The sequence below is a fragment of the Phyllobates terribilis genome, unplaced genomic scaffold (assembly GCF_046119375.1).
Source record: "Phyllobates terribilis strain yellow unplaced genomic scaffold, ASM4611937v1 Scaffold_10__3_contigs__length_209671492, whole genome shotgun sequence".
Lineage (NCBI taxonomy): Eukaryota > Metazoa > Chordata > Amphibia > Anura > Dendrobatidae > Phyllobates > Phyllobates terribilis.
In genome coordinates this window covers 31524475-31596563 of record NW_027362770.1, presented here as the reverse complement: position 1 = coordinate 31596563, position 72089 = coordinate 31524475, and positions in this window count along the sequence as shown.

Genomic DNA, 72089 nt, shown 5'->3' with positions numbered 1-72089 from the left:
TTGCAGAATCTTACATGTGCTTTTCCACAAAACACCAGTGGTGCACGTAGTGAATCTCACAGTTCCAACTTGCCAACCGTGGGACCGTCAAGTGTTCAGCACTCAAACCGTAACAGAACCACAGTATCTGCTGGTAACATCAATTTTGCGGAATCATTTCACCACTTTTTTAGCCCATCCTTTGCAAGGCCACAGGAGACAAGAAGTCTGACACATAGTCAACGCCTAGAGACGATGGTACAGGAGTATCTCCAAGTAAACATTGAAGCCATGACTGTGTCACTGGACCCTTGCTCTTTTTGGGCTTCCAATCTGGATAAATGGCCGGAGCTAGCCACTTACGCCTTGGAGATCTTGTCATGCCCCGCAGCCAGCGTTCTGTCTGAACGTGTGTTCAGCGCTGCTGGTGGTGTGCTGACAGATAAGCGCAAGCGGCTCTCCACTGATAATGTAGACAGACTCACGTTCATAAAGATGAACAAATCATGGATCCGAAACGACTTTTCTACCCCTGTGTCATCCTGGGGAGAGTAAAAGCTTGATGATTGGTTAAAATCACCCTACCAACCGTTTTAAGCTTTCAAATTACTAATCATGTTTATCTGTATCTTGGCTGGAAAATAATTTGGGCTTTGTAGCAGTGTGCAGCACTGATTCTATTAGGCCATCTATAATAAGCTCCACCAGATTTAAAATTACTAATCATGTTTATCTGTATCTTGGCTGGAAAATAATTTGGGCTTTGTAGCAGTGTGCAGCACTGATCCTATTAGGCCATCTATACTAAGCTCCACCAGATTTAAAATTAATAATAATTTTTAGCTGCATCTAGCCCGGAAAATAATTTTGGGGCTCCGAGATGCGCAAGACACATAAGTGCCTTCTTGCTGCACTACCTGCAACATGACCCTCATATTGTCAGAATTCGAAGTAATCATGACTACTGGGTTGCCACACTCTTAGATCCCCCAAACTTTTCGATCAACCTTTTCATTTTAATAAACACCAAAAAAATGGTCATTTTTGAAATTATAAGCATTAGCAGGTTTTTAGAAACTGAAATCAAACAGTTTTCAACTCAAAACTTTATTCTAGGTGATGTTACATTTTCACATAGGACCCCTTGTTCGAAAGGAGCTTCTGAACTCTCTCGTCCATTGAATTTGTCAGGTTTTGGATCGTTTCTGCTTCAATTGTTTTGCATGAGGACAGAATACCCTCCCAGAGGTGTTGCTTAGATGTGCACTGCCTCCCGCCATCATAGACACTCCTTTTGATGATGCTCCAGAGGTTCTGAATGGGGTAGAGGTCAGGGGAGCATGGGGGTCACACCATAAGTTTGTCCCCTTTTATGCCCATATCAGCCAGAGATGCAGATGTTTTATGTGCAGCATGAGATAGTGCATTATCATGCAAAAAAATGATCTTGCTGTGAAATACACGGTTCTTCTTCTTGAACCATGGCAGGAAGTGCTGTTTGAGAAAATCCACATACATTATGGAGTTCATCTTTAGCGCCTTCAGGGATCCTAAAGGGGCCAACAATCTCTCTCCCCATGATTCCAGCCCAAAACATTACTCCACCTCCTCCTTGTTGGCGCTGTAGCCGTGTTTGCGTGGGGTGTCCATCAACCAGCCATCCTCCACTCCATCCATCTGGACCATCGAGCGCTGCACGGCACTCATCCGTGAACAAAACAGTTTTGAAATCAGTCTTCATGTAATGTTTAGCCCACTGGAGCCGTTTCTGCTTGTGTGAAGTGGATAGAGGAGGTCGACAGGATGGCGTATGCACAGCTGCAAACCTCTGAAGGACCCTGCATCTTGTTGTTCGGGGGACGTTGGAGGCACCAGCAGCTTCAAAAACTTGTCTGCTGCTATGACAAGGCTTTTTTGCCGCTGCTCTTTTAACCTGACGTAATTGCCTGTAGGAAAGAGTCCTCAATTTGCCCTTATCAGCACGCACACGTGTGTACTGTGAATCAGCTACATACTTCTTGATTGCCAAGACACTTCATCCTGATCATCGCACAATGTTGATTGTAGTCATGCCTTGACCTAAACACTCCACAATTTGTTGCTTCTCAGCAGCCGACACATCCTTTTTCTTTCCCATTTTGGCAGAAAATGTAGGCTGCTTAATAATGTGAGACAGCCTTCTTAAGTAGTCTTGCCTTTCATTGGACACACCTGCCAAACTAATTAGCACAGGTGTCTGCAATTGCTTACAGTGATATAAAGAGCCCTGACACACATCACCATCAATGAGTTTAACTGACAAACAAACAAATTCTTCCCTTATCACTCCTAAAGACTTTTTGCATAATAATTTGGAACACAGTGTACATGTGCTTTTCCACAAAACACCAGTGGTTCACGTAGTGAATCTTACAGTTCTAACTTGCCAACCATGGTCTGTATGGAGTTGTTCAATAAAGGGCCCAAAATTAAGATAACATAGATGGGAGAGGTCTCTATGAATAGGAATTCCTAAGTATTTGATACCCTGTGAGGGCCAGGCAAAGGGAAAGTTGGACTGGATGGAATCCTATATGGATTTGGGGAGGGAGACATCGAGGGCCTCAGACTTCGCTGCATTGATTTTAAAATTTGACCATGTAACAAAGTGATCTATTTCAGCCATAACAGCATGGATGGATATATGTGATTGAGTGATATATACTAGGACATCATCAGCAAATAGAGAGCACTTGTACTCGGTGCCTCCCACCTCAATCCACCTAATATTGGGGTTATGGCGAATTGATGAGAGCAGGTGCTCCGTCACTAGGATGCATAAGAGAGGGGACAGAGGACATCCCTGCCTTGTCCCATTGGTGATTGTGAAAGGTGATGAAAATGTTCTGATGCACCCCCTGGGCCTTGGGACACCCGGAGCCGGACCCTTTTTGGTGGATGCTGGTGGTTGTAGTCTTCGTGGCGGCGACCCGGTTCCGTGGCTCAGGGTGGTCAAACCAGTGGCAGAACTATTTATGTGGTTTTGATGTTTAAATGTCCGACTACGCCACCCGTGGATTGCGGTCAGAGTGAACCGCCGCTGCAGGGCAGACCGCTGAGGCTGGTGTTGTGGGTGCAGCAGAGCGTAGCATAACTCCCCACGGGAGGAGTATAGCCTCAGGGCAGTGTATGCGGAGGATGGGGGTGATGGTGCAGGGCAGCAGCAGTAATGACACGGAGTCAGTGATGCAGTCCAGGGCCTTTACTCACAGTTCTTATTATCCAGACCACGTCTGCAGGTAACGGCTGCCCACGTCGTACTGTGCTCACCAGGTGAGGGGCTCAGACAACTCCCAGATAACTTTGGAGCGCTTCACAGGACCCCCTTTGTGTGTCCTTTGTCTGGCCTTTCTTACCAACCCTTCTGTCCGGCTGCCTCGGGCCTCCTCTTGGTAAACTTGGCGCCAGTTTCCCTGACCCTATGTGGTGCCTTCCTAGCGGGTGTAGCGAGGGGCTGCGCCACATAAAATGTCAGAGCCTCCGGTTTCTAGCTGAGGGTCGTTTCCTGCCTCCACTAGTTTCGGGGACCGGTCTCCCCCTTTGGCCTGACCCCTCCACGCAGGTGGATTCAGGCGTGCGGTGGCGACTCGCCCATCCGCACCCCTGGGATCCCTTCATTACTCATTCCTGGAGCCTTCTCCGCTCCTCTTCCTTCCTTCTCCCTCTTCCAGGCCTGGGCCTCTGTTACTAGGCCCGCCTCCGGAGCAGAGCTCATGCAGAGCCCCTGCTCCCTGCCACTTCTGCTCAGACTTCTCTGCACTGAACTAAGATGGTGCCCACCTTTTATACTCCCTTCTCAATGCACCCAGGAACTGCTTCCTCCCTGGTCCTGCACTACAGGGTTCCCCTTCCTCAGTGTTCCCTCCCCCCACTCCAGCCAGGGACAGGGACTGTCGTGCCCATCTCAGAGGCATATTGGTCGCCCTGCCCCACGGCAATGTGGTGTAATGCATGCAGGTGTCGGGTCCTGATTCACACTCCATCCTTACCTGAGAGTGAGATATCACACCTCTGGGTGAGGTGCAATACCTCTGTAGCAACCGAGCCCTCAGGGTGCTACGGTTCCATTTATCTTCAGCCTAGGTGACGTATTGTGATACAGGGCCGTGATTTTGGCTATAAAAGGGTCCCCTAGACCCCTACCCCAAGCTTTTTAAGAGAATCACATATGGCGTGCCAGGAGACTCTATGGAATGCTTTCTCAGCATCCAACGAGAGTATCTAATTACAAATTTTTAACTGCATCTAGCCCAGGAAATACTTTGTGCCTAGTAGCAATGTCTGCTAGTCAGTGGATTATCCCAGCTGTTAAGCAAGCTACACCACCTGTAGTTTGGACACTTAATTTTTTCAAAGGAAATGCTTCGGGGCCACGGGATACTCAGTGAAGAGCATCAGGAGGCACCCCAAGGCATAGGGGCTGGGACTGGTAGTAGGATGCCTTGCAGTGGACAGCCGAGCTCGATCCTTATAAAAGCTTTTTAACTGCAGCAGCTTTAGTGGACGCTACTGGAGCTGGAATTACCACGGCTGCAGGCATGAGACTTGCCCTCCAATAGATCCTTGTAAATGGATTTAAAGTGTATTCATTCAAATTAGAGGGACAATTTAAATTAAAAAGCTTAGAGCTGCCTCTACCACAGGGGGGCTCGCTCGACCCACCAGCGGACAGGCACCAGTATTGGGAGAGGGGGGCTGGCCGTCAGGGTTCACCGCGGCTCTGGCACAAACCCGGCGACACGGAGGTGGCACGGGCAGGAGCGGACTGAACGTGTCGGCTTCTCACTTTTTGGATTTTAGAAGGGCATGACATGCCTATATCTGTGTCTCCCCCTCCTTTTACTCCTCCACCTCTTTTCTTTTCGCATGACTATATGTACTTGTCACTTTTCCATGTGTTAGTTGTTTCTTCTGAGCAGTTTGTCAGGTTTTGGACACCTTTGAAGGTGTTTTCTATGTGTTTCTATGTGTTTTTGTTTGCCTGCCATTGGTTTTAACGGTGTTCGAAGGTGTTCGACGAACAGTTCGACGAACAGTTCGGCGAACACACGGGTGTTCGACGAACCGAACCGAACTCGAACACTACGGGGGTGGCTCAACACTAATTATAAAGCACTGGTTTAATGTTTGCATAACCTTTGATAATTTACTGACTGCCGCAGCTATTTTGTTCTGCTGAGATAAGCAAGCATGCAATCTGTAATATCGGTGTGGCTATTTTTGAAAAATTGCAGACCCTTCTTTACTAGAATAGTCTACAGTTGTATACTCTAGGCACATATGCCTGTTGTACACCCAACTAAACAAATTGAGGTTTTATCATCTAATACATTTATGGCGTATTGAATATATACCATAGAAGTCTGATAGGTAATGGTTCCACTTACAGAACTTTCATATATCAGGAAAAAGGCATTGCCCTTCTATACGTGCACTATAGACAAGAGGAGACCAGGCATGCATTCGCCTCTCTTCACTGTAGATTGTGAGTGTTGCAAAATACTAGGTTGCTTCCACTTCTGTAAACAACAATGGAGAACCTGTAGGCAAAGATAGCCAGTTCTAACTCGTGGGCCACGGCACCACTATCAGTATTTGGTCAGTATTCGGTCAGTATTTTTAATTAGGAGTGGGAGCCCAAACCAGAAGTGGGTGATAACTGCAGAATTGGTGACTTGTTTCTATTATACCTTTTCTCTGATTGTTCCTCACCTGGTTTTGGCTCCCACTCCTGAGAAAAAACACTGACCGAATGCTCACCACATACTGATAGTGGGGCTATGGCCTTAAACTTACTCTCAAGTGCAAAAACAGGGGTCCAGGTTCTCCGTTTTGATAAATGGGGCTTCTGACATAGCTACACAGTTTATCGTTAGTACTTTGCAGTCATTGCTCCATGACTGTGTGCCATTTTTGCTTCCAGATGGTTGAGATATGCAAAACATGGCTTTGTGGATCACATGTGGCTGCTGGGCTTCAGGTAGTGCACCCTTTTTTTATGGCAGTGCATATGTTTAGGATTTGAAGCAGAAATTTCTGCTGCATTTCTGCATCTCCTTTGCAGGAAAAACGCTCAGGAAAAAACGCATGGTTTGATGCGTTTTTGATGCGTTTTTGAACAGAAATGCATGTTGTTGGGAGCTAAATAAAGAGAGTTGAAAAAAAAAATTTCTGATGTCATTTCCTTGCCCAAACCCTCTTTTCCATTCTGGATTTTGCAAGTGACAATGCCACATCAAGAGCAGCCCCTGCGTCTCCGCAGTCCGTATAGGAACCTGCTATTAATTAGTGTGTTAAATATCCTGCACCTCCACAGCGAGCAGGTAAGATAAATGTAGGTAGAATGTAAATTTCATTTTATTGTTTTCTATGGTGTGCACTAACCAATTGTTCCATAGGATTGGTCTAGAAGAAGACTCTGGGTACACCCTATAGTCCAGGAGAGATGTGACAATGGGCACTTCTATGTGCTATATCAAGATCTAAGGAGGGAAGTTATTATTCAATGAACTCAGCTCACCTCATGCACGTCACTGACAACGTGGGAAAATTCTCCTCTGCTTGCCATGAGCGCAGGAGAATTCTCTCATGCACACCGCATGCACAGGAGAATTCTCCCACGCTGTCAGTGACGTGCATGAGGTGAGCCGAGTTCATTGGACATGAACTCGGCTCATCTGGATGCGTCACAGCGAGACACTGAGGAGTGCAAGCATGCCTGCGATTCTCAGTGTCTGCGGCATGGCAAGCTGGATGGCAGCTTTCTGCTGCGATCCAGCCTGTCATCTCGATGTAGCAGAGCTGGAGCCGTCCTGTGAACCATGGAAATGTAAGGATGATGTTGGTTTATTATTTACTTTTATTGCAGAAGACATTGGCTTCAGCTGGAAAGGGTGTGATGGTAAGTATGGTTTAATTTAGAACAATAAAGAATTGTGTGTTTATTTCAATTAAAGGACTTTATTCTGGGTGCTTGTGTTTTTTTTTAACGCCTCTCCATTACTAACCTGGTCTTGATGTCAGCTGGCATTATAAGCTGACATCAACCCCAGCCCTATTACCCCACTGCCACCGCTACAGGGCAGTGGGAAGAGCGAGGCTAAGTGCCAGAATTGGCGCATCCTATGGATGCACCATTTCTGGGGCGGCTGACAGCTGGTGTTTCTAGCCTGGGAGGGGGCCAATATTCATTGCACCCTTCCTGGGCTATTAATATCAGCCCACAGCCGTCTGCCTAGCCTTTGCTAGCTATTAAAATAGGGAGACCCAACGTCATTTTTTTGGGGGGCCCCCATTTTAATAGCTAGTAAAGGCTAGGTATTCAGCTGGGGGATGATATTAGTAGCCTAGGAAGCTCCGTGGGTATTACCCCCTTCCCAAGCTTCAAACATCTGCCCCAGCCATCTGCTTAACCTCCGCTAGAGACTAAAATTAAGGGGAACCCACGCCAATTTTATTTTTAATAAATCCTTAATTTTAACACTAAATGACGAGTAAAGTAATCAACACTATCACTGTACTTATTATATACAGTACAGACCAAAAGTTTGGACACACCTTCTCATTTAAAGATTTTTCTGTATTTTCATGACTATGAAAATTGTACATTCACACTGAAGGCATCAAAACTATGAATTAACACATGTGGAATTATATACTTAACAAAAAAGTGTGAAACAACTGAAAATATGTCTTATATTCTAGGTTCTTCAAAGTAGCCACCTTTTGCTTTGATGACTGATGACATTGATGACACTCTTGGCATTCTCTTAATGAGCTTCAAGAGGTAGTCACCGGAAATTGTTTTAACTTCACAGGTGTGCCCTGTCAGGTTTAATAAGTGGGATTTCTTGCCTTATAAATGGGGTTGGGACCATCAGTTGTGTTGTGCATAAGTCGGGTGGATACACAGCTGATAGTCCTACTGAATAGACTGTTAGAATTTGTATTATGGTAAGAAAAAAGCAGCTAAGTAAAAAAAAACGAGTGGCCATCATTACTTTAAGAAATGAAGGTCAGTCAGTCTGAAAAATTGGGCAAACTTTGAAAGTGTCCCCAAGTGCAGTTGCAAAAACCATCAAGCGCTACAAAGAAACTGGCTCACATGAGGACCGCCCCAGGAAAGGAAGACCAAGAGTCACCTCTGCTTCTGAGGATAAGTTTATCCGTGTCACCAGCCTCAGAAATCGCAGGTTAACAGCAGCTCAGATTAGAGACCCGGTCAATGCCACACAGAGTTCTAGCAGCAGACACATCTCTTCAACTACTGTTAAGAGGAGACTCTGTGCAGCAGGCCTTCATGGTAAAATAGCTGCTAGGAAACCACAGCTAACGACAGGCAGCAAGCAGAAGAGACTTGTTTGGGCTAAAGAACACAAGGAAGGGACATTAAACCAGTGGAAATCTGTACTTTGGTCTGATGAGTCCAAATTTGAGATCTTTGGTTCCAACCACCGTGTCTTTGTGCGACACAGTAAAGGTGAACGGATGGACTCTACATGCCTGGTTCCCACCGTGAAGCATGGAGGAGGAGGTGGGATGGTTTGTGGGTGCTTTTCTGGTGACACTGTTGGGGATTTATTCAAAATTGAAGGCATACTGAACCAGAGCATCTTGCAGCGGCATGCTATTCCATCCGGTTTGCGTTTAGTTGGCCCATCATTCATTTTACAACAGGACAATGACCCCAAACACACCTCCAGGCTGTGTAAGGGCTTTTTGATCAATAGGGAAAGTGATGGGGTGTTACGCCAGATGACCTGGCCTCCACAGTCACCAGACCTTAACCCAATCGAGATGGTTTGATGTGAGCTGGACCGCAGAGTGAAGGCAAAAGGGCCAACAAGTGCTTAGCATCTCTGGGAACTCCTTCAAGATTGTTGGAAGACCATTTCCAATGACTACCTCTTGAAACTCATCAAGAGAATGCCAAGAGCGTGCAAAGCAGTCATCAAAGCAAAAGGCTACTTTGAAGAACCTAGAATATAAGACATATTTTCAGTTGTTTCACACTTTTTTGTTAAGTATATAATTCCACATGTGTTAATTCATAGTTCTAATGCCTTCAGTGTGAATGTACAATTTTCATAGTCATGAAAAAACAGAAAAATCTATAAATGAGGTGTGTTCAAACTTTTGGTCTGTACTGTATGTGACTGACATGTTTCTATCTATCAAATCTATGTGTGATGCTCTATTCTTTCTGCTCTAAATTGTCGGGTACCGATGCTGAATTGTCGGCCGGCTTTTTTAAAGAGACGGTGCATGAAACACTATTATTTTTTTTAATAAATCCTTTAACACTAAATGACAAGTACAGTAACCAGCACTGTCACTGTACTTCTTATATATGTGACTGACATGTTTCTATCTATCCAATCTATGTGTGATGCTCTATTCTTTCTGTTCTAAATTGTCGGGTACCGGTGTATGCCGCTGCTGAATTGCGGGCTTTTCATGTTTCACTGTGAGCACTGTTCCCATCGATTTGGGCAACCACTGTAATGCCACAACCACCATGGCTGTGACATTACAGTGAGTGCTAGACAATCCCTGCATGATGTGAAAAAATCCAGTTAAGCTTTTGGTGCATGAACAGTTATCGAACATAACCTCGAACAGCCGAATTTTTTGGAAATCTTTCGCGTTCGTCGAACGACTCGAACACCGCCCAAAACAGCTCGAATTTGAGATTGGCGAACAGTTCTAGTCGAACACCGCTTATCTCTAGTAGTCACCGGAAATGGTCTTCCCACAATCTTGAAGGAGTTCCCAGAGATGCTTATCACTTGTTGGCCCTTTTGCCTTCACTCTGCGGTCCAGCTCATCCCAAACCATCCCGATTGGGTTCAGGTCTGGTGATTGTGGAGGACAGGTCATCTGGCGTAGCACCCCATCACTCTCCGTCTTGGTCAAATAGCCCTTACACAGCTTGGAGGTGTGTTTGGGGTCATTGTCCTGTTGAAAAATAAATGCTACAACTAAACGCAAACCGGATGGAATACCATGCCACTGCAAGATGCTGTGGTAGCCATGCTGGTTCAGTATGCCTTCAATTTTGAATAAATCACCAACAGTGTCACCAGCAAAGCACCCCCACACCATCACACCTCCTCCTCCATGCTTCATAGTGGGAACCAGGCATGTAGAGTCCATCCGTTCACCTCTTCTGCGTCGCACAAAGACATGGTGTTTGGAACTAAAGATCTCAAATTTGGACTCATCAGACCAAAGAACATATTTCCACTGGTCTAATGTCCATTCCTTGTGTTCTTTAGCCCAAACAAGTCTCTTCTGCTTGTTGCCTGTCCTTAGCAGTGATTTCCTAGCAGCTATTTTACCATGAAGGCCTGCTGCACAGAGTCTCCTCTTAACAGTTGTTGAAGAGATGTGTCTGCTGCTAGAACTCTGTGTGGGATTGACCTGGTGTCTAATCTGAGCTGCTGTTAACCTGCGATTTCTGAGGCTGGTTACTTGGATAAACTTATCCTCAGAAGTAGAGTTGACTCTTGGTCTTCTTTTCCTGGGGCGGTCCTCATGTGAGCCAGTTTCTTTTTAGCGCTTGATGGTTTTTGCAACTTGGGGACACTTTCAAAGTTTTCCTAATTTTTCGCACTGTAATGATTTCTTAAAGTAATGATGACCACTCGTTTTTCTTTACTTAGATGCTTTTTTCTTGCCATAATACAAATTCTAACAGTCTATTCAGTAGGACTCAATTGCAAAAAGAACTTCAGCACTCCATACATGAAAATATTAGAAGTTTGACAGCCTTTTTTCTGACCATGTGTCCCTCCCATTCAGTCACAGGTGGTTTTAACTAGCTCTACCAGCCCATACATTGTAGGTTAAAAGCCCAAGCATAGACATATTGTCCATACAGGCTTACAGCCCAAGAGTGGCATATCCAGTGGTAGCGTAGCGTAGTTTCCCATCATACGAAGGTGACCTTGTCGTGGTTGATGGGCACACATAAATTGGCCAAATTATGCACAAAAAAACTTCATTTTTCAAAGTGACATTAGTCTAGATACAATATTTCTTATATTTTCATGTATGGAGTGCCGAAGTTCTTTTTGCAATTGAGATTACTCTTTTCTTCAGAGCACCCGAATAGACCAGTGAGCGACCCCTCTCTTTTTTCTATTAATCATTTTTGGGATCCCGCTCCTGGAGCATTGCAGCAGGTACGTGTTCACACTATTAGAAGTTTGACAGCCTTTTTTCTGACCATGTGTCCCTCCCATTCAGTCACAGGTGGTTTTAACTAGCTCTACCAGCCCATACATTGTAGGTTAAAAGCCCAAGCATAGACACATTGTCCATACAGGCTTACAGCCCAAGAGTGGCATATCCAGTGGTAGCGTAGCGTAGTTTCCCATCATACGAAGGTGACCTTGTTGTGGTTGATGGGCACACATAAATTGGCCAAATTATGCGCAAAAAACCTTCATTTTTCAAAGTGACATTAGTCTAGATACAATATTTCTTATATTTTCATGTATTGAGTGCCGAAGTTCTTTTTGCAATTGAAATTACTCTTTTCTTCAGAGCACCCGAATAGATCAGTGAGCGACCCCTCTCTTTTTTCTATTAATCATTTTTGGGATCCCGCTCCTGGAGCATTGCAGCAGGTACGTGTGCACACTATTAGAAGTTTGACAGCCTTTTTTCTGACCATGTGTCCCTCCCATTCAGTCACAGGTGGTTTAACTAGCTCTACCAGCCCATACATTGTAGGTTAAAAGCCCAAGCATAGACATATTGTCCATACAGGCTTACAGCCCAAGAGTGGCATATCCAGTGGTAGCGTAGCTTAGTTTCCCATCATACGAAGGTGACCTTGTCGTGGTTGATGGGCACACATAAATTGGCCAAATTATGCGCAAAAAACCTTCATTTTTCAAAGTGACATTAGTCTAGATACAATATTTCTTATATTTTCATGTATGGAGTGCCGAAGTTCTTTTTGCAATTGAGATTACTCTTTTCTTCAGAGCACCCGAATAGACCAGTGAGCGACCCCTCTCTTTTTTCTATTAATCATTTTTGGGATCCCGCTCCTGGAGCATTGCAGCAGGTACGTGTTCACACTATTAGAGGTTTGACAGCCTTTTTTCTCACCATGTGTCCCTCCCATTCAGTCACAGGTGGTTTTAACTAGCTCTACCAGCCCATACATTGTAGGTTAAAAGCCCAAGCATAGACATATTGTCTATACAGGCTTACAGCCCAAGAGTGGCATATCCAGTGGTAGCGTAGCGTAGTTTCCCATCATACGAAGGTGACCTTGTCGTGGTTGATGGGCACACATAAATTGGCCAAATTATGCGCAAAAAACCTTCATTTTTCAATGTGACATTAGTCTAGATACAATATTTCTTATATTTTCATGTATGGAGTACCGAAGTTCTTTTCGCAATTGAGATTACTCTTTTCTTCAGAGCACCCGAATAGACCAGTGAGCGACCCCTCTCTTTTTTCTATTCAGTAGGACTATCAGCTGTGTATCCACCAGACTTCTACACAACACAACTGATGGTCCCAACGCCATTTATAAGGCAAGAAATCTCACTTATTAAACCTGACAGGGCACACCTGTGAAGTGAAAACCATATCCGGTGACTACCTCTTGAAGCTCATCAAGAGAATGCCAAGAGTGTGCAAAGCAGTCATCAAAGCAAAAGGTGGCTACTTTGAAGAACCTAAAATATAAAACATATTTTCAGTTGTTTCACACTTTTTGTTAAGTATATAATTCCACATGTGTTAATTCATAGTTTTGATGCCTTCAGTGTGAATGTACAATTTTCAAAGTCATAAAAATACAGAAAAATCTTTAAATGAGAAGGTGTGTCCAAACTTTTGGTCTGTGCTGTATTTTATTGCTACCTTTTTTACCTTTTTTTTTGGCTGATCAGGTGTTTGTCAAAGCAGTGATATCTATTTTTTGTTCAAAGGTGGCAAAAGCTCTGTTGTGAACAACAGAAAGGAACGTCTCCTTTGAATTGCCAAGGGCCGGTATTCAGAGGAGGGTGTTCATGACAGCATGATGTGACACCGATACTGATATGGCAATTCATTGGTGCCACGTCATCACGTCATGGGTGCACCAATGCTTGTCTATAAGAATGCGCTTCCAGCCGCCACATGTTAAATTCCGCTGTCACAGTTTGTCAGCGACATTTAACTGTAGCCATTACCTGCATCTGATGACTTTATCAGTCATTTCATGTGTTAATTTTTTTTTTGTGATTTTTAATTAAAAAATTAGGTAATCTACAGTACAGACCAAAAGTTTGGACACTCCTTCTCATTTAAAGATTTTTCTGTATTTTCATGACTATGAAAATTGTACATTCACACTGACGGCATCAAAACTATGAATTAACACATGTGGAATTATATACTTAACAAAAAAGTGTGAAACAACTGAAAATATGTCTTATATTCTAGGTTCTTCAAAGCGGCTACCTTTTGCTTTGATGTTGGGTGACAGTCATTACTGGTTGGTGACAACTCTAGACCCACGCTACAAGGAGAACTTTATATCTCTTATTCCTGAGGCGGACAGGTCTACAAAAATGGGGCTGTACCAGAAAGCCCTTGATGCAGAACTATTAAAAAAATTCCCATCTGAAAACGCTGGCTGCAGAGGTCACAGTTCGTTGGACAACCAAGTAGTACAAGCGAGAGAGACACAACTTCAATCCAGCAGAGGCAGGTGAACACTGTCAAAGTTCTGGGAAAATTTTCACAGCCCTTCGCATTGCACAGGCCCTGAGGCGTGGGGTAATCTCACAAGGAGTGCAAAGTTTGAGAAGATGCTGAGGGAGTACCTTGCCGACCGTACCAACGTCGTCCGTAATAATTATTGGGTATCCAAGCTGGATACGTGGGATGAACTGGCTCTCTACGCCTTGGAAGTCCTGTCCTGCCCTGCCGCCAGCGTTTTATAAGAGCGGGTTTTTAGTGCAGCTGGTGGAATTATAACTGATAAGCGCATCTGCCTGTCAACTGAAAATGCTGACAGGCTGACTCTTATAAAAATGAACAAGGGCTGGATTGAGCCAGAAATCTCAACACCACCGAATGATAGCAGCGTAACATACACTCAAATCCAGTGTCTTTTTTTGGGAGGTGTATTCCCATTCACCTCTTCACACCTACACATGGGTATACGCTTCCTGATTCTGGCTATTTGCTCTTGTCCTCCTCCTTCTCCTCATCCTCATCCTCCACCACCATATCACCACGGTGACCGTGGTCTGTGATGCAACACCCACATAATTTTTTTAACGTGTGTTTATGATGCCCATAAAAAACATTTTTATACAGTATGTTCATGTATACCCCCCAGGGGAAAATGTTTGTCAGCCCATACACTTAGTGCATGGGAAATACAAGTATAGGAGTCCCGCTCCTTTTTATTGGGATCATTTTTTATGAGGCCCTCCTCCACATCTCTTACAAGGGACATTGGAGTGCTTCCCAATTTTTGGGAACCCTTGCATTCACTGAATAGGCAAACACAATGGGAGACCCACTTCCTAATAATTGGAACATTGTTCTCAGGAGGCCCTCTAACCTCCACGTCTCTTCCAAGGGACATTGGAGTGCCTCCAAATTTTTGGCAACCCTTGCATTCACTGTATAGGCAAACACAATGGGAGACCTACTTCCTAATAATGGGAACATTGTTTTCAGGAGGCCCTCCTCTAAGTCTCTTCAAAGGGGTATTGGGGTGCATCCAAATTTTCAAAGTGGTATTGGGTTGCGTCCAAATTTTAGGCAGCCCTGCCACTCACTGCATATGTAATAACAGTATAGGAGACCCACTCTTTAGCAATGAGAATAATAAAACCTAACCGTCTGATGGCTCTCTAAGAATAGTGAGGGCCGACTGATGGCCCTTTAAGAATAGTAAAGGCCGCCTGATGGCCCTATAAAAATAGGCTTTTTGACTTTCAGAGTCCCTCATAAATGATGTCTGATGATATCTCACACATCACATGGCCAGATAAGGTTGTAAAATGTTAAAATTACTTTTCCTGGTGAATGCATTTGTCATGGTTGAAAGCAATGCAAAAGTGCAAAAACGCATCAAAAACACTAAGTGTGAACATAGCCCAAGTTGTCGAGGAGTATTTTTGTTTTTGGTTATTTATTTTGCTTTAAATACAAGTCATTACCCTGGAAAGGATGTTCCTTAACACATTTCCAAGGAAAATCCATTTTGGTTTAGTTTTTGTGTGTTTTATTGTGAGTCCGTAAAAGTGGCATAATACCTCTGACAATGTTGTTGACAGAAGTGACCTGGGAGTCAGAAATGCTTCAAGGGGTCTTCCCCATGCTGTTCCCATGTCATTTGAGCACTGTTCCCATCAATTTGGGCAATTTTTAGGCCCTTTGCAGACCGCCGGGAAAATGCTCGAGTTTCCCATAGACTTACATTGGGCTCATTGCTCGAGCACCCGAACATTCCAATGTGCTCGACCCAAGCATTGAGCACCCGAGCATTTTAGTGCTCGTCCATCACTAGTGCTGTTGATGGCAAACGTGAGGGTTCAGCAGCCACCACAATCAGGAACACGTTTCTTTAATTAAAAGAAGTATTTTTCTGTGGTCCTGATGGTGATGGCTGATGCACATTGCAAATTTGTTGCTATTGACGTTGGTACTTATGGCAGTACTGGGGACTCTCGGGTGTTGCGATCATCACAAATCGGTCTGCAAATTCTTCAAGACGGCGGGACGCTCCCAGCCCCAAGACCTTTGCCGGGTTCCACACATCCAGTTCCCTTTGTGATGGTATCACATAAGGCATTTCCCTTAATGACCAACCTGCTGCGCCCATACCCACGAAGGGGACCGAATGCCCGGTGGAGGATTTTTAATCATCGGCTGAGTCGTGCACAAGATATGTGGAATACACCTTCAGAATCATGTGTAGTTAGTGGAGGATCTTTCACACACCCATCCAGTTGGATACAGAGACTGTTGACACTGTAATAAGGCATGCTGTGTACTCCACAACTATGCTTGTGAGTACAGCACTGAGCTAGATGAGGAGTCACAGCTGTCAGAATTAATTCTAATGGTCAACTTGGGTCCGGGAAGGCCATCCAACTTTGGTGCCTGGGTGCGACAAACCTTCACTGACTACTTCATGAGTCCTGAAGGTGTCAAGTACTGGCAATAATCCTGTGTTGGTGGTGTGCAGCCTGACCAGCAGAGAAGATTGAATCCCCATTGAATGAAAAAAATAACATAATCAAGAAAATCATTTATTTCTAATAAGATTTTTCCAAATATGTTTTCTTTTTCCATAATAAACCTAAATTTGTTTGATTTTCATTAGTCTTCATCATTTTTTGAATTATCGCCTTCTCCATGGTTTTCTGGTCCATCGACAACTCACAACTGTATGTAAGTCTATGACAGCCACAACAAGGGTAGAACATGGCTATCATACACTTAAATTGTGACCGTTACCTCTGATTATGCTCAGTCAGAAGTAGTGGTCACAAGATGGCATTGCAGTGCAGGATAGGTCCCAGTAAGCGATGTTTCAAATGTCCTGATATATCAGGTACTGCAAAAAAATCCGTACCTGAGATGTCCGTGTTCGTGTGGAACTGTTTTGCATACGTTTGCGGCAACACTCACACGTTCCAGTGACTGGGAATCTGTGGGACAATAGCGCTCTTCCCAAGTACTGGGTCCTGAAGGAATCACTCACCATTGTCCCCTGTTTGCGCTGTGATCAGCACTAGCAAGGGACAATGTTGAGAGTAGTATGCATCCTGTTTTTTCTAAACCGTGTGAAAAAAAAAACATAAAAACATGGCAATCACCTGGTTAGCAGCGACCACACACTCATGAGCAGAGTAAATTTACTCGCTGCAGCGTGCGGTCCTTCAGCTCAGGAGCAGTGTCCTTTCACTCACTGAGCGCAGCTCCGGAGCAGCTCATTCTCCCCGGCACCCCGGCATTAGCGGTGGCATGGATACAGCAGGAAACACCTAGGAGAGGTGAGTACAAGGATTTTATTATTTTATTCTTATTTTTACACAGGTGGACACTGGGAACAGACTACCACTACCCTCATCATAGTCCCTGCTGGTGCTGATGGCAGTGCCGGCAGGGAACCATGATGAGGGCAGAGTTCAGCACCTGACGCCTGGGAACAGCGCTACCTATAGCGTTGATATCCATGCGCCGGTCCGTGTGACACTAATGCGATGCGCGGCCTGCACACGGGTGACACATTTGGACACATGGCACACAGATATCTCCGGTACCGGTTTTTCCAGTAACGGAGATATGCGGAAGTGTGAAACCGGCCTTATAGAATTTTTTTTTAAATTTAAAAAAAAAACACTTACCAACTGTAGACTGTATGCTTGTCGAAGTGCCCTCCCATTCCACATAAAGCTCTTTGGCAATATTATGCCAGCACTGGTCCCACTGCAGTTTGTCCTGGTATCCAGGACCCCAGATCTGAGGATATTGCTCCACCTAAAATGTATAATGTAGCGTCATTAATAAAAAATTTTAACAGAAAATGTGTATGTGTGTGTGTGTATGTATATATATATATATATATATATATATATATATATATATATATACACACACACACAGCAGATATATAGGCATGTGTGTAGATGTACACACACAAACCCACACACACGGTTAAAAGCCTATGTAGGAGCTTTCACAGAATGAACATATATACCCTGTACACTAACATGAATCTGCATGCACCGCTATACCTGTTCATTTAAATATATTAAAAAAAATTACGTGGGCTTCAGCTTAATTTTAATACCCAGCAGAAGGAAAGTAGATGGTTGAGGGCTGATAGTATACTGTGTGAAGTAGCCAATATTCAAGGTCCCTTCCCTGGCAATTAATACCTGCCCCATATATTTGCTTAGCCCTTCCTGGCTATTTTACAGGGGGACTCCAGAAAAAAAGGATGTGGGGTCCCCCTATAAATTGTAACAAGCAAAGGCTAGCCACTTTGCCTTTCCTGGATACTTTACAGGGGACCCCAGAAGAAAAAGGATGTGGGGTCCCCCTGTAAATTGTAACCACAAAGACTAGGCAGACTGCAACAAGCTGATATTAATAGCCTAGAAAGGGGCCATGGATATTGGCCCCCTCCCAGACTATAATATCCATTCTCAGCCGCCCCAGATTTTGCGCATCAATTTTGTGTGCCATATCTGGCGCTTAGCCTCACTCTTCCCACTGCCTTGTAGCAGTGTCGAGTGGGGTACATAATGTTGGGGTTCATGTAAACCGTGTAAAATTCTTATTTTACTAAAAAAAAAATACTAACCTCCCCCTAATCCACGATTCCCTTGTCTAATAAAAATAAAAAAACACAAAAATACTCACCTGTCACATTCCCACGCAGATCTGACATGAACAGCAGTCGCATCTCCCGATGTGACTGCTGTTCACCAAAGGAAGCTACACATTGCCGGGAACGTGATCGCTCCAGGCAGTGTATAGCACTGACTGAGGTCAACGAAGTTTAATCAGCTGATCTGCTCCTGTGACCTCATTTACAGTCCTGGTATACCGTGAGAATTTCATCATGAAGCACCGGGGCCGTAAATGAGATCACCGGAGCAGATCAAGTGACTCAACTCCGGTGAACTATTAGGACTGCGCCGGACAGGTGATCATGGGCTTCGGGAACTTGATGTAAGGTGAGTATATGGTGTTTTAATATTTTTATTTTTTTTCAGGGGGCGAGAACATTGGGGACTGATGAGTATGAACTATGTTTATTATTTTTTTTTTATTGGCACTAGAACATTAGCTGGCTGATGGGAACTGCCGCTCCCTTCCAGCAGCTCCTGCCCTCACTGCAGCACCAGGGACAGACGTAGGCTGATGGGAGTTTTAATCTCTCATCAGCCCATGTCTGGCTGCAAACCCGGACACCGGGTACATATGTGGACCGACCCCCGGACACCCACACACAGACCCCTGGACACCCACATACACACCCAGACACCCACACACAGACAGCACTGGACACACAGACACCACCAGACACTCAGACACCACCTGACATGCAGACACCAACGGATACACAGACACCACTGGACACACACTTACCAACTGAATTAGTCAGGGGACATTGATCCCCATGCGCTGATACAAATCGGGAACAGCAGCAGCCATACCAGTTAACTTGATGGGAATCTGGGATATACTTCCTTGATTATGGGATACTCATGGGATGGCGTTTCCGCCCACTGGTGTCACTTCCCATTTGCTGTGTTTTTGTGGAAGAAGAACGCAGCAAATGCGCAGCAAATCTGCAAATATTTTTTCTACTTGCAGATTTGCGGCGGTTCAATAGACCTCAATGGGCGGAAAACGCTGCTTTTATGCAATGAACAATGGACATGCTGCGCTTTTTACTGCAATGACAATCCTGAGCGGAAAATTCTGCATCATGTGCACAGCACATCAGGATTGTCATTGCATTAGCTGGCAGACGGATTACATAGCGTTTTTGATGCATTTCCAAGGGGAAAAGCATTAAAAATGCTACTTGTGCACTTAACCTTTAGAATATAATGGCAAACAAGATTCTTCTCCAAAACAAAAAGATTTATTCAAAGTAATATGGCAAAGCTCAGTAAAGTGTCCATACTTGCTTCAAAAATTGATAGGAATCCTTGCTTCTTGGGTAGATTGCCATAGACATGGAACTATTTGAATAATTTGTGTGATGTAATATACTCTATGAGCTGGCTTCAACTGTTAAACTGTTCATGCCTAAAAAATGAAGCATGGTTAAGAGGAGTCATTAAGTTTATATGTAAAATTTGAAACATGAGGAAACTATTCTAGAAAGATTTTATCATAAAAATGGAGTAAAATACAGATCACTAATCTAATTTCAATAAAATTTGGATTTGCTGGGTGGCTAAAGCTGTTTTACATTTGTCCAGCTAGATTTCTGGGCTCCATTTTTTCTACTCTCTTCTCTCTCTGATTTTCTTTTCCTTTCATTTTTTCTTTCTGTTAAACTTTATTTTCATTTCCATTGTACCATTTTGAAAGCGAATCTGTCAGTAGGATTAATCATCCTAAGCCGTTTAAATGTGCATGTTGGTCATAATAAGTGGAATAAAATGATATAATGATATCTGCGAATCAATGTTTTATTCCAGAGTAATTTAATTTTTTTTTAATATGTAAGTGTTAAGATTGATGGGCTGGACACAGATCTCCCTGAGAATCAGCCTCAAGATCTTATTTTAAATGAAAGGGGACATTACCAGAGTGAGACATGTAATGACTGACAGTCTGCTCTCCTAATCTACATGTCTCACACAGTTACTTTCTCGTTTTATATAAAATAAGCACTGGAGGCAGATTCTCCAGGAGACCAGTGTCCATACCACAGATCTTACCAGCTTGTTTACATTTTAAGAAAATTGTGGATTTTTCTTGAATAAGACATCAGATCACAGATAGCAAGGTATCATTTTATTCGGCTTTCTATGACCTATATGTCCATATAGATGGCTTAGGAGGGTTGATCCTACTGACAGATTTCCTTTAAAACTACTGTATGGATTAGTCATTTCTTTTAGTGTTCACTATACACTTTTATTCACTGTTACTCTTGTGTATTCTGGTGTGTTCTTCATTTATTAAATGTGTTTAATTTTTTTTTTTACATATTTTATAGCAAATTCTATTATTTTCAATTTTCCGAATGTTACAATCCATTTTTAAAATTAGATTACACATATTTTTCCTAAATGGTTGTACCAAATCATCTTGTCTTATATAATTTGCACAATTTTCACAACTCAGACTTTCATAAATCATTTGACACTATTGATAAATCTCCTCTGTTGTGTCCTTCAAATCTTCAAATGCAATTTTCTGCTGCTTTCTCATCAATTAGTAATTCTGTAGTTTTGTGTGTGAACTGCTATTGATTTCTGACAGAGGACTGCTCGCAATAAGTTTTCCCTTTTCAGTAATTCCCAAATGTCTCCAAATATGTCTTATGAATTTTTGATGGAAACTCTTATCTTTACCAACTAAATGTTGAGAGAATTTGTGCTATTAAAGTATGATGATAGAAACACTAAAGGCTCATTCATAATTAATTTCCTGATAAAAATTGTATTATTTTACCTGTAGTAGAAGTGATAGTTCAATTGATTTGCTATGGTCTCTTTAAAAACAGAGATTACATGGAAACAGACACGTGACGAAAGATTAAGACTCAGTATAGTGGCTCACCCATTTAATCATATTATTTTCTATATACATTTATATTTATAAGTTAATTAGTAATTTCATAATTAAAGTAATTGTTCACCCACAAATATGAATTATTTTATTTGAATCTACAGTAAATTTGGTGTGATTAATTCTGATTATTTCTTATTAATTGTTGTGGTGTCAGATCTTTGATTTACTGAATTTTCTAAGTATACAATAATTTCTAAGAAAAAAATGTAACTGCTTGCATCCATCAGTATAAAGAGTAAATAAACGTTTTATACATTCATGATGTATTGAACTCAAAAATAACATAGTGAAAGAAATTTTTGAATAAATGCGTATCAAAAAACTTTAAAACTAGAGTATATGCTCTTCTTCATGTTTGTTACGCTTTAGAGAATTTTTGCACGTCAATAGATAGTTTTCAAAAGTGTCCAGAAAAGTGGACATGGCTAAATAGAATCATTTGTATGATTGAGCGAAATTAAGTTCAATGTACAAAAAAACGAAAACAAAGCAGATATCAACTGCTCACTATACACATTAATATTTTTCCACATTAGGACATGAAGACATTATAGACAGGGATTTACAACTGTGCAGGGGGCTCAGGAACTGAGCCTGCTTGACAATCAGTAGATGCTGGCTCTTGAAGGGGTTGTCCAAGACTTTAACATCAATGTCCTATCCTTAGGATAGGAAATCAATGTCCGATAGATGGGAGTGCTAAACCCAGCACCCTTACAATCAGCTGCTCCTGGCCCGAACTGCTCAGTTTCGGAGTTGAATAGAACAGCTCCATTGATGGAATAGTGGCCGCAACCGGATGCTACACATCTGCCCCTATTCAAATCAATAGGAAGTGGATATGCAGTACCCAGCTGCTGCCACTATTCCGTCATCGGAGCTATGCTGTGAAGCTCCGTAACTGAGTAGTTCCTACCGACATCAGGAAAAGCTGATCGGCGGGGGGTGCCAGCTGTCACACCACCATCGATCAGACATTGATGACTTATCCTAAGGATAGGCCATCAATGTTAAAATCCCAGACAACTCATTAAATCATTTAGTTGCCAACATAAATCTCTGTACAAGTGAGCACTGGCTCACAGCTGCTTCCTGCCATGGAGTCTCATGGCAGCTATGGATTTCCATTCCAGCTGGGACCCAGCTAAAGGTGCTTTATTGCAGTATATAGTGCAAGCAATCAAATGACTGGAGTGTCAAGAAGGAATTTAAAAAAAGAATGTAAACAATATAAAAAAGGTTTTAAAAATGTAAAAAAAGAATATAAACCTTTTTTAATTACTTTCCTTTTTGCCCATAAAAATAGGGATTAAAATAAATATATTTGATATTGCTGCATGAGTAAAATTACAATCTATCAAAATATAAAATTATTTAACATATACGGTAAAAAACAAAAGGCAATATTCTGTTCTTTTTGGTCACCTTGCCTCCAAAAAATGCAATAAAAAGCAAAACAACACAAATTGGTTTCATTAAACACAACGGCTCACCTCGCGCAAAACAAGCCCTCACTCAGCTCCATCAATAGAAAAATTAAAACGTTATCAAATCGTGACGCAAAGATAGAAAAAAAAGATTTACAAAACTGTGAATTTTTTCTTGAGCCCTTAAAAAAAATCAATACAAGTTTGGTATTGTCAGGTCATTCTTACCACACAATGAAGGCTGTAAAAACAAAACAAAACAAAAAAAAAGGTAGAATTGCATGTCTTTCAACATTTTATCCCACTTGGAATTTTTTTTTGCATATTTCAGTGCATTGTTTGGAAAAATTATTGATGTAATTCAATAGTACTGTTTGCCATTCAAAAAAACAAGCCCTCATTCATCTATGACAACAAAAAAAATCCTATTAAATGTCCCCTGTCCTGGTCCCTTACTGTAATAATGCCCTTCACCCTAGGGCCCATACTATTATAATGTTCTCTATCCAGTATTCATTTCCTATAATAATGTCCCTCATCCTGGACTCCATCTGTAATAATGTCCCCATTCTTTATTAATGTCTCCCATCCTGTTCTCCAATACTTTTAAAAAATAAATGACTCCACTCCCTGTCCTTGCTACCACGTAACTTAACATGCTCTTTATAGTCCATAGCCAGCACATTGTAGCGATTATGCACCGCCTGCAACTGGCACTCCAATGTAAGCTGCCAGTATCTAACTAGCCAATGGCCTGTATAGCCATTGTGGTGCAGGGAGCGAGTGGTTCTCTGCACCGTAATACATTTCAGCTGAATGTGTGTCCAAGGACAGACATTAAGCTGAAAACAGCGCTGGAGTCGGTGGCCCCCTGACTCCATGCGCTCAGTTGCGGTTGCACTCTCTACAACCATGATTGTCACACTCCTGAATGTAGTGCAGGAGTGTATGTGTATGGGCATGTGTTTGTAGGTCATAAAAGTTGTATGGGTCAAATATTTTCAAAATGTAATTAAGTCAGCACATACTAGGAGCCATATAAGTAATAATACATACAGACTCAGCTGGGTCCACTTTTGAGTTAGGTTTACTTGTGCTGAATGAAAGATTGACAACCAATAACTCATGATTAGTGTTGAGCATTCCGATACTGAAATATCGGGTATCGGCCGATATTCGCGGTATCGGAATTCCGATACTTAATTCCGATACTTTTACAATATCGAATACCGGAATCGGAAGTTCCCATAATGCCTGCGCTCTGCAGTGTCTCTGAAGGATGACAAGCTGGATGGCAGTGCTCAGCTGCGATCCAGCCTGTCATCAGAATGCCATCCCAGCGTGAGAGAATTCTCCTGATTGTTTAAAAGCCGGCGGGCGGTAAAAAGCCGCCGGCTTTTAAACAATCACTCAGCCCCATACTGCTTCCCCGCAGCCTCCGACCCCGATCCTCCGCTCCCCTCGCCACCTCCCATCCCGATCGTAAGTTAGGACCGGGCAGGGAGCACAGCACCAAGGAGTGGGGAGCGAAGGACCCGGGCGGGGAAGCCGGCAGTGAAAAGACTTCACCGCCGGCTTTCCCGTTCTGTGCTGCGCTTTCCTGCCGGTTATTTCAAATGAACAGCTGAGGTATCAGGTGATGCCGATCAGCTGTTCACTTGAAGTAGCCGCGGTGCCCTCATTGGGTTCATGTGAGTTCATGCTTGACTGCATTGCATGAACTCACATGAACTTTCCCACGGCCGCACATGTCAGCCACACCTCCCACACAGCCCGTCATGATTAGTGTGTGCGCGATGTCTGCGGGTGTGCGCCGTGTCTGTGCGATGTCTGCGAGTGTGTGCGGGTGTGCGGTGTCTGCGATGGCTTGGGGGGGGTGCTTGCAGGCAGACATAGGCCGATGTGACACTACTACTCCCATCGGCCTATGTCTGTCCCCCGTCCACTCGTGCCAGCAGGATCAGCTCGATGGGAGCAGTAGTTCCCATCAGCCTGATCCTGCTATTTAAATTGCCCTACTGTGTCCCCAATAAATTTTAAATACATTTCATTGGTGGCCAGTGGTTACCTACAATAAATTAGTTTATACATTACCTGTCCCCACCGATCGCCACCTAAAATAAAGTAAAGAATAAAAAAATACACCTATACTCACCTAGACACCTAATTCCCCGAAGCCATCGATCTCCTGTAATAAAATCTAAAATAATAAACCACAACATTATCCTTACCCCTCCGTAGTAGTCCACAAGTGTCCCACGATGATCTCCAGTTCAGAGCGGCCACATAGAATGTGACCGCTCTGAACCGCTGCCGCCACTAGAATGAGGGGGCCGTAAAGCAGCCCCGTCACTGCATAAGCGGGTTCGCTGGAGTTCAGGCAGCGCTGCTCCGGTTAGCTCCTTTACGGCCCTGCTGTATCGTGAGAAATTCCCACGGTACAGCAGTGCCGTAAAGGAGGTCTCCGGAGCTGCGCTGCCTGAATGCACTCCGGTGACCTCAGTCAGGGGCTCATGCTGCCGGGAGCGGACGTGTTCCCGGCAGTGTGAGCTTACAGCAGCCATGCACAGCTGTCATCATCTCCAGATGTGACAGCTGTGCATGGGAGATCAGCGTGTGTTTTTTTCTTTTTAACACTTTGTAGATTAGTAATGGGGGTGTCTTATAGATGCCCATCATTACTAACCTGGGCTTCATGGCAGCTGGCGCTGACATGAACCCCAACCCTATTACCCCCCGCCACCGCACCAGGGCAGCGTGGAAGAGCGAGGCTAAGTGCCAGAATTGGCGCATCCTATGGATGCGCCATTTCTGGGGCAGCTGACAGCTGGTGTTTCTAGCCTGGGAGGGGGCCAATATTCATGGCACCCTTCCTGGGCTATTAATATCAGCCCCCAGCTGTCTGTCTAGCCTTTGCTAGCTATTAAAATAGGGGGGACCCCACGTCATTTTTTTTGGGGGTCCCCCATTTTAATAGCTAGTAAAGGCTAAGTATTCAGCTGGGGGCTGATATTAGTAGTCTGGGAAGCTCCGTGGGTATTACCCCCTTCCCAGGCTTCAATCATCTGCCCCAGCCGTCGGCTTAACCTCCGCTAGAGACTAAAATTATGGGGGATCCCACGCCAATTTTTTTTAAATAAATCCATTATTTTAACACTAAATTACATTTGAGGAGTTAATAAAGATGCAGTCTCTAAATTATTATTTATTTTTTAATTAATTTTTCCCAAAAATTTTGACGTGGGCTTTGCCATATTTTTGTTTGCCAGCCAGGTACAGCATCCAGCTTCCATGAACGCGCCATTTTCCGGGGTCGCTGCGGACTACAATTTGCAGCGGGGGGGGCAGAAAGCTTGGGCCTCCCTGCGCTCCAGATTCCATCCCCCAGCTGCCTAGTTGTACCTGGCTGGACACAAAAATAGGGAGAAGCCCCACGTATTTTTTTTTTTAATTATTTCATGAAATAATAAAGAAAAAAAGGGCTTCCCTATATTGTTGTGTCCAACCAGGTACAAATAGGCAGCTGGTGGTTGGGGGCAGCCCGTTCCTGCCTATTTGTACCTGGCCGGACACAACAATATAAGGAAGCCCTTTTTTTTTTAAATTATTTCATGAAATAATTTAAAAAAAAATGACGTGGGGCTTCGCCCTATTTTTGTGTCCAGCCAGGCACAACTAGGCAGCTGGGGGCTGGAATCTGCAGCGCAGGGAGACCCAAGCTTTCTGGGCCACCCCCGCTGCAAATTGCAGTCCGCAGCCACCCCGGAAAATGGTGCGTTCATAGAAGCGACATCTTCTGGCGCTGTACCCAACTCATCCAGGGCCCTGGTGCGGTGGCTCACTGGGTAATAAAGGGGTTAGGGCCAGCTTGGCATTATCAGCTGGCCCTAAGCCCGAAATTCATGGGGTCACGCCAATATTAGACATGACCGCCATGAATTTCTAGTAAAGTATTTAAAAAAAAAAACACAACACCCAGAATAAAGTTCTTTAATTGAAATAAACACACAATTCTTTATTGTTCTAAATTAAACCATACTTACCATCACACCCATTCCAGCTGAAGCCAACGATCTCCTGCAATAAAAGTAAAATAATAAAGCAACATCATCCTTACCTTTCCATGGTTCCCAGGACAGCTTCAGCTCTGCTACATCGAGATGACAGGCTGGACAGGCTTGCGCTCCTCAGTGTCAGGCTGTGACGGCATCCAGATGAGCCGAGTCTCTCACACTCACCGCATGCACAGGAGAATTCTCCCACGCTGTCAGTGACGTGCATGAGGTGAGCTGAGTTCATTGTCGGCTCATCTTTATGCCGTCACAGCAAGACACTGAGGAGCGCAAGCATGCCTGCACTTCTCAGTGTCTGCGGGATGACAGTCTGGATGGCAGCGTTCTGCTGCGGTCCAGCCTGTCATCTCGATGTAGCAGAGCTGAAGCCGTCCTGGGAACCATGGAAAGGTAAGGATGATGTTGCTTTATTATTTTTCTTTTATTGCAGGAGATCGTTGGCTTCAGCTGGAATGGGTGTGACGGTAAGTATGGTTTAATTTAGAACAATAAAGAATTGTGTGTTTATTTCAATTAAAGGATTTTATTCTGGGTGTTTGTGTTTTTTTTTACCTTGACTATGGGGTTAGTAATGGGGGTGTCTTATTGACGCCTCTCCATTACTAACCTGGACTTGATGTCAGCTGGCATTATAAGCTGACATCAACCCCAGCCCTATTACCCCACTGCCATCGCTACAGGGCAGTAGGAAGAGCGAGGCTAAGTGCCAGAACTGACACATCCTATGGATGCGCCTTTTCTGGGGCGGCTGACGGCTGGTGTTTCTAGCCTGGGAGGGGGCCAATATTCATGGCACCCTTCCTGGGCTATTAATATCAGCCCCCAGCTGTCTGCCTAGCCTTTGCTAGCTATTAAAATAGGGGGGACCCCACGTCATTTTTTTTGCAGTCCCCCATTTTAATAGCTAGTAAAGGCTAGGTATTCAGCTGGGGGCTGATATTAGTAGTCTGGGAAGCTCTGTGGGTATTACCCCCTTCCCAGGCTTCAAACATCTGCCCCAGCCGTCTGCTTAACCTCCGCTAGAGACTAAAATTATGGGGAACCCCACGCCAATTTTTTTTTAAATAAATCCTTTATTTTAACACTAAATGACAAGTACAGTAATCAACACTATCACTGTACTTCTTATATATGTGACTGACATGTTTCTATCTATCTAATCTATGTGTGATTCTCTATTCTTTCTATTCTAAATTGTCGAGTACAGATGCTGAATTGCCGGCTGGCTTTTTTAAAGAGACGGTGCATGAAAACACTAATATTTTTTTAAATAAATCCTTTACACTAAATGACAAGTACAGTAAGCAACACTGTCACTGTACTTCATATATATGTGACTGACATGTTTCTATCTATCTAATCTATGTGTGATTCTCTATTCTTTCTATTCTAAATTGTCGGGTACCGCTGCTGAATTTCCGGCCGGCTTTTTTAAAGAGACGGTGCATGAAAACACTATTATTTTTTTTAATAAATCCTTTACACTAAATGACAAGTACAGTAAGTAACACTGTCACTGTACTTCATATATATGTGACTGACATGTTTCTATCTATCTAATCTATGTGTGAAGCTCTATTCTTTCTGTCATAAATTGTCGGGTACCGGTGTATGCCGCTGCTGCTTTTCATGTTTCACTGTGAGCACTGTTCCCATCGATTTGGGCAACCACCTCCCCCAATACATTCTACATTATTGTTAGTTGTTTTCCTTCATGTAGAATTAACCTACAAGGAAAGAAAGGGTTTATTTTCATTCCGATATTTGTGTCCCATTGACTTGCATTGGTTTCCGGTATCGGAATCGGCGATATCCGATTCTTTTTGGGTATCGGCCCGATCCAATCCGATCCGATATTTCCTGATATCGGAAGGTATCGCTCAACACTACTCATGATGCAAAATATATTTTGACAGTTATGAAGATTTTATGAATCAATGCAATTAAATAATGTAATATGATAGCTACTTAAATCCTGAGACAAAGGCCCTTATTTTTAAGAAATATGTCATTATTTAATAAACCAATGAGTCTGTGTATTGAGAAAATGATCCTTTCCTTAGTTGGGTTTTATAGAATAGCTCGTAAATGGCCTGAATGGAGTGGGAGAAGATGTGTGGCCTCTAGACAGTCCAGGGTTGGGCTACCCAAAGCAACTGATTATGAGCCACTTTTTGACTTAAACATACAAAGTGTCAAGCCTTGGTAGGAGCAGTTGAAAACCTATCTGGCGCTTTAGTGTTAATAGATAATTGTAAAGACATTGGTCTGTGATTCTGGGCACAAGCAGGTCCTCAACTTGGCAGTCAGGGACACTTGTTCTGTTAGCACCAGAGAGTCATAAGAATTACAGGGTTGTTTTTTGACTATTATAGTTCTATAAAAAATAGGTAATTTCAATTTATAAAAGCCTCTCAAAAAACTGCCATGAATGAATGTCAATGAGTGCTTGCTTCTATGAGTTTATCAGAAGTTTTCAATGCCATAAACCAATCTTGCTTCACTACTAAACAGCATAAGAAAAAATTGCACTAAAGTGTGTGGAAATGTAAAAGCCTTTAAAACTGGTTTTGAGTCTATTATTATGCTGTATGGATCATTAAAATAAATCAATGACTTGGTTGGAGTTGCTTATTGCTGTTATGGAATTCTACATAATAAGTTCCATAGCTATTCATGGGAACGGTTATTTGAATAGAATAGTTTATAGGTAAAAGTTCTATAAATTATTTGGAGTACAGCTGCATTATGCTATGTCTCATGGCTCAGTGTCACATAGATATATTACTCATTAACCATTGACATTATTGGAGATTCACTCACATTGTGAGCATTCTACACCACATATTTAATAATAAAAGATCTGTTCAGCCCATAAAACACACTAATCTTTGAAAATATCCATTATGATTTATTTATTTCTTTAGTTCCTTAAATGGAAAGGAAGTACAAGCATGTTGCTGTCATATAATGAGATTTTGGGCAGAGAAGGCAGGTCATTAAAAAAGTAGTGTCCTGTTAGTCAAAGACCAGAGACAGACAAAGGGGCCAGTAAATACCCAGGCTGGCAGAAGAAGACATAGTGCGGGATCCAGCCCCTCTACACTTGCGCCTCCTTAGAATGTAACTTCAACAGGTGATAACTGAAGAGCGAGAACGCATATTTCTTCCAAGAGGAGGTCAACTTATTCTGCATTAAAGTTCCATTACAACAATGTCTTTACCTTTCAATCCAAGATGCTGTTGACAGGTCGCCTTTAAAAAAAGAGGTCCCCACCTTTATGTAGATTGTGATTGACTTTCAAATATTACAAGGGATTTAAAGATAGTTATTACCCTAATTATGAGCTCTAGCAATGGAAGGACATTCTTAGTTCCATTAAGATGTAATAGTTTTTCTGTGAGCCACGTGTATAGTGTCCCTGAGCCATATGTGGCTAGTGAGCCACTAATTGGAGAACACTTCCATTAAGGATTTGTTAGTGAGAATAAATATACAACACTTTCTCCTTTCAGCCTCCCAACCTTAAAATTGAAGACTGATTTGTAAATAAATTAACTAAAGAAATGAATGTTGCCCAGCCTAACACCAATAGAAACAACAGAGTTTTACTCCTGGAGAAGACACAAAGAGTGCATTTTCTATATTCTACTTCAAGAACTCTCTGAAACAAAAGTTATGATCCTTGGTGTCTCAGGAGCAGCATTGACAATTTGTCTGTCTCTGACACTGAGAACCTGTAAGAACGAGACAATTCAATAACCTTCAGCACTCTACTAGCATGATAATTAAGTTGTCCATATAACAGTTGCTGATAATGTAGCTTCTTATCCTTGAGCTTTGTGGCTTTCTCTGATGGATGAGACAATTGATATATGTAGTGTGTTAAGCCATTTTCTATACGGATTTTTTCTGTCTCAAAGTTTTATTTATTCACAAAAATCAAAACTTGTGAGTTGGATATTGTTATCACTTTTATCACTTGGAGATTGACTTCTGGCTGACATTAACTTAAAGGGAAGCTTTCATTAGAAAATGACCTATCGCTTAAATTAGGTTTTTGTGTTACTTTTTTTTGTTAATTGGGCAGTGTTTATTTTTTCAGATCACAATCTTCATTAAGAAACAGATCAAAATTAATCATCTTGAATTTTTTACACTGGTCACTGCAGATTTTTTAGATTTTTCCTATCCTTACAGGAAGAGTTTACAGCGAGGCTCCTTATCAGAGGCAGGATAACAATGACAAGCAAAAATTCCATTCACAGCTAATAGTAAAGGATGCACCATTTACAATAGCCGATGTCACATCTGACCTCGCTCCCCTCTCTTGCATGATGACCTTCACACATGCTCATTAGATACTTCTATACAAAAGGTAAAGTTGAAATCGAACCAGGGTAGCTACAAACTTGTTGATTCATAACACAATATGAAATTAAAGTTTAAAAAAGCCCCAGTGGCCAGTGTGAAAATTGCAAGGCTATTTGTTTTTAAAGAATACATTTAACACAAAAACCTGATTTAAAAAATTGATAATTTTCTAATGATAGCTTCCCTTTAAAAGAATTTAATTATTTCATGTGAATATAGCAAGATTTGGGGGCAAGGTGATTTTAAATATATTTATTCTTCAACTGAGTTATCTTCTTCAAACAATCCCATCTTGTGAGAGAGAACCCATGATGATTAGCAAAGCAAAAAGTTTCTAGATGCTAAGACTAGAGATGAGTTAATTTATTCAAGTGGGATTCTACTTGAATATAAAAAAAAATTACATTTGTGAGTATAAGAGTGTTTGGCCGCCATTTTGCCAAACTGTAGCAAAAGTTTATAAACAATAAAAGAGTATACTCACTGCTCACCGATCTGGCCCTTTTGCTGCTCACAGCCCACTGTCTAGTTCTCATAGTGCTTATTCTTTAACCCATCATGACCTATAAACTTTAGTGCAAAAAAAGGAACATGGACCGCACCTCCAAAAACATTTAATCTAATGCCTCTCAGCAAAAATATATATAACTGAACATGAGGTTCTTAGTTTATCATTCTGATCATACTGTATGAAGCCCACTGCCATGTCACAGCAAACCTCATAGTGGGTCCTAACATTTCCTGCCTGAACGGGAGCGGAGCCATGCGCCAACCACCACCGCAGCGACAGTGCACCAGCAGGGCGGGCGGCCTGGTGCCTCACAGCACCCATGCTGCATGACTGAGTCCCCATGACTCCAGGCCACACAGCCCCACAAGCACAAAACCCCAGCAACAATGGCCGAAACACTGCACCAACACCACATGAAAGGAGCATTATGACTCACTTTCTTCAAGCTCTCAAGTGGGAGTGTTAAACTAAGAACCTCATGTTCAGTTATATATATTTTTGCCGAGAGGCGTTAGATTAAATGTATGATTTTTTGGAGGTGCATTCCATGCTCCTTTTCCTGTAAACTTTAGGACCAAGCCTCGGAAGTCACTGCGACATGCAGGTCGGAATCCCATGGATGTACAAAAGACTCCGCCTAGAGTGAACAGGTGGAAGATGCAATAACTTATTTCTGCCATTGTAGCTACCGACTGTTCTTCCTTTCCCCTCACCTGTCCTCATGCCTCACCTACCTGCTCAGTTTAATTGGCTCTGTTTCTGGTCTCCTCTTCCATCGTCACTCTTCAGATCCTCCAGAACTGACTACGTTTAGCACATCATGAAATTGCGGAGCCTAGCCAGTACCGCAGACGACAAAGATTGCAGAAGATTGAAGATGGAATAGAAGCCTGGAGCCAGAGAGAGAAATTAAGCCAGCTGAGGACCTGGCAGGAGCTTCAGTGCCAGCACAAGTGAGGAAAAAAGTAAGTCTAATTGTTTTCATACTTTGAACCACTATGTAAATTATTCTCTGGAGTATGAAGAAACCTCACAGCATAGCAAATGGCTTTTACCAGCAAGTTAATGTTGATTCATGTTAAATAAATTTGATACAAACTGAATTAACCAGCTAAACTTGAGCAAATCTGGTTAATTGATTTTTTACAAATTCACTCATCTCTACTCATACTTAGAGACGAGTGAATTTATTCAAGTGGAATTGAATTTTCTTTGAATCTTAAAAAAAATCATATTTTCTTGGATTCTTTTTTTTTCCAATTTGACCAGCGTAAATTCGCGAAAATGACCACCATTTTCGTGAATTATACATTGCCATAAATGGTAAAAAAACATGATACCTCACCACTCACTGTCCTTACACTTCTGCGGCCAACCATCCAGATTTCCATGCCTTTATTTTTCACCTTTCCCAAGCACATCCTCTTCCTCATCTTTAATCCATGACTTTCGGCTCAACTAGGCCTCTGACATTATAATGCACTTCATCTGACTCATGGCACAGCATGCAGCAAAGTCATCTGTGGGAAACACAGGACAGATTAGAGGTGAGTATTATTTTTTACTATGCTGTGCTGTGTGGAAAGATATCAGAGCATAATAAGAAAAATTCAACTTGCATCAAATAACTTTGCTGTAAGTCCAATTTTCCTGTAAAATCTATGCAATTTGACAAATTCAAATGTCTACTCATAAGACATTTGAAAAAGTTTTTTTTTCTAGCACAGGTAAACAATGAATAAGTAGCAAAAACAATATGGTTTACTGCAAAAAAAATTATATTTTTAATATTGTTTATTTATTTTACCCATTTTTATATAGCGCCAGCATCTGCTGACATCATTTAAAGAGATTGCCTTCATTAACATCAATCCATATATGCTTTGGAGCTCACAATTATTTTTTTACCACTCTAGACTCATATAACCGTAAATGTAAAAAAAAAGTCGGTTAACCACTTAGTAGATTTTTTTTGTGAGGTGAAAACAGCTTAATTTTAGGTAACCTTTGCAAACACGGTAAGAACATTTAAACTCCATGATCCCCAGGAGCACCATCAAATCCATTATCACTAAATGGAAAGAACATGATACCACAACAAACCTGCCAAGAGAGGGCCACCCACCAGAAATCTCAGCCCGAGGAAGGAGGGCATTAAAAAAAAAAAGACTCGTTTTGAATTTGCCACAAGGCATGTGGGAGACTCCTCAAATGTATGGAGGAAGGTGCTGTGATCAGATGAGACCAAAATTTAACTTTTTTGCCACCAAGGTAAACTCTATGTCTGGAGTCAAACCAACACATCTAATCACCCCAAGAACACCATCCCCACAGTGAAACATGGTGGTGGCAGCATCATGGTATGGGGTTGTTTTTTCAGCAGCTGGGGCAAGGAAAATGGTCCCAGTCGAGAGGAAGATGGATGGTGCAAAATACAGGGATATTCTTGAGCAAAACCTCTTTCAGTCTATCAGTGAATTAAGACTGGGATGGATGTTCCAACTAGACAATGATCCCCAGCATACTGCTAAAGCAACACTCGAGTGGTTTAAGGGAAAACATGTAAGTGTTTTAGAGTGGCCTAGTCACAGCCCAGACCTTATTCCAATTGAGAATCTGTGGTCAGACTTGAAAAATCCTGTTGACCAGAGGAAACCATTATGTGGATTACAAGACACATCCCAAATTTGAGGAAAATAGGAAAAAAAATTGTTAAATAAAATGTTGGTGCATCTTATTGCTTGCTTTTACGGTAGCTTACTGGGGAACTGGCAGCTGTAGTGGAGCGGGGTCCCAGGAGGCAGGGTTGCCGCTTCAAGAAGCTTGTGTTAGCAGCAGGAGTGGGACAATAATCCCACCTCCCCGGGCTGGGAGGTGGGAGTACTCAGCGATGCAAGGTTGCGGCGGGCTCCAGGCTTTTACAAAATGTTGGCGAAGTCCCCGCACATTGAGGCTGCTGCCAGCTTCCTGCAGCGGTGAGCCTGCCTCCTGAGACCCCGTTCCACCAAAGCCACCTCACCCGGTAACCTGCATTCAGATTATAAGACACACCACCATTTTCCCCAAAATTTTTTGGGAAAAAGTGCACCTTATAATCTGAAAAATACGGTAACTTGAAGGAGCTGGAGCAGTTTTACCTTGAGGAATGGGCAAAAATCCCAGTTGCAAGATGTGGAAAGGTCATAGAGACTTATCTAAAGTGACTTGCAGCTGTGACTGCCACAAAAGGAAGCTGTACAATGTACTGACTTTAGATGGGTGAATGATTACGCACAATTATGTTTTCAGCTATTTTGTCCAATTTGTTTGCTTCATAATAAAAATAAAACCAAATGTTCACAGTTGTAGACATGTTCTTTACATGAACTGCTGCAAATCCTCAAAAAAGACTGTGAAATTCCAGGTTGTGAGGTAGCAAAACATGAAAAATGCCAAGGGGGTGGATACTTTCACAAACCACTGTATCTATGAGTTGCAATGGATATCCTAAATGGATTCTACGGGATTCAAAATGAAAAGTCAGATTTTTTTTCCTGAAGCAGCTCCCCTTATGATAAAATTCTGCTTACCCTTTAAATCATATATTCATGCATAAAGTTGGCACTTGCCATGTTAACTTCTGACTGATGTTAAGTGTTAATAGCGTATTTAATCGAATGACCAGTGAAATTCCACAATGTGAGCTCCGTATAACTTACTATTCATAGAAAGAAAAGTGTGATGTCTGCAGTGCATTCATGTTCCACAGACATGGATCAAAGGCTTTGTGTCTTGCAAGAAAATCAATGACCTTGACTAACGTGAAAAAGAGCATTTGAAATATGAATTCTTAACAGTTTCATTGAACCTTGCAGGAAAATGACTCTTGGCTTTCGGAAAGGAAATACAGTACATATTGAATGAAGATGAAGGTTTTTTTAATAATTTATTCTGTAATTGGCCTTTAGATTGGTCAAATTTTGCAGAATGCATAATGACACCATCATAGTGTACTAGAGATGATATAATGTAGCTTTCCTGATTCATTTCCTTTCCTGCAATATGTCTTCTCTGGATAAAACATTTATCAGTTTGTAAGAACTGGATAATTGTTGGAAATATTTTCTTGTGGACAATAAAGATTCTTTATGTTAAAGCTTTTAACATAACTGGAGCATTATATATTAACAAAATTCTATAATTTTAAAAATAATGGACTCTGTTACTTAAAGGGGTTGTCCAATGAAAACAAGTTATCACCTATCCAGTGAAAACAAGTTATCACCTATTGGCGAGATAGATGATAACTTAATCGGTGGGTGTCCTAGAGCCGGGACTCACATCAATGAGCAGATCGGAAATTTTTACCTTTGACATGGAACTTTTATACCTGTTACAACATGAAGAGGCATGTCAAACGCTTGAACACTGATCCAATCATTCTTTATGGGGATGCTTGAAAAAGTCAAGCCCAGCGCTTAGCTGCCCAATAAGGAACAAGTGGAGCAGCAGTTTATTTCCATTCTAACAGGGATAAAAATTCCCAGCAGCTGGACACCCATTGATCAAAAATTATTACTTATCCCATTGATAGGAAAACTTGATTTCATTGGATAGCCAAGTTCTGGTTGGTCCATTTCCATTGAGGTTTTTGCACAATGAACTTTCAGAATTGTGATTAATTAATTTAACCTTGGTTGTTTGTCTTTGTGCTGTCCATTTTTTTTCAAGTTTAGCACACAGACACATATTGTAATACATGAGTCTACTCACATGTCACTAATATTTTGTAGATTGTCAGAAGACAGTCGGATCATGCAGAAATCCCACTGCTAACACCATTTTGACACAAACCAGCACTCCACTGCCTACAAATATCAGGGCAATCACACAATTGACTGACGATTGATGGACAAGGCATGGCTTCTTTCGCTACTAGGGAGGTTATTGTGTGCTTCCTAGTGAACATATAGTATATACACATTTGATTACAATGCATGGGATATATATATATATATATATATATACATATATATATTGTGGTAAAGCGACTAGCTCGGCTCTCGCAGAGGCAGACACAGGACACACGTCTCAGGTTAACTCCCTGCTGGTTTAGTATATGGCATGAACTCCATCAGCATTCCACAAAAATTAACAAGTCCTCTCCAGGATAACGGGAAAACAAAAGATAAAGTATATCAGAGTCCATAAGCGAGCAAGGCATCGCCTGTTTCGTGTAGCACAGTGAAGTCCCACCAAACAATGGTCTTTCGGAGTTGCTCTCTGGCTTCACCACACACAGTTTGGAGACTTCACTTTCCAGACCAGACTAGAGAAAAAAAATAGTGACTGAGCATTTAACCTTGCTTAGCCACACCCTGAGGGTACGTAGGGTGAAAGACTTCCCACCGATCTCTATGCCATTCACACAAAACCACTGTCTTCACAATGGTGATTACACCCCCAACACATAGCATGCTGGGGAAAAGATGTAGGTTCAGTTCACACAGGCTAGCAGCCATAGTGACACATACCTCCCCTCACATATAACACCAGTGACTCTGTCGCAATATATATATAGTATATATATAGATTTATATACACTGCTCAAAAAAATAAAGAGAACACTTAAACAACAGAATATAACTCCAAGTAAATCAAACTTCTGTGAAATCAAACTGTCCACTTAGGAAGCAACTGTAGCATCGGAGTCTCTGCCTCCTGCTAGGCAGAGACGCCGTCCCTCTCACCTTCCTGTTCAGCGCACGGCGTCCTCCAGCGCTCCTTCCCTCGCTGCTGCCGGCGCGCGCTCCTTCCCGGGCACTGTGCTTAGGGCGCGCGCGCTCCCCCTCTCTTAAAGGGACCGAGCGCGCCGTCCTAAGGAGTCCCCGGCCAATAGCCGGAGGACTTCCCATATATAAGGCACCTCCTCCAAAATGGAGGTGCCCGGGCAAAGTTGTTGCAAAGCATACTCACCTCTGCTTCAGCCCTCAGGTCCCGTTGCCAGCCTGACTACCAGTCCTGTCTGCCTGCTTGTCTTCTTTTCAGCCCGACAGTCTGTCTCCTGCATCCTCCAGTCTGTCTATGGGCAAGTCTACCTGCGGACCAGGAAGCACCTGCCAGTTACCTGCCTGCTACCTGCCGTACCTGCTAGCCCGCTCACCTGGGAGCGCTCACCTGCTACCCGCCTGCTAGCCTACCTGGAGGCTCCGCCGTCACTCGCCGTGACCACCTGCCTGCCAGCCAAGAGACTCTTACCCGCTCAGCCGTCACTTGCCGTGACCGCCTGCCTGCCAGCCAAGAGACTCTTACCCGCTCAGCCGTCACTTGCCATGACCGCCTGCCTGCCAGCCAAGAGACTCTTACCCGCTCAGCCGTCACTTGCCGTGACCACCTGCCTGCCTGCCAAGACACTCTTACCTGCTCTCCCGTCACTTCCCATGACCACCCGCCTACTCACCCAGAGACTGCTACCTACCTGTTGTGTCCACCCGCTACTCCGGTCAGTCCCAGCTACCTGACCCGTGGGAGCCACCTGCTCTATTACAAGGTAGTCCCCAGTATTACACCTGCCCCTCGGGGTCCCTCCTTGTTCCAAGGCACAGAGGTTCCAACACCCGGCCCCGTTACAGCAACACTGATTGACAATCAATTTCACATGCTGTTGTGCAAATGGAATAGACAATAGATGGAAATTATTGGCAATTATCAAGACCCACTCAATAAAGGAGTGGTTCTGCAGGTGGGGACCACAGACCCCATCTCAGTGCCAATGCTTTCTGGCTGATGTTTTGGTCACTTTTGAATGTTGGCTGTGCTTTCACACTCGTGGTAGCATGAGACAGACTCTACAACCCACAGAAGATGCTCAGGTAGTGCAGCTCATCCAGGATGGCACATCAATGCGAGCTGTGGCAAGAAGGTTTGCTGGGTCTGTCAGTGTAGTGTCCAGAGGCTGGAGGCACTACCAGGAGACAGGCCAGTACACCAGGAGATGTGGAGGGGGCCGTAGGAGGGCAACAACCCAGCAGCAGGACCGCTACCTCCACCTTTGTGCAAGGAGGAACAGGAGGAGCACTGCCAGAGCCCTGCAAAATGACCTCCAGCAGGTCACAAACGTGCATGTGTCTGCACAAACGGTTAGAAACCGAATCCATAATCCATGAGGGTGGTAGGAGGGCCCGACGTCCACAGGTTGGGGTTGTGCTCACAGCCCAACACCGTGCAGGATGCTTGGCATTTGCCACAGAACACCAGGATTGGCAAAGTCGCCACTGGCACCCTGTGCTCTTCACAGATGAAAGCAGGTTCACACTGAGCACATGTGACAGACATGATAGAGTCTGAAGACCCCGTGGAGAGTGATCAGCTGCCTGCAAAATCCTTCAGCATGACCGGTTTGGCAGTGGGTCACTAATGGTGTGGGGTGGCATTTCTTTGGAGGGCCGCACAGCCCTCCATGTGCTCGCCAGAGGTATTCTGACTGCCATTAGGTACCGAGATGAGATCCTCAGACCCCTTGTGAGATCATATGCTGGTGCGGTTGGCCCTGGGTTCCTCCTAATGCAGGACAATGCCTGACCTCATGTGGCTGGAGTGTGTCAGCATTTCCTGCAAAATGAAGGCATTGAAGCTATGGACTGGCCCGCCCGTTCCCCAGACCTGAATCCGATTGAGCACATCTGGGACATCATGTCTCGCTACATTCACCAATGTCACGTTGCACCACAGACTGTCCAGGAGTTGGCGGATGCTTTAGTCCAGGTCTGGGAGGAGATCCCACAGGAGACCATCTGCAACCTGATCAGGAGCATGCCCAGGCATTGTAGGGAGGTCATACTGGCACGTGGAGGCCACACACAATACTGAGCCTCATTTTGACTTGTTTTAAGAACATTATGACGCGCCCCCTGGGCCGCGTGGGGAACCCGGAACTTGGCCTTTTTGTCGGATGCTGGGGGTTGTAGTCACCGTGGCGGCGACCCGGTCCCATGGCTCAGGGTGGTCAAACCAGTGGCAGTTTATTTATGGGGTTTTTATGTCCGACTACGCTACCCGTGGATTGCGGTCAGTGCGGACCGCCACTGCTATGCCGACCGCTGGGGCTGATGGTGTATGCAGCTGAGGTAGTGTGACTCCCCACGGGAAGAGTGCAGCCCCAGGGCAGTGTAGTAGATGGTGGGTACACAGGCGTCCCAGCACTAGTAGTGCTGTATGCGGTGAGAAAGCACAGAGACAAGGTGTTGCAGTTCAGGTTCTTTACTCACAGTTCTCATCCAGGTCACTCATGCACAGATAGGACCGCCCGAGCCGTGCTGCGTCCACCAGGCAGGGGGCTCGATCAACCCCCAGGCAATTCCGGAGTGTGGCACAGGACTCCCTTCTATCCTTTCGTCAGCCGTGCCCCACCAGTGACACTACTTCTGTCCAGCTGCCTCGGGCCTTCTCTTGGGAGGCTGGGTGTCCACTTCCCTGACCCTATGTGGTGTGCCTTTCTAGTAGGTGTAGTGAGGGGTCGCACCAGCAAATGATCACGATCGCCGGTCCTTGGCTGAGGATTAGTTGCCTCCACCAACTTGGGTTCCGGTACCCTGTTCTGCCAACCCGTCACCCGTAATCTCCTGGGTCCTTAGGGTTCCTTCTGCCTTCGTGTCTCTGGGCCTCTCTTGGTGTTCTGTTCCTTCTTACTTTCCTTTCCGTTCCTTTCTGTTTCTGTTCTTTCTGCTGGCTCTGGCCTTCACTCTAGGCCAGCCTCGTGGAGCTGGGCCCAGACTGAGCCACAGCTCCCCGTCAGCCCTCCTGACTGAACTCCTTCTTCTCGCTCCTCTTGACTGAACTCTCTCCTTGAACTAAGATGGTGCCCACCTTATATACCTCCCTCTCAGTGTATGAGCCCAGGTGACTTGCAACCAATGGGCTCCTACCTATGCCCAGAAACCGTCCCCTCCTGCTCCTACATTACTGGGTCTTCCTCCCCCCTCCCCACTCCTGCCAGGGACATGTTCTGTCGTGCCTGCATTACTGTACTAATGGGAGCACCGTTGAGCTGTCCTCCGGAAATGGGGTGTATATGATGCATGCAGCTAACTGAGTCCCGGTCCACACACCATCCTTACCCGGGAGTGGGATATCACACCTCTGGTAGAGGTGCAATACCTCTGTAGCGACCGAACCCTCGGGGCGCTACAATTACATCAAAGTTGGATCAGCCTGTAGTGTGTTTTTCCACTTTAATTTTGGGGTTGACTCCAAATCCAGGCCTCCATTGGTTAAGAAATTTGATTTCCATTGATGATTTTTATGTGATTTTGTTGTCAGCACATTCAACTTTGCACAGAATAAAGTATTTAATGAGAATATTTCATTCATTCAGATCTAGGATGCGTTATTTCAGTGTACCCTTTATTTTTTTGAGCCGTGTATATTGTATATATATATATATATATATATATATATATATATATATATATATATATATATATATATATATATATATATATATATGTATATATATATACAGTAAAGACCAAAAGTTTGGACACACCTTCTCATTTAAAGTTTTTTTGTATTTTCATGACTATGAAAATTGTACATTCACACTGAAGGCATCAAAACTATGAAGTAATACATGTGGAATTATAAACTTAACAAAAAAGTGTGAAACAACTGAAAATATGTCAAAAATGTGAATAATGACATTGTGCTTGTCACTTTTCATGATCTACAACACTTGTTTTGTGACAAAGAATGGACTTATTCTATGGTAATATGATTTACTTTACATTTATACTATGAATGAACAATGTAGTGTTGTGAAAGGATTATTATTGTACATTTACGTTAGCTGGTAACTCAAAAAAAAGGGAGATTTTGTAAAACTGGCATTTTAATTGGCTTTATATCTTAAGTCATATGGCAAGGCTTTTTAAAGGGAACCTACATGCTGCCCAATCCATGAACACCATGAATCTGTTAAGTTGAGGTCCCTCATCAAAGCCATTGGCGAACCGCGCATTGGGTCCTTACTCTCAGTGCTGGGTATTAAATTTTAATATATACTTACCCTTGATATTTTGCATACTTATTCATTTATTTTTTAGTGACATTACTGATACATTGCACTTTTTCTAAGACAGTCTTACTGCAACTTGTGACCCTACCAGATATTGATTATGCATATTTTATATAGATATACATACTGTATATATATATATACAATATATATATATATATATATATATATATATATATATATATATATATATAAATATGTTCCGCAGCACAGTGATCAGTGCGTAAAACTTTGCACTGATCGAGTCACGTCTATAAGATGTGAGCATGGAGGTTTGAGAAGATGGCTCTAATCAGATGAGACATCAGAGGCCGGTTACTTGACGAAAATATTATTTTATATCTACACTGTGTAAGGGTCTATTTACGTGACCGACCAAAGGCACTAAATGACCACTGATCAGCACTCATTTAGTAGCCTGTTTACACAGCCAGACCACAAGAAACAATGTGCACTGGGTGATCTGTAATAGTTCAATGCACGTAGGCTGCTGTAGTTCTCGGCAGTGCGAGTCCTGTTTACACAGGACAATACACTGCTGAGAATGATGATCTTTTGCATTGTGCAAAGACAATTTCACCCTTTAAATGATTGTTTTGCTTAATCAGCCTTTTTACACTGAAAGATTATTGGGAAACAAGCATTCTTAAGAACTCTTGTTCACAATTATTTTTCAGTATAAATGCAGCTTTACTTGCAGATTAATGATGTAAATAATACTCTTCTTTGTAAAGCAAACTCCCTTATTATGTATAGTGCTGTCCCTCAGTATAAAATGTCCTTTATGTATAGCTCTTTCCATTATTATATAATGTCCCCTCTTGTTACGTATACAGGGGTTACTATTTCATAATGTTACGGGTCCGGGTGGTGGAACCTCTGTGCCGAGGTGCAAGGAGGGACCCAGAGGGGCGTGACTAAGTATCAACCCGAACCGACCCTGGTCAGACGGCGGCTAACGACTCCGTGACCAGGGAGGATCCGGGCAGAGGGACTAGGTGCTACTCTGGGGACGACCTTGTAAGAGAGCAGGTGGCTCCCACGGGTCAGATGGCTGGGACTGACCGGTATGACGGATGGACACGGCAAGCAGGCGGAAGTCTCTGGTAGCTGATAGGTGGTCACGGTGCGTGACAGCAGGGCAAGTAGCAGTCTCTAGGCTTACCAGACAGGAGGTCACAGCAAGTGATGGCAGAGTCTCCAGGCAGGCTGGCAGGAAACAGGCGGGTGCTCCCAGGTGAGCGGGCAAACAGACACAGCAGGTAACAGGCAGGTAACAGGTGTGCACTCCCAGGTGAGCGGGCAGACAGACACAGCAGGTAACAGGTGGGTGCTCCCAGGTGAGCAGGCAAACAGACAAGGCAGGTAGCAGGCAGGTAACAGTTGAGCGCTCCAGGTGAGCAGGCTGGCAGGCTCGGCAGGAAACGGGCAGATAACAGGCTGGCAGGCAGGACAAGGAGTCAGGCTAGCAGCGGGACCTGAGGGCTGAAGCAGAGATCAGAAACTGTGCTACAACTTTGCTCGGGCACCTCCATTTTGGAGGAGGTGCCTTATATATGGGAGGTACTCCGGCAATTGGCCGGGGACTCCTTAGGACGGAGCGTGGTCCCTTTAAGAGAGGGGGAGCGCGCGCGCGCCCTAAGCACACTGCCGGGAAAGGAGCGCGCGCCGGCAGCAGCGGGGAGAGAAGAGCTGGAGGACGCCGCGCCAGGAGCGGGGAGGTGAGAGGGACTGTGTCTCTGCCTGGCAAGGGGCAGAGACACCGATGCTACAGTACCCCACCCCTTTAGGCCCCCTCTTTTTTTGGCCAGAAAGAAATTTTTCAAGGAGAAGCTGGGCGTTGATTTTCTCCCTGGGTTCCCAAGTTCTCTCCTCAGGACCAAACCCCTTCCAATCCACCAGAAAAAAGGTCTTTCCTCTTACCCTCTTGGTGGCCAGAATACTCTCTACCTCAAAGACGTCTTCATCGGAAACCGGAGAAGGAGGAGTACCTGGATTGTTGGAAAAAGAGTTAAAGACAACGGGTTTGAGGAGAGATACATGGAAGGAGTTGGGAATCCGTATGGTGGCCGGGAGTTTTAATTTGTAGGCCACTGGATTAATTTGCCTGAGGATTTCGAAAGGGCCGATGAAGCAAGAACCTAACTTGTAGGAGGGTATCTTGAGCCGCACATGTTTGGACGAGAGCCAAACCTAGTCTCCCGGACGGAATTGAGGCGGATCCAGACGTCTCTTATCAGCATGTCTGTTCATCCGCTCGGAGGACTGAATAAGTGCGGACCTAGTACTCTCCCAAATGGTAGAAAACTCGCTGACAAGAGATTCCGCGGCAGGGTTGTCCACAGAAGCGGAGACGGGAAACGGAATCCGGGGGTGCTGGCCATAGACAATAAAGAACGGGGACTTGGAAGAGGATTCGCTCACGTGGTTATTATAAGAGAATTCGGCCCAAGGAAGGAGGTCCACCCAATCAGAATGGTGGGCATTAAGGAAGTGCCGGAGGTAGCTGGTAAGGATCTGATTGATCCGCTCCACTTGACCATTGGACTGAGGGTGGTAAGTGGAGAAGAAATCCAGGGTGACGTCCAGCAGTTTAAATGTGGCTCTCCAGAAGCGTGAGGGGAACTGAACCCCTCCATCCGACACGATGTGGAGGGGTAGGCCATGGAGACGGAAGATATGGCGGATAAAGACCTTAGCCAGCTCAGGTGCAGACGGGAGACCAGGCAGGGGAATGAAGTGGGCCATTTTAGAAAAGCGGTCCGCGACCACCCAAATGACAGTACACCCGGCAGAAACAGGGAGATCGGTAATGAAGTCCATGGCGATGTGTTGCCATGGGGCAACAGGTATAGGAAGCGGCAGCAGATGACCGGCTGGTAAGTGTCTGGGAACTTTGTTGCGGCCACAAGATGAACAGGCAGAGACGAAGTCTACCACATCCTTACGCAGGGTTGACCACCAGTAATGCCGGGAAATGAGCAGGAAGGTCTTCTTTTGGTCGGCATGACCAGCTAGTTTAGAAGAATGACCCCAGCGAAGAACCTTCTCATGGTCAGGAACCACCACGAGCGTCTTGCCGGGTGGAAGACGAGTCAAATCCAAGGGGGCCACATTCATCACCTTGGAGGGGTCGATAATGTGCATAGGTTCCTCCTCTTGGTCGGAGGACAGGAAGGATCGAGACAAGGCATCAGCTTTGACATTCTTGTCCGCCGGGCGGAAATGAAGGATGAAATCGAAGTGGGCAAAAAACAAAGACCACCGGGCATGACGTGGATTAAGTCTCTGGTCATTTTGGAGATATGCCAGATTTTTGTGATCCGTGTAGATGATCACCGGGTATAGAGCCCCTTCAAGCAGATAGCGCCACTCCTCCAGCGCCAATTTGACGGCCAGCAGTTCTCGGTCTCCTATGGAGTAATTGCGCTCAGAGGAGGAGAAGATTTTGGAGAAAAAGCCGCAGGTTACCATTCTCCCGCATGAAGACATTTGGGTGAGCTCCGCTCCGGCTCCAGAGGAAGAAGCATCAACCTCCAGGTAGAACTGTTTGTTGCAGTCCGGACGGTGCAGCACAGGAGCAGAGGAGAAGGCTTGCTTCAGGGAAAGGAAGGCCTCCTCAGCTTCGGGTGGCCATACCTTGGGATTTGCTCCCTTACGGGTGAGCGCAGATATGGGAGCAGTCCTAGAAGAGAAGTGTGGAATGAAGAGACGATAGTAATTGGCGAAGCCCAGGAATAGCTGTATCGCCTTCAATCCCTCTGGACGGGGCCACTTTAGGACAGCAGAGAGCTTATCGGGATCCATTCGCAAGCCAGTCTGGGAGATAACATAGCCCAGGAATGGAAGAGAGGTCTGCTCAAAAAGGCACTTCTCGTATTTAGCATAGAGGTGGTTCTGCCTGAGCCTAAGCAGGACCCTCCAGTGTGTGGGAAGATCCGGAGAGAAGACCAAGATGTCGACCAGGAATACCACCACGCAAGAGTAAAGAAGGTCACGGAAGATGTCGTTGACCAATTCTTGGAAGACGGCGGGAGCATTGCAGAGGCCGAAGGGCATCACACGGTACTCATAATGTCCGTCCCGGGTATTAAATGCCATTTTCCACTCGTTTCCCTGACGGATACGGACCAGGTTATACTCTCCACGTAGATCCAGCTTGGAAAAGATCCTGGCGCCTTTAAGGCAATCAAATAACTCGGAGATGAGCGGAAGGTGGTATTTATTTTTAACCGTGATCTTATTGAGTCGTCTATAGTCAATACAGGGGCGTAGCGAGTAGAGATGAGCGGTGTTCGACTAGAACTGTTCGCCAATCTCAAATTCGAGCTGTTTTGGGCGGTGTTCGAGTTGTTCGACGAACCCGAACGATTTGCAAAAAATTCGGCTGTTCGAGGTTATGTTCGATAACTGTTCGTGCACCAAAAGCGTGTCCTGCATGTCTGGCGCTATTTAGAGCACCAATCATGCAGGGATTGTCTGCCACTCACTGTAATGCCACAGCCATGGTGGTTGTGGCATTACAGTGATTGCCCAAATCGATGGGAACAGTGCCAACAGTGAAACATGAAAAGCCGGCAATTCAGCAGCGGCATACACCTGTACCCGACAATTTAGAACCGAAAGAATAGAGCTTCACACATAGATTAGATAGATATAAACATGTCAGCCACATATATACGAAGTACAGTGAAAGTGCTGCTTACTGTACTTGTCATTTAGCGTAAAGGATTTATCAAAAAAAATAATAGTGTTTTCATGCACCGTCTCTTTAAAAAAGCCGGCCGGCAATTCAGCAGCGGTACCCGACAATTTATAACAGACAGAATAGAGCTTCACACATAGATTAGATAGATAGAAACATGTCAGTCACATATATATGGAGTACAGTGATAGTGTTGGTTACTGTACTTGTCATTTAGTATTAAAATAAAGGATTTATTATTAAAAAAATTGGCGTGGGGTTCCCCTTAATTTTAGGCTCTAGCGGAGGTTAAGCAGACGGCTGGGGCAGATGTTTGAAGCCTGGGAAGGGGGTAATACCCACGGAGCTTCCCAGGCTACTAATATCAGCCCCCAGCTGAATACATAGCCTTTACTAGCTATTAAAATGGGGGACCCCCCAAAAAAATGACGTGGGGTCCCCCCTAATTTAATAGCTAGCAAAGACTAGGCAGACAGCTGGGGGCTGATATTAATAGCCCAGGAAGGGAGCCATGAATATTGGCCCCCTCCCAGGCTAGAAACACCAGCCGTCAGCCGCCCCAGAAATGGCGCATTCATAGGATGCGCCAATTCTGGCACTTAGCCTCGCTCTTCCACGCTGCCCTGGTGCGGTGGCAGGGGGTAATAGGGTTGGGGTTGATGTCAGCTTATAATGCCAGCTGACATCAAGCCCAGGTTAGTAATGGAGAGGCGTCTATAAGACACCCCCATTACTAACCCCATAGTCAAAGTTAAAAAAAACACAAACACCCAGAATAAAGTCCTTTAATTGAAATAAAGACACAATCCTTTATTGTTCTAAATTAAACCATACTTACCGTCACGCCCATTCCAGCTGAAGCCAACGATCTCCTGCAATAAAAGAAAAATAATAAAGCAACCTCATCCTTACCTTTCCATGGTTCCCACGACAGCTTCAGCTCTGCTACATCGAGATGACAGGCTGGACCGCAGCAGAACGCTGCCATCCAGCCTCTCATCCCGCAGACACTGAGAAGCGCAGGCTTGCTTGCGCTGCTCAGCGTCTCTCTGTGACGACATCCAGATGAGCCGAGTTCATGTCCAATGAACTCGGCTCACCTCATGCACGTCACTGACAGCGTGGGAAAATTCTCACGCTGAAGCGGTGAGTGCAGGAGAATTCTCCCACGCTGTCAGTGACGTGCATAAGGTGAGCTCATGTCCAATGAACTCAGCTCACCTCCTGCACGTCACTGACAGCGTGGGAGAATTCTCCTGCACTCAGCGCTTCAGCGTGAGAATTCTCCCACGCTGAAGCGCTGAGTGCAGGAGAATTTTCCCACGCTGTCAGTGACGTGCATAAGGCGAGCTCATGTCCAATGAACTCAGCTCACCTCCTGCACGTCACTGACAGCGTGGGAGAATTCTCCTGCACTCAGCGCTTCAGTGTGAGAATTCTCCCACGCTGAAGCGCTGAGTGCAGGAGAATTTTCCCACGCTGTCAGTGACGTGCATGAGGTGAGCCGAGTTCATTGGACATTAACTCGGCTCATCTGGATGCCCTCACAGAGAGACACTGTGGAGCGCAAGCAAGCCTGCACTTCTCAGTGTCTGCGGGATGACAGGCTGGATGGCAGCGTTCTGCTGCGGTCCAGCCTGTCATCTCGATGTAGCAGAGCTGAAGCTGTCATGGGAACCATGGAAAGGTAAGGATGATGTTGCTTTATTATTTTTCTTTTATTTCAGGAGATCGTTGGCTTCAGCTGGAATGGGCGTGATGGTAAGTATGGTTTAATTTAGAACAATAAAGAATTGTGTGTTTATTTCAATTAAAGGACTTTTTTCTGGGTGTTGTGTTTTTTTTAAATACTTTACTAGAAATTCATGGTGGTCATGTCTAATATTGGCGTGACCCCATGAATTTCGGGCTTAGGGCCAGCTGATAATGCCAAGCTGGCCCTAACCCCTTTATTACCCAGTGAGCCACCGCATCAGGGCCCTGGATGAGTTGGGTACAGCGCCAGAAGATGGCGCTTCTATGAACGCACCATTTTCCGGGGTGGCTGCGGACTGCAATTTGCAGCGGGGGTGGCCCAGAAAGCTTGGGCCTCCCTGCGCTGCGGATTCCAGCCCCCAGCTGCCTAGTTGTACCTGGCTGGACACAAAAACAGGGCGAAGCCCCACGTCAATTTTCTTTAAATTATTTCATGAAATAATTAAGAAAAAAAGGGCTTCCCTATATTGTTGTGTCCGGCCAGGTACAAATAGGCAGCTGGTGGTTGGGGGCAGCCCGTTCCTACCTGCTGTACCTGGCTGGACACAAATATAGTGCGAAGCCCCACGTCAATTTTTTTTAAATTATTTCATGAATTTCCTGAAATAATTTAAAAAAATTGAAGTGGGGCTTCGCACTATATTTGTGTCCAGCCAGGTACAGCAGGCAGGAACGGGCTGCCCCCATCCACCAGCTGCCTATTTGTACCTGGCCGGACACAACAATATAGGGAAGCCCTTTTTTTCTTAATTATTTCATGAATTTCATGAAATAATTAAAAAAAATTGAAGTGGGGCTTCGCACTATATTTGTGTCCAGCCAGGTACAGCAGGCAGGAACGGGCTGCCCCCAACCACCAGCTGCCTATTTGTACCTGGCCGGACACAACAATATAGGGAAGGCCTTTTTTTCTTAATTATTTCATGAATTTCATGAAATAATTAAAAAAAAAGTACGTGGGGCTTCGCCCTATTTTTGTGTCCAGCCAGGTACAACTAGGCAGCTGGGGGCTGGAATCTGCAGCGCAGGGAGGCCCAAGCTTTCTGGGCCCCCCCCCCGCTACAAATTGCAGTCCGCAGCCACCCCGGAAAATGGCGCGTTCATAGAAGCGCCATCTTCTGGCGCTGTACCCAACTCATCCAGGGCCCTGGTGCGGTGGCTCACTGGGTAATAAAGGGGTTAGGGCCAGCTTGGTATTATCAGCTGGCCCCAAGCCCAAAATTCATGGGGTCACGCCAGTATTAGACATGACCGCCATGAATTTCTAGTAAATGATTTTAAAAAAACACAACACCCAGAATAAAGTCCTTTAATTGAAATAAAGACACAATTCTTTATTGTTCTAAATTAAACCATACTTACCATCACACCCATTCCAGCTGAAGCCAACGATCTCCTGCAATAAAAGAAAAATAATAAACCAACCTCATCCTTACCTTTCCATGGTTCCCACGACAGCTTCAGCTCTGCTACATCGAGATGACTGGCTGGACCGCAGCAGAACGCTGCCATCCAGTCTGTCATCCCGCAGACACTGAGAAGCGCAGGCATGCTTTCGCTCCTCACTGTCTCGCTGTGACGGCATCCAGATGAGCCGAGGTCATGTCCAATGAACTCGGCTCACCTCATGCACGTCACTGACAGCGTGGGAAAATTCTCACGCTGAAGTGCTGAGTGCAGGAGAATTCTCCCACGCTGTCAGTGATGTGCATGAGGTGAGCTCATGTCCAATGAACTCAGCTCACCTCCTGCACGTCACTGACAGCGTGGGAAAATTCTCCTGCAATCAGCGCTTCAGCGTGAGAATTTTCCCACGCTGTCAGTGACGTGCATGAGGTGAGCCGAGTTCATTGGACATGAACTCGGCTCATCTGGATGTCGTCACAGAGAGACGCTGAGCAGCGCAAGCAAGCCTGCGCTTCTCAGTGTCTGCGGGATGACAGGCTGGATGGCAGCGTTCTGCTGCGGTCCAGCCTGTCATCTCGATGTAGCAGAGCTGAAGCTGTCGTGGGAACCATGGAAAGGTAAGGATGAGGTTGCTTTATTATTTTTCTTTTATTGCAGGAGATCGTTGGCTTCAGCTGGAATGGGCGTGATGGTAAGTATGGTTTAATTTAGAACAATAAAGGATTGTGTCTTTATTTCAATTAAAGGACTTTATTCTGGGTGTTTGTGTTTTTTTTAACTTTGACTATGGGGTTAGTAATGGGGGTGTCTTATAGACGCCTCTCCATTATTAACCTGGGCTTGATGTCAGCTGGCATTATAAGCTGACATCAACCCCAACCCTATTACCCCCTGCCACCGCACCAGGGCAGCGTGGAAGAGCGAGGCTAAGTGCCAGAATTGGCGCATCCTATGAATGCGCCATTTCTGGGGCGGCTGACGGCTGGTGTTTCTAGCCTGGGAGGGGGCCAATATTCATGGCTCCCTTCCTGGGCTATTAATATCAGCCCCCAGCTGTCTGCCTAGCCTTTGCTAGCTATTAAATTAGGGGGGACCCCACGTCATTTTTTTTGGGGGGTCCCCCATTTTAATAGCTAGTAAAGGCTATGTATTCAGCTGGGGGCTGATATTAGTAGCCTGGGAAGCTCCGTGGGTATTACCCCCTTCCCAGGCTTCAAACATCTGCCCCAGCCGTCTGCTTAACCTCCGCTAGAGCCTAAAATTAAGGGGAACCCTACGCCAATTTTTTTAATAATAAATCCTTTATTTTAATACTAAATGACAAGTACAGTAACCAACACTATCACTGTACTTCATATATATGTGACTGACATGTTTCTATCTATCTAATCTATGTGTGATGCTCTATCTTTCTGTTCTAAATTGTCGGGTACCGCTGCTGAATTGCGGGCCGGCTTTTTTAAAGAGACAGTGCATGAAAACACTATTATTTTTTTAAATAAATCCTTTACACTAAATGACAAGTACAGTAAGCAACACTATCACTGTACTTATTATATATGTGACTGACATGTTTCTATCTATCTAATCTATGTGTGAAGCTCTATTCTTTCTGTTCTAAATTGTCGGGTACAGATGCTGAATTGCCGGCCGGCTTTTTTAAAGAGACGGTGCATGAAAACACTAATATTTTTTTTAATAAATCCTTTACACTAAATGACAAGTGCAGTAACCAACACTGTCACTGTGCTTCTTATATGTGTGACTGACATGTTTCTATCTATCTAATCTATGTGTGATGCTCTATTCCTTCTTGTCTAAATTGTCGGGTACCGGTGTATGCCGCTGCTGAATTTGCCGGCCGGCTTTTTTAAAGAGAGTGTCTTCTGAGCAGTTTGTCAGCTTTTGGACACCTCTGCAGGTGTTTTCTATGTGTTTCTATGTGTTTTTGTTTGCCTGCCATTGGTTTTAACGGTGTTCGACGGTGTTCTAAGGTGTTCGACGAACAGTTCGACGAACAGTTCCTCGAACATCCCGGTGTTCGACGAACCGAACCGAACCCGAACACTACGGGGGTGGCTCAACACTAGTAGTGAGCCATCCTTTTTTTTGACAAAGAAGAATCCGGCTCCAGCCGGGGAAGTAGACTTCCAGATGAATCCCCTAGCCAGATTCTCCTCTATGTATTCAGACATGGCCCGGGTTTCAGCCGCAGAAAACGGATAATTACGCCCACGGGGTGGAGTGGCGCCAGGTACCAGGTCGATCAGGCAATCATATGGCCTATGAGGTGGCAATGTCTCTGCTTCCTTTTTACCGAAGACTTCAGCATAGGGCCAGTAAGGAGCCGGAAGACCAGGTAAATTAGCTGGGGTAGGTGGTGGACGAACCGGACGAACCGAAACCAGGCAGGTCTTATGGCAGGCCGGCCCCCACCGGAGTACTTCATCGGAATGCCAGTTCAACACGGGTTCATGTGTCTGGAGCCAAGGTAGGCCTAGCAATAGGGAGTGGGAGAGTCCGGGCAGCACATGGAAGGAGATTACCTCAGAGTGCAGCATTCCCACCTGCAGGGTTAGGGGTTCCGTGACGAGCAGGATGGTCTTCCATCCACGGAGGCGACTGACAATGGTTCAGCCAGAGACTTGGTGGGAATACGGTATTTCTCAACCAGGGACTGGGAGATGAGGTTTCCAGCGGATCCAGAATCCAGGTGGGCGAGTTCAAAGTGACGGTTCTCTCCCCAGGAGATAGAGACAGACAAAGTCAGGGTTGGAGAGGACTTACTTTTGTCTAGGGTGACCTCTCCAAGCGGTCCTAGACACTGGAGTTTCCCGGCCTCTCTGGGCAGGAACGGATCAGGTGCTCCTTACTGCAGCAATAGAAACAGCTCCCCACGGCTCGGCGTGATTCTTGGCGAGATTTGACTATCTTGGTCTGGTCAATCTGCATGGGGTCGGGTGAGTGCGCCCGGGGAGTGACAGAAGAGTAGACAGGTCTCTGGAAAGTAGGAGCAAGGAGGAGAAACCTTCTCTCACGGGTGATCCCATTGGTGCGTTCTTGAAACCGGATGTCAATCCGGGTAGCCAGAGACACCAGGTCATCCAGGGTGGTAGGAATTAGTGTTGAGCCACCTCCGTAGTGTTCGAGTTCGGTTCGGTTCGTTGAACACCCGTATGTTCGCCGAACTGTTCATCGAACTGTTCGTCAAACACATTCGAACACCGTTAAAACCAATGGCAGGCAAACAAAAACACATAGAAACACATAGAAAACATCTTCAAAGGTGTCCAAAAGCTGACAAACTGCTCAGAAGACACAACTAACACATGGAAAAGTGACAAGTACATATAGTCATGCGAAAAGAAAAGAGGTGGAGGAGTAAAAGGAGGGGGAGACCCAGATATAGGCATGTCATGAACTTCTAAAACCAAAAAAAGTGCGAAGCCGACACGGCCAGTCCGTTCCTGCCCGTGCGACCTCTGTGTCACCGGGTTTGTGCCAGAGCTGCGGTGGACCCTGACGGCCAGCCCCTCCTCTCCCAATACTGGTGCCTGTCCGCTGGTGGGTCGAGCGAGCCCCCCTGTGGTGGAGGCAGGTCTAAGCTTTTTAATTGAAATTGTCTCTCTAATTTGAATGAATACACTTTAAATCCTTTTACAAGGATCTATTGGAGGGCAAGTCTCATGCCAGCAGCCGCGTAATTCCAGCTCCAGTAGCGTCCACTAAAGCTGCTGCAGTTAAAAAGCTTTTATAAGGATCGAGCTCGGCGGTCCACCGCAAGGCGTCCTACCGCCAGTCCCAGCCCCTATGCCATGGGGTGCCTCCCCGATGTTCTTCACTGAGTGTCCCGGGGGCCCGAACCATTTCCTTTGAAAAAATTAAGTGTCCGAACTACAGGTGGTGTAGCTTGCTTAACAGCTGGGATAATCCGCTGACCAGCAGACACTGCTACTGGGCACAAAGTATTTCCTGGGCTAGATGCAGTTAAAAATTTGTAATTAGACACTCCCGTTGTATGCTGAGAAAGCACTCCATGGAATCTCCTGGCACGCCATATATTATTCCCTTAAAAAGCTTGGGGTAGGGGTCTAGGGGACCCTTTTATAGGCAAAATCACAGCCCTGTATCGCAATACGTCACCTAGGCTGAAGATAAATGGAACATTTTCATCACCTTTCATAATCACCAATGGGACAAGGCAGGGATGTCCTCTGTCCCCTCTTTTATACATCCTAGTGACGGAGCACCTGCTCTCATCAATTCACCATAACCCCAATATAAGGTGGATTGAGGTGGGAGGCACCGAGTACAAGTGCTCTGCATTTGCTGATGATGTCCTAGTATATATCACTCAATCACATATATCCATCCCTGCTGTTATGGCTGAAATAGATCACTTTGTTACATGGTCAAATTTTAAAATCAAAGCAGCGAAGTCTGGGGCCCTCGATGTCTTCCTCCCCAAATCCATACAGGATTCCATCCAGTCCAATTTTCCCTTTGCCTGGCCCTCACAGGGTATCAAATACTTAGGAATTCCTATTCATAGAGACCTCTCCCGTCTATGTTATCTTAATTTTGGGCCCTTTATTGAACAACTCCATACAGACCACGGTTGGCAAGTGAGAACTGTAAGATTCACTACGTGAACCACTGGTGTTTTGTGGAAAAGCACATGTACACTGTGTTCAAAATTATTATGCAAAAAGTGTTTAGGAGTGATAAGGTAAGAATTTTTTTGTTCGTCAGTTAAACTCATTGATGGTGATGTGTGTCAGGGCTCTTTATATCACTGTAAGCAATTGCAGACACCTGTGCTAATTAGTTTGGCAGGTGTGTCCAATGAAAGGCAAGACTACTTAAGAAGGCTGTCCCACATTATTAAGCAGCCTACATTTTCTGCCAAAATGGGAAAGAAAAAGGATGTGTCGGCTGCTGAGAAGCAACAAATTGTGGAGTGTTTAGGTCAAGACATGACTACAATCAATATTGCCAAGACACTTCATCCTGATCATCACACAATCAAGAAGTATGTAGCTGATTCACAGTACACACGTGTGCCTGCTGATAAGGGAAAATTGAGGACTCTTTCCTACAGGCAATTACGTCAGGTTAAAAGAGCAGCGGCAAAAGAGCCTTGTCATAGCAGCAGACAAGTTTTTGAAGCTGCTGGTGCCTCCAACGTCCCCCGAACAACAAGATGCAGGGTCCTTCAGAGGTTTGCAGCTGTGCGTAAGCCATCCTGTCGACCTCCTCTATCCACTGTACACAAGCAGAAACGGCTCCAGTAAGCCAAACAATACATGAAGACTGACTTCAAAACAGTTTTGTTCACTGATGAGTGCCGTGCAACGCTCGATGGTCCAGATGGATGGAGTGGAGGATGACTGGTTGATGGACACCCCATGCAAATACGGCTACGGCGCCAACAAGGAGGAGGTGAAGTAATGTTTTGGGCTGGAATCATGGGATTGTCGGCCCCTTTAGGATCTCTGAAGGGGTAAAGATTAGATGAACTCCATAATGTACGTATGTGGAGTTTCTCAAACAGCACTTCATGCCATGGTTCAAGAAGAAGAACCGTGTATTCCGCAGCAAGATCATTTTCATGCATGATAATGCACGGTCTCATGCTGCACATAACACATCTGCATCTCTGGCTGATATGGGCATAAAAGGGGACAAACTTATGGTGTGACCCTCATGCTCCCCTGACCTCAACCCCATTGAGAACCTCTGGAGCATCATCAAAAGGAGTGTCTATGATGGCGGGAGGCAGTTCACATCTAAGCAACAGCTCTGGGAGGGTATTCTGTGCTCATGCAAAACAATTGAAGCAGAAACCTTCCAAAACCTGACAAATTCAATGGACGAGAGAGTTCATAAGCTCCTTTCGAACAAGGGGTCCTATGTGCAAATGTAACATCACCTAGAATAAAGTTTTGAGTTGAAAACTGTTTGATTTCAGTTTCTAATAACCTGCTAATGCTTATAATTTCAAAAATGACCATTTTTTTGTTCTTTATTAAAATGAAAAGGTTGATCGAAGAGTGTGGGGGATCTAAGAGTGTGGCAACCCATTAGTTAGGATTATTTCGAATTCTGACAATCTGAGGGTCATGTTGCAGGTAGTGCAGCAAGAAGGCACTCATGTGTCTTGCCATCTAGGAACCCCCAAACTATTTTCCGGCTAGATGCAGCTAAAAATTATTATTAATTTGAAATCTGGTGGAGTTTAGTATAGATAGCTTAATAGAATCAGTACTGCACACTGCTACAAGACCCAAATTATTTTCCAGCCAAGACACAGGTAAACATGATTAGTAATTTTAAATCTGGTGTAGTTTAGTATAGATGGCCTAATAGAATCAGTACTGCACACTGCTACAAGGCCCAAATTATTTTCCAGCCAAGATACAGATAAACATGATTAGTAATTTTAAATCTGGTGGAATTTAGTATAGGTGGCTTAATAGAATCAGTACTGCACACTGCTACAAGGCCCAAATTATTTTCCAGCCAAGATACAGATAAACATGCTTAATAATTTTAAATCTGGTGGAATTTAGTATATACAGTGCCTACAAGTAGTATTCAACCCCCTGCAGATTTAGCTGGTTTGATAAGATGCAAATAAGTTAGAGCCTTCAAACTGCAAACGAGAGTAGGTTTTATGAACAGAATCATAAATCTTACAAACCAAAAAGTTATGTTGCGCAGTTGAATTTTATTAAATTTTAAACATAAAAATGTGGGTCAATTATTATACAACCCCTATGTTTAATATTTTGTGGAATAACCCTTGTTTGCAATTACAGCTAATAATCGTCTTTTATAAGACCTGATCAGGCCGGCACAGGTCTGTGGAGTTATCTTGGCCCACTCCTCCATGCAGATCTTCTCCAAGTTATCTAGGTTCTTTGGGTGTCTCATGTGGACTTTATTCTTGAGCTCCTTCCACAAGTTTTCAATTGGGTTAAGGTCAGGAGACTGGCTAAGCCACTCCAACACCTTGACTTTTTCCCTCTTGAACCAGGCCTTGGTTTTCTTGGCTGTGTGCTTTGGGTCGTTGTCTTGTTGGAAGATGAAATTACGACCCATCTTAAGATCCTTGATGGAGGAGCGGAGGTTCTTGGCCAAAATCTCCAGGTAGGCCGTGCTATCCATCTTCCCATGGATGCGGACCAGATGGCCAGGCCCCTTGGCAGAGAAACAGCCCCACAGCATGATGCTGCCACCACCATGCTTGACTGTAGGGATGGTATTCTTGGGGTCGTATGCAGTGCCATCCAGTCTCCAAACGTCACGTGTGTGGTTGGCACCAAAGATCTCGATCTTGGTCTCATCAGACCATAGAACCTTGAACCAGTCTGTCTCAGAGTCCTCCAAGTGATCATGAGCAAACTGTAGACGAGCCTTGACATGACGCTTTGAAAGTAAAGGTACCTTACGGGCTCGTCTGGAACGGAGACCATTGCGGTGGAGTACGTTACTTATGGTATTGACTGACCCAATGTCCCCACTGCCATGAGATCTTCCCGGAGCTCCATCCTTGTTGTCCTTGGGTTAGCCTTGACTCTTCGGACAAGCCTGGCCTCGGCACGGGAGGACACTTTCAAAGGCTGTCCTGACCGTGGAAGGCTAACAGTAGTTCCATAAGCCTTCCACTTACGGATGATGCTCCCAACAGTGGAGACAGGTAGGCCCAACTCCTTGGAAAGGGTTTTGTACCCCTTGCCAGCCTTGTGACCCTCCACGATCTTGTCTCTGATGGCCTTGGAATGCTCCTTAGTCTTTCCCATGTTGACCATGTCTGAGTGCTGTTCACAAGTTTGGGGAGGGTCTTAAATAGTCAGAAAAGGCTGGCAAAAGAGATCTTTAATCCACACATGTGAAGCTCATTATTCTTGGTGCCTGAACTACTTCTTAATACTTTTGGGGGACCAAACAGAATTCTTGTGGTTTGAGGGGTTGAATAATAAATGACACTCTGAATTAACTTTTAACGTTTTTAAAAAAAAAAAAAAAAAAAAAAAAATTGCTGCAGTGCATTTCCCACTTCCAGGCTGATCTACAGTACAAATGTCACAATGCCAAGTTAGTTCCGCATGTGTCAACCAGCTAAATCTGCAGGGGGTTGAATACTACTTGTAGGCACTGTATGGCTTAATAGAATTAGTACTGCACACTGCTACAAGGCCCAAATTATTTTCCAGCCAAGATACAGATAAACATGATTAGTAATTTTAAATCTGGTGGAGTTTAGTATAGATGGCCTAATAGAATCAGTACTGCACACTGCTACAAGGCCCAAATTATTTTCCAGCCAAGATACAGATAAACATTATTAGTAATTTGAAAGCTTAAAATGGTTGGTGAGGTGATTTTATTAAATCATCAAGCTTTTACTCTCCCCAGGATAACACAGGGGTAGAAAAGTCCTTTCGGATCCATGATTTGTTCATCTTTATGACAGACAGAACGCTGGCTGCGGGGCATGACAAGATCTCCAAGGCGTAAGTGGCGAGCTCCGGCCATTTATCCTGATTGGAAGCCCAAAAAGAGCAAGGGTCCAGTGACATAGTCATGGCTTCAATGTTTACTTGGAGATACTCCTGTACCATCGTCTCTAGGCGTTGACTATGTGTCAGACTTCTTGTCTCCTGTGGCCTTGCAAAGGATGGGCTAAAAAAGTGGTGAAATGATTCCGCAAAATTGATGTTACCAGCAGATACTGTGTTTCTGTTACGTTTTGAGTGCTGAACACTCGACGGTCCCACGGTTGGCAAGTTGGAACTGAGAGATTCACTACGTGCACCACTAGTGTTTTGGGGAAAAGCGCGCATGTAAGATTCTGCAACAGTCTCTGCTGATACTCCTGCATGCGTGCATCTCTTTCTACGGCAGGAATATTTTCTGCAAATTTACTTTTGTACCGGGGATCTAACAGTGTGGCAACCCAGTTGTCAGGATTATTTCTAATTCTCACAATTCGAGGGTCATGTTGCAGGTAGTGCAGCAAGAAGGCACTCATGTGTCTTGCGCATCCAGGAGCACCAAGTCCCTGTTGTGTTGGTGGCGAGGTAACAATCATGCTTCCTTCCTCTGCCCTCTCCCCCCAACCTCGCACAACAGAAATGTGATCAAGGTCTCCCTCATCTGATGAGTCGTCCATCAGTTCGCCCTCCACTTCTTCCTGGGTTTCTGCACCTTCCTCACTAGTTTGGCTGCTACCATGCACCCTGGTAAATCCATCTCCCCCACCCTCACATGCCTGCTGCTTTGGTGCTGCCGACCGTCTGGACCTTGCAGATGTTAGCCCTTCCGCATACAACTCCTCCTCCTCTACTTCCTCCACCTCCTCTTGTGCCACCACCTGACTCCGAATTCTGTTTAACATGTGCTCCAGCATGTAAATCACCGGAATAGTCATGCTGATAATGGCATCGTCAGCACTAAACATCTTCGTCGCCATTTCAAAACTGTGCAGAAGGGTGCATAGGTCCCTGATCTGAGACCACTCCTCCAGCGTGATTTGCCCCACCTCTGGATCTCGTTGGCCCAGGCTATAAGTCACAACTAGAGATGAGCGTTGTTCTACTCGAACTGTTCGCCAATCTCAAATTCGAGCTGTTTTGGGCGGTGTTCGAGCCGTTCGGCGAACACGAACAATTTGAGAAAAATTCGGCTGTTCGAGGTTATGTTCGATAACTGTTCGTGCACCAAAATCATAACTGGATTTTTTCTCAGTAATGATGAAAATTAATGTTAATACGCAGTTTGAGTGTACAGCGGGGTGGGGGGAGGGGCAGGGTATGGATCTCTGCAGGAACAATGAAGATCTCCATTTTTTTTTCTCTTTCCCGCATTTACAGTGGGGAGGTGCAATCTGTCAGCCTATCAGCAGCGCACACACGGAGCGAAGTGCTTTTTTTCACACAAGCAAGGGCATGTGTGATTGGCAGTGTATGTCACATGTCCTTGCCCTATAAGACCAAGCCATTTTCCCCGTCGCCACCATTTTCTCACTGCTGCAGCTGCGTGTTAGACGGCACCGCTGTTGCTGTGTGCGCTATACCTTGTTAATTTCAAGCCAATTTTCGCACAAATATACAGATAGCTTGGGAGTAGGGAATAGTTGTGATTGCAGTCCTTTTAAGGACTAGGTTACAGCATTTCCTACGACTTTTATCAGGCAGGTCTGTGCTCTTAAATAGATAGGTTGTGGGAGTAAAGACTAATTGTAATTGGAGTCCTTTTCAGGACTAGGTTACATCAGTTCCTATCAGTTTTTGCCAGGCAGGTCTGTGCCAGTGCTGTGCAAGTTTTTTTCACAGCATTTGGCTGAATCTAGCAAAGCTAATCCTTTTTGGCCTATTGCAGAGTGTGTTAGTCAGTGGAGTAGCCTATCTGTGTTGCAAGATATACCACCTGTGTATAGAAAACCAATTTTTTTACTGCACCTAGTGAAGTAAAATCTTTTGGGCATAGCATCATTCTATTAGTCCATCTATACTGACCTCCATCAGGTTGCAAACTGAATCTAATTTTTATCTGCATCTAGCTCTGAAAAAATATTTGGCCTTCTAGCAGTGTGTCGGACTTTCTCTATTAGTCCATCTATACTGACCTCCATCAGGTTGCAAATTCAAAATAATTTTTATCTGCATCTACAGTACCTGTGAAAAAATATTTGGGCTTCTAGCTGTGTGTGGGACTTGTTGTATTAGTCCATCTATACTGACCTCCATCAGGTTGCAAACTGAATATATTTTTTTCTGCATCTACCTCTGAAAAAATATTGGGCTTCTAGCTGTGTGTGGGACTTGTTGTATTAGTCCATCTATACTGACCTCCATCAGGTTGCAAACTGAATATATTTTTTTCTGCATCTACCTCTGAAAAAATATTGGGCTTCTAGCTGTGTGTGGGACTTGTTGTATTAGTCCATCTATACTGACCTCCATCAGGTTGCAAACTGAATATAATTTTTTTCTGCATCTAGCTCTGAAAAAATATTTGGCCTTCTAGCAGTGTGTCGGACTTTCTCTATTAGTCCATCTATACTGACCTCCATCAGGTTGCAAATTCAAAATAATTTTTATCTGCATCTACAGTACCTCTGAAAAAATATTTGGGCTTCTAGCTGTGTGTGGGACTTGTTGTATTAGTCCATCTATACTGACCTCCATCAGGTTGCAAACTGAATATATTTTTTTCTGCATCTACCTCTGAAAAAATATTGGGCTTCTAGCTGTGTGTGGGACTTGTTGTATTAGTCCATCTATACTGACCTCCATCAGGTTGCAAACTGAATATATTTTTTTCTGCATCTACCTCTGAAAAAATATTGGGCTTCTAGCTGTGTGTGGGACTTGTTGTATTAGTCCATCTATACTGACCTCCATCAGGTTGCAAACTGAATATAATTTTTTTCTGCATCTAGCTCTGAAAAAATATTTGGCCTTCTAGTAGTGTGTCGGACTTTCTCTATTAGTCCATCTATACTGACCTCCATCAGGTTGCAAATTAAAAATAATTTTTATCTACATCTACAGTACCTCTGAAAAAATATTTGGCCTTCTAGCAGTGTGTCGGACTTTCTCTATTAGTCCATCTATACTGACCTCCATCAGGTTGCAAATTCAAAATAATTTTTATCTGCATCTACAATACCTCTGAAAAAATATTTGGGCTTCTAGCTGTGTGTGGGACTTGTTGTATTAGTCCATCTATACTGACCTCCATCAGGTTGCAAACAGAATATATTTTTTTCTGCATCTACCTCTGAAAAAATATTGGGCTTCTAGCTGTGTGTGGGACTTGTTGTATTAGTCCATCTATACTGACCTCCATCAGGTTGCAAACTGAATATATTTTTTTCTGCATCTACCTCTGAAAAAATATTGGGCTTCTAGCTGTGTGTGGGACTTGTTGTATTAGTCCATCTATACTGACCGCCATCAGGTTGCAAACTGAATATAATTTTTTTCTGCATCTAGCTCTGAAAAAATATTTGGCCTTCTAGTAGTGTGTCGGACTTTCTCTATTAGTCCATCTATACTGACCTCCATCAGGTTGCAATTTAAAAATAATTTTTATCTGCATCTACAGTACCTCTGAAAAAATATTTGGACTTCTAGCAGTGTGTCGGACTTTCTCTATTACCGGTAGTCCATCTATACTGACCTCCATCAGGTTGCAAATTCAAAATAATTTTTATCTGCATCTACAGTACCTCTGAAAAAATATTTGGGCTTCTAGCTGTGTGTGGGACTTGTTGTATTAGTCCATCTATACTGACCTCCATCAGGTTGCAAACTGAATATATTTTTTTCTGCATCTACCTCTGAAAAAATATTGGGCTTCTAGCTGTGTGTGGGACTTGTTGTATTAGTCCATCTATACTGACCTCCACCAGGTTGCAAACTGAATATATTTTTTTCTGCATCTACCTCTGAAAAAATATTGGGCTTCTAGCTGTGTGTGGGACTTGTTGTATTAGTCCATCTATACTGACCTCCATCAGGTTGCAAACTGAATATAATTTTTTTCTGCATCTAGCTCTGAAAAAATATTTGGCCTTCTAGTAGTGTGTCGGACTTTCTCTATTAGTCCATCTATACTGACCTTCATCAGGTTGCAAATTAAAAATAATTTTTATCTGCATCTACAGTACCTCTGAAAAAATATTTGGCCTTCTAGCAGTGTGTCGGACTTTCTCTATTAGTCCATCTATACTGACCTCCATCAGGTTGCAAATTCAAAATAATTTTTATCTGCATCTACAGTACCTCTGAAAAAATATTTGGGCTTCTAGCTGTGTGTGGGACTTGTTGTATTAGTCCATCTATACTGACCTCCATCAGGTTGCAAATTGAATATAATTTTTTTCTGCATCTAACCCAGCCAATAGTTTTGGCCTAATACCACAGTTTGGCCACTCAGCTCTGCTCGGCCACTCAGCTCTGCTCTGCTCCATTGTTTTTTTGTGCAAACAACTCCAGAGTTGTGAATTAGTTAACCACCAAAATGAGTGGAAAAAGGCCTGCTGCTGGTGGAAAGGGGAATAGGCGTGTTGGGAAGGGGAAAAAAGGTTGTGTCCGTGGGGTAGGTGTTAAAGCAACAGTAACATCTGCAGAAGAAAGACCATCTTCCAGCCAAACTAAAATGTCTACTTCTTTTAGCGGACAATGTGATAAGATCCCTTTCTTACGGCCACGCCAATCGCTACAAATTCCAGATGAGGCACAAAAACAGCAGGTGCTTCAACGGATATCAAGTGCTCCTTTAAGTGGGCTCTCCTCCACATCAACTTCAACATCACAAATACTCCAGTCCTCAAAGGTGTCACCCAAATCGCACTTGCTTCCTCACAGCTCCCAAATCTCCAGCTGCCCGTCTGAGTATGAGGTAGAACAGATGGTTGAGTCTGCAGAGCTGTTTACTCATACTATAGCCTGGGAATCAGAGGTCGACTCCAGCGCTTCTGTGAATCCAGACGAGGAAATGATCTGCACTGATGCCCAGAATCTTTATGAGTCGGATCCAGGACCAGACACAGAAGGTTCTGACCATAATGTAGACCCTCATTCCCAAACTGTAACTCCTGTTGGTGGAGACAATGAGGAAGACGATGATAAGACTCAAATACCTGATTGGAGCGACAACTTTAGTTTTTTGTCAGGGCAGGAACAGGTTGGCTCTGAGGACGATGGGTGTGATAACACACAGGGTGATGATGATGAGGTTGGAGATCCCACTTACTGTCAACCCACAGTCAGCCAAGAGATGAGGTCAGCAGAGGAGGTGGAGGAAGATGCTAGTGACGACGAGGTCAGGTTGCGCCTTCCTGGACAGAGACGTAGTACTGGAAGCACGTCAACAACTGCATCCTCAAACACAACTCTGCCTCTCACCACAAGTCGTGGTGGCTCTTCAGGTCGCATGGTTGCTAAGCCTTGCATAGCCTGGGCATTTTTTCAGATCGATAAAGATGACCCAACTCATGTTATCTGTAACATTTGTCAGCAAAAGCTAAGTAGAGGCCAAAAAATACATAGTTTGAGTACTTCATGCATGAACCGGCACATGGACATGAAGCATAAGTTGCAGTGGGAAGCTCAGTGTGCTACAATGCGGCCTAGCCGGCCGGGCCAACCACCGTCTGCCATATCTTGTGCATCCACGGCCTCTTCATCCTCTGTGACTGGGGGGACAGCAGTCACACCTGTTTTGGGGCGCAGACCTGCCACCTCTTTACCTGCAACAGCCAGCGTGATTGGCAGGTCATCATTTTCTTTGGAGGTGGTAACACCAGCTGGTGTTGAGCGCTGTCCGACATCGATAGCACCACCTTTGGATCAAGGCAACCTAACATGTCTGCCTGCATCTTCCTCACAGACCGGCAGTTTGCCGGGGACACCCTTATCAACCCCGTCTAAGCACAATAGCCAGCCCTCGGTCCCTCAGATGTGGACAAGTAAAAGACCATTTCCTCCTAGCCATGAGAAAGCTAAGAGGTTGAATTTCACCATCTGCAAGCTCTTGGCTACAGAAATGCTGCCTTTCCGCCTGGTGGACACAGAGGATTTTCGAGACCTTATGTCCGTCGCAGTGCCCCAGTACCAGATGCCCAGTCAGCACTACTTCTCAAAGAAAGGTGTGCCTGCGCTCCACCAGCATGTCGCACACAACATCACCGCTTCTTTGAGAAACTCTGTGTGTGACAGGGTGCATTTCACCACAGACACTTGGACGAGTAGGCATGGACAGGGGCGTTACATGTCGCTGACTGGGCACTGGGTAACTATGGTGACAGCAGGACAAGGGGCTGCTGTCCAAGTCTTGCCGTCCCCACGAGTTGTGCGTCAATCCTCTTTATGTCAAAGTTCCTCCACTGCTTCTGCCTCCTCAACCTCCTCTCGGTCTTCCACCTGCACCCAAAGCCTGTCTGGTCATGCCACAAGCTTTCTAACTGCGCAGAAGGGATCCTGCACACCTCCTTACTATGCTGGCAGTAGGGCTCAACGTCATCAGGCGGTTTTTACTTTGAAATGTCTGGGAAATGTGTGTCACACAGCTGAGGAGTTGTGGTCAGCTCTGGAGAACCAATTTCATGAATGGTTGTCTCCACTGGACCTGAAACCAGGGAAGGCCGTGTGCGACAATGCTGCAAACCTGGGTGCGGCCCTTCGCCGGGGCAATGTCACACACGTGCCTTGTATGGCTCACGTGTTGAACCTGGTTGTCCAGCAATTTTTAGCCCACTATCCCAGACTAGATGGCCTTCTGCAGAGGGCACGGTCGCTGTGTGCTCACTTCCGCCGTTCGCATCCCGCAGCTCAGCGACTTACATCTCTACAGAAGTCGTTGGGCCTGCCACTTCACCGGCTAAAATGCGATGTGCCTACCCGGTGGAATTCAACTCTTCACATGTTGCAGCGACTGTGGCAGCACCGACAAGCCCTGGTGCAATACGTTCTGACGTATAGCCTGGGCCAACGAGATTCAGAGGTGGGGCAAATCACGCTGGAGGAGTGGTCTCAGATCAGGGACCTATGCACCCTTCTGCACAGTTTTGAAATGGCGACGAAGATGTTTAGTGCTGACGATGCCATTATCAGCATGACTATTCCGGTGATTTACATGCTGGAGCACATGTTAAACAGAATTCGGAGTCAGGTGGTGGCACAAGAGGAGGTGGAGGAAGTAGAGGAGGAGGAGTTGTATGCGGAAGGGCTAACATCTGCAAGGTTCAGACGGTCGGCAGCACCAAGGCGGCAGGCATGTGAGGGTGGGGGAGATGGTTTTACCAGGGCGCATGGTAGCAGCCAAACTAGTGAGGAAGGTGCAGGAGCCCAGGAAGAAGTGGAGGATGAACTGATGGAAGACTCATCAGATGAGGGAGACCTTGATCACATTTCTGTTGTGCGAGGTTGGGGGGAGAGGACAGAGGAAGGAAGCATGATTGTTACCTCGCCACCAACACAACAGGGACTTGGTGCTCCTGGATGCGCAACACACATGAGTGCCTTCTTGCTGCACTACCTGCAACATGACCCTCGAATTGTGAGAATTAGAAATAATCCTGACTACTGGGTTGCCACACTGTTAGATCCCCGGTACAAAAGTAAATTTGCAGAAATTATTCCTGCCATAGAAAGGGATGCACGCATGCAGGAGTATCAGCAGAGACTGTTGCAGAATCTTACATGTGCTTTTCCACAAAATACCAGTGGTGCACGTGGTGAATCTCACAGTTCCAACTTGCCAACCGTGGGACCGTCAAGTGTTCAGCACTCAAACCGTAACAGAACCACAGTATCTGCTGGTAACATCAATTTTGCGGAATCATTTCACCACTTTTTTAGCCCATCCTTTGCAAGGCCACAGGAGACAAGAAGTCTGACACATAGTCAACGCCTAGAGACGATGGTACAGGAGTATCTCCAAGTAAACATTGAAGCCACGACTGTGTCACTGGACCCTTGCTCTTTTTGGGCTTCCAATCTGGATAAATGGCCGGAGCTAGCCACTTACGCCTTGGAGATCTTGTCATGCCCCGCAGCCAGCGTTCTGTCTGAACGTGTGTTCAGCGCTGCTGGTGGTGTGCTGACAGATAAGCGCACGCGGCTCTCCACTGATAATGTAGACAGACTCACGTTCATAAAGATGAACAAATCATGGATCCGAAATGAATTTTCTACCCCTGTGTCATCCTGGGGAGAGTAAAAGCTTGATGATTGGTTAAAATCACCCTACCAACCGTTTTAAGCTTTCAAATTACTAATCATGTTTATCTCTATCTTGACTGGAAAATAATTTGGGCTTTGTAGCAGTGTGCAGCACTGATCCTATTAGGCCATCTATAATAAGCTCCACCAGATTTAAAATTACTAATCATGTTTATCTGTATCTTGACTGGAAAATAATTTGGGCTTTGTAGCAGTGTGCAGCACTGATCCTATTAGGCCATCTATACTAATCTCCACCAGATTTAAAATTAATAATAATTTTTAGCTGCATCTAGCCCGGAAAATAATTTTGGGGCTCCGAGATGCGCAAGACACATAAGTGCCTTCTTGCTGGACTACCTGCAACATGACCCTCATATTGTCAGAATTCGAAGTAATCATGACTACTGGGTTGCCACACTCTTAGATCCCCCAAACTTTTCGATCAACCTTTTCATTTTAATAAAGACCAAAAAAATGGTCATTTTTGAAATTATAAGCATTAGCAGGTTATTAGAAACTGAAATCAAACAGTTTTCAACTCAAAACTTTATTCTAGGTGATGTTACATTTTCACATAGGACCCCTTGTTCGAAAGGAGCTTCTGAACTCTCTCGTCCATTGAATTTGTCAGGTTTTGGATGGTTTCTGCTTCAATTGTTTTGCATGAGGACAGAATACCCTCCCAGAGCTGTTGCTTAGATGTGAACTGCCTCCCGCCATCATAGACACTCCTTTTGATGATGCTCCAGAGGTTCTGAATGGGGTAGAGGTCAGGGGAGCATGGGGGTCACACCATAAGTTTGTCCCCTTTTATGCCCATATCAGCCAGAGATGCAGATGTTTTATGTGCAGCATAAGAAGGTGCATTATCATGCAAAAAAATGATCTTGCTGTGAAATACACGGTTCTTCTTCTTGAACCATGGCAGGAAGTGCTGTTTGAGAAAATCCACATACATTATGGAGTTCATCTTTAGCGCCTTCAGGGATCCTAAAGGGGCCGACAATCTCTCTCCCCATGATTCCAGCCCAAAACATTACTCCACCTCCTCCTTGTTGGCGCTGTAGCCGTGTTTGCGTGGGGTGTCCATCAACCAGCCATCCTCCACTCCATCCAACTGGACCATCGAGCGCTGCACGGCACTCATCCGTGAACAAAACAGTTTTGAAATCAGTCTTCATGTAATGTTTGGCCCACTGGAGCCGTTTCTGCTTGTGTGAAGTGGATAGAGGAGGTCGACAGGATGGCGTATGCACAGCTGCAAACCTCTGAAGGACCCTGCATCTTGTTGTTCGGGGGACGTTGGAGGCACCAGCAGCTTCAAAAACTTGTCTGCTGCTATGACAAGGCTTTTTTGCCGCTGCTCTTTTAACCTGACGTAATTGCCTGTAGGAAAGAGTCCTCAATTTGCCCTTATCAGCACGCACACGTGTGTACTGTGAATCAGCTACATACTTCTTGATTGCCAAGACTCTTCATCCCGATCATCGCACAATGTTGATTGCAGTCATGCCTTGACCTAAACAATCCACAATTTGTTGCTTCTCAGCAGCCGACACATCCTTTTTCTTTCCCATTTTGGCAGAAAATGTAGGCTGCTTAATAATGTGAGACAGCCTTCTTAAGTAGTCTTGCCTTTCAATGGACACACCTGCCAAACTAATTAGCACAGGTGTCTGCAATTGCTTACAGTGATATAAAGAGCCCTGACACACATCACCATCAATGAGTTTAACTGACAAACAAACAAATTCTTTCCTTATCACTGCTAAACACTTTTTGCATAATAATTTGGAACACAGTGTACATGTGCTTTTCCACAAAACACCAGTGGTTCACGTAGTGAATCTTACAGTTCTAATTTGCCAACCGTGGTCTGTATGGAGTTGTTCAATAAAGGGCCCAAAATTAAGATAACATAGATGGGAGAGGTCTCTATGAATAGGAATTCCTAAGTATTTGATACCCTGTGAGGGCCAGGCAAAGGGAAAGTTGGACTGGATGGAATCCTATATGGATTTGGGGAGGGAGACATCGAGGGCCTCAGACTTCGCTGCATTGATTTTAAAATTTGACCATGTAACAAAGTGATCTATTTCAGCCATAACAGCATGGATGGATATATGTGATTGAGTGATATATACTAGGACATCATCAGCAAATAGCGAGCACTTGTACTCGGTACCTCCCACCTCAATCCACCTAATATTGGGGTTATGGCGAATTGATGAGAGCAGGTGCACTCTTAGGATGTATAAGAGAGGGGACAGAGGACATCCCTGCCTTGTCCCATTGGTGATTGTGAAAGGTGATGAAAATGTTCTGATGCACCCCCTGGGCCTTGGGACACCCGGAGCCGGACCCTTTTTGGTGGATGCTGGTGGTTGTAGTCTTCGTGGCGGCGACCCGGTTCCGTGGCTCAGGGTGGTCAAACCATTGGCGGAACTATTTATGTGGTTTTGATGCTAAATGTCCGACTACGCCACCCGTGGATTGCGGTCAGAGTGAACCGCCGCTGCAGGGCAGACCGCTGAGGCTGGTGTTGTGGGTGCAGCAGAGCGTAGCTTAACTCCCCACGGGAGGAGTATAGCCTCAGGGCAGTGTATGCGGAGGATGGGGGTGATGGTGCAGGGCAGCAGCAGTAACGACACGGAGTCAGTGATGCAGTCCAGGGCCTATACTCACAGTTCTTATTATCCAGACCACGTCTGCAGGTAACGGCTGCCCACGTCGTACTGTGCTCACCAGGTGAGGGGCTCAGACAACTCCCAGATAACTTTGGAGCGCTTCACAGGACCCCCTTTGTGTGTCCTTTGTCTGGCCTTTCTTACCAACCCTTCTGTCCGGCTGCCTCGGGCCTCCTCTTGGTAAACTTGGCGCCAGTTTCCCTGACCCTATGTGGTGCCTTCCTAGCGGGTGTAGCGAGGGGCTGCGCCACATAAAATGTCACAGCCTCCGGTTTCTAGCTGAGGGTCATTTCCTGCCTCCACTAGTTTCGGGGACCGGTCTCCCCCTTTGGCCTGACCCCTCCACGCAGGTGGATTCGGGCGTGCGGTGGCGACTCGCCCGTCCGCACCCCTGGGATCCCTTCATTCCTCGTTCCTGGAGCCTTCTCCGCTCCTCTTCCTTCCTTCTCCGTCTTCCAGGCTTGGGCCTCTGTTACTAGGCCCGCCTCCGGAGCAGAGCTCATGCAGAGCCCCTGCTCCCTGCCACTTCTGCTCAGACTTCTCTGCACTGAACTAAGATGGTTCCCACCTTTTATACTCCCTTCTCAATGCACCCAGGAACTGCTTCCTCCCTGCTCCTGCACTACAGGGTTCCCCTTCCTCAGTGTTCCCTCCCCCCACTCCAGCCAGGGACAGGGACTGTCGTGCCCATCTCAGAGGCATATTGGCTGCCCTGCCCCACGGCAATGTGGTGTAATGCATGCAGGTGTCGGGTCCTGATCCACACTCCATCCTTACCTGAGAGTGAGATATCACACCTCTGGGTGAGGTGCAATACCTCTGTAGCAACCGAGCCCTCAGTGTGCTACAGTTCCATTTATCTTCAGCCTAGGTGATGTATTGTGATACAGGGCCGTGATTTTGGCTATAAAAGGGTCACCTAGACCCCTACCCCAAGCTTTTTAAGAGAATCATATATGGCGTGCCAGGAGACTCTATGGAATGCTTTCTCAGCATCCAACGAGAGTATCTAATTACAAATTTTTAACTGCATCTAGCCCAGGAAATACTTTGTGCCTAGTAGCAGTGTCTGCTAGTCAGCGGATTATCCCGGCTGTTAAGCAAGCTACACCACCTGTAGTTTGGACACTTAATTTTTTCAAAGGAAATGCTTCGGGACCACGGGATACTAAGTGAAGAGCATCAGGAGGCACCCCAAGGCATAGGGGCTGGGACTGGCAGTAGGATGCCTTGCGGTGGACAGCCGAGCTCGATCCTTATAAAAGCTTTTTAACTGTAGCAGCTTTAGTGGACGCTACTGGAGCTGGAATTATGCGGCTGCTGGCATGAGACTTGCCCTCCAATAGATCCTTGTAAATGGATTTAAAGTGTATTCATTCAAATTAGAGAGACAATTTAAATTTAAAAGCTTAGAGCTGCCTCCACCACAGGGGGGCTCGCTCGACCCACCAGCGGACAGGCACCAGTATTGGGAGAGGGGGGCTGGCCGTCAGGGTTCACCGCGGCTCTGGCACAAACCCGGCGACACGGAGGTGGCACGGGCAGGAGCGGACTGAACGTGTCGGCTTCTCACTTTTTGGATTTTAGAAGGGCATGACATGCCTATATCTGTGTCTCCCCCTCCTTTTACTCCTCCACCTCTTTTCTTTTCGCATGACTATATGTACTTGTCACTTTTCCATGTGTTAGTTGTGTCTTCTGAGCAGTTTGTCAGCTTTTGGACACCTTTGAAGGTGTTTTCTATGTGTTTCTATGTGTTTTTGTTTGCCTGCCATTGGTTTTAACGGTGTTCGAAGGTGTTCGACGAACAGTTCGGCGAACACACGGGTGTTCGACGAACCGAACCGAACTCGAACACTACGGGGGTGGCTCAACACTGCCCAAAAGTATTGGCTGGGTTAGATGCAGATAAAAATTATTTTGAATTTGCAACCTGCTGGAGGTTAGTATAGATGGACTAATAGAACAAGTCCCACACACTGCTAGAAGCCGAAATATTTTTTCAGAGCTAGATGCAGAAAAAAATTATATTGAATTTGCAACCTGATGGAGGTTAGTATAGATGGACTAATAGAACAAGTCCCACACACTGCTAGAAGCCAAAATATTATTTTAGAGCTAGATGCAAAAAAAAATTATCTTGAATTTGCAACCTGATGGAGGTTAGTATAGATGGACTAATAGAACAAGTCCCACACACTGCTAGAAGCCGAAATAATTTTTCAGAGCTAGATGCGGAAAAAAATTATATTGAATTTGCAACCTGATGGAGATTAGTATAGATGGACTAATAGAATGATGCTATGCCCAAAAGGTTTTACTTCACTAGGTGCAGTAAAAAAATTTGTATTCTATACACAGGTGGTGTAGCTTGCAACACAGATAGGCTTCTCCACTGACTAACACACACTGCAAGAGGACAAAAAGGATTTTCTTTGCTAGATTTACCCAAATGCTGTGCAAAAAACTTGCACAGCACTGGAGCAGACCTGCGTGGCAAAAAATGATAGGAACTGATGTAACCTAGCCCTGAAAAGGACTGCAATTTCAATTAGTCTTTACTCCCAACCTATCTATTTAAGAGCACAGACCTGCCTGATAAAAGTCGTAGGAAATGATGTAACCTAGTCCTTAAAAGGACTGCTATCACAACTATTCCCTACTCCCAAGCTATCTGTAGATTTGTGTAGTGAGGAAAGACGATGGGTCAGACACCAGGGGGTCCTCTTTCTCCCACAGGGGGTTAAGCCATGCCAGTGCCTCCCCAGTGAGATGGGACATGATGAATGCCACTTTGGCCCAGTCGGAGATAAACTGATGAGCCAAGAGTTCAAAGTGCAGGGTGCACTGGTTTATGAAGCCCCGAGCTTGAGCGGGGTCGCCTCCGAAATGAGGAGGTGCAGAAAGCTGCGGTCCAGGGCAAGATGCCATGGTATTGGTCAGAGAGCGAGGGAGCTTGGGTGCCACCGGGTTCCATGGCCCGAGCAAACTGTTACAGGTCCGGGTGGTGGAACCTCTGTGCCGAGGTG